This window comes from Narcine bancroftii, unplaced genomic scaffold (assembly GCF_036971445.1).
Source record: "Narcine bancroftii isolate sNarBan1 unplaced genomic scaffold, sNarBan1.hap1 Scaffold_165, whole genome shotgun sequence".
Lineage (NCBI taxonomy): Eukaryota > Metazoa > Chordata > Chondrichthyes > Torpediniformes > Narcinidae > Narcine > Narcine bancroftii.
This window is the reverse complement of record NW_027211900.1, coordinates 137-71797: the sequence shown is the minus strand read 5'-3', so window position 1 is coordinate 71797 and position 71661 is coordinate 137. Positions and strand designations below refer to the sequence as shown.

General features: G+C 41.8%; 3 protein-coding genes across 4 annotated transcripts; 1 reads left to right on the top strand and 2 right to left on the bottom strand.

Moving 5' to 3' along the window:
- Positions 1-4551: 4551 nt before the first annotated feature.
- Positions 4552-10952, bottom strand: LOC138750541 (uncharacterized). Its single transcript, XM_069912630.1, has 2 exons — positions 5256-10952; positions 4552-5150 (listed from the first exon to the last, which is right to left on the bottom strand). Exon 1 carries the CDS (start codon positions 5783-5785, stop codon positions 5438-5440), a length of 348 nt encoding a protein of 115 aa, XP_069768731.1. The 5' UTR covers positions 5786-10952; the 3' UTR covers positions 4552-5150; positions 5256-5437.
- Positions 10953-12991: 2039 nt separating this feature from the next.
- Positions 12992-44925, bottom strand: LOC138750548 (microtubule-actin cross-linking factor 1-like). 2 transcript variants are annotated; one of them, XM_069912641.1, is made up of 8 exons: positions 44552-44925; positions 35008-35217; positions 30655-30883; positions 30124-30440; positions 29096-29263; positions 26347-26470; positions 24746-24841; positions 12992-19871 (listed from the first exon to the last, which is right to left on the bottom strand). In XM_069912641.1, the coding sequence occupies exons 1-8, from the start codon at positions 44747-44749 to the stop codon at positions 19864-19866; spliced, it is 1350 nt and encodes a 449-aa protein (XP_069768742.1). In that variant the 5' UTR covers positions 44750-44925; the 3' UTR covers positions 12992-19863. The 2 variants fall into 2 exon arrangements, with proteins under 2 accessions (XP_069768742.1, XP_069768743.1); XM_069912642.1 differs by lacking the exon at positions 24746-24841.
- Positions 44926-54150: 9225 nt separating this feature from the next.
- LOC138750545 (microtubule-actin cross-linking factor 1-like) lies at positions 54151-70969 on the top strand. Its single transcript, XM_069912634.1, has 5 exons — positions 54151-54483; positions 64824-65033; positions 69158-69386; positions 69601-69917; positions 70778-70969. The coding sequence occupies exons 1-5, from the start codon at positions 54286-54288 to the stop codon at positions 70952-70954; spliced, it is 1131 nt and encodes a 376-aa protein (XP_069768735.1). The 5' UTR covers positions 54151-54285; the 3' UTR covers positions 70955-70969.
- Positions 70970-71661: the final 692 nt, after the last annotated feature.

The following is a 71661-nucleotide window of genomic DNA, read 5'->3' as shown; positions in this document are numbered from 1 at the left end:
AACAATCTATTCATAAACTTTAATTGTGCTACTTGATAATAATTTTGAAAATGTGGAATTGATGACCTCCCAAAACATACCTCCATGTCAACTTTTGCATAGAGACTCTAGACAACTTACCTTTCCATAGAAAGAAACAATCTGCTTTATTTAATTCCTGAAAGAACTTTCCCGGTATAACACTCAGAATAGATTGAAACAAATACTGAATGCGTGGATATATACTCATTTTAATACAATTTACCCGTGTTAACAGTGACTCCTTCCATCTATTTAAATCAAACTTAATCTTATTTAATAATGGTACATAATTTAAGCTGTATAAATTTTGATACTCTTTATCCATTATTATGCCCAAATAATTTTATTTGACCATTTAAACTTCATAAGTTGTTTACAATCTGAATAATCTCCATCTGATATTAGTAATATCTCACTTTACTTTATAGCCTGACATTACCCCGTATCTTTTCAACAAATTTTGTAATGGTTCGAAAGAATTCTTAGGTTGAGACAAATATATCAACACATCATCTGCAAACAGATTAATTTTATACTCTTGCCCACCAATTGTAATTCCCTTAATATTCATTTCTTGCCTAATTGCTTGGTTCTATAACTAATGCAAATAAGGCTAGTGACAGCGGACGACCCTGTCTAGTGGATCTAAACAAATTGAATGCCTGCAAAATCTGTCCATTTGTCACCACCCGAGCAGGAGTATTAGTATATAATGCCTTAACCCAACTGGTAAAGAGTGGTCCAAATTTATATTTTTCTAACACCTTAAATAAAAATTCCACTCCACACTGTGGAAAGCCGTTTCCACGTCTAGCGCTAATATCATTGTCTGGTTGAGTTGTCTTGAAGCATTAATTATTGTAATTAATTTAGTAATATTATCAGCTGAATACCTGTCCTTGATAAATCCTGCTTGATCCACATGTACTAATTGCGGTAAAAGGTTAGCCAATCTGTTTGCTAAAACCTTTGCTACAATTTTGTAATCTACATTCAATATTATTATTTATTAATATTAGTCTGTATGACACAACTTTTAATGGATCTCTGTCTTTCTTTGGGATGAGTGTTATTAATGCCCTTGAAAACGATTCTGGAAATAAACCTGTATCAGTGGCGAGCTTCAGTACATCAGAATATTCCGGAAATAACAAATCATAAAAATTTCTCTAAAATTCCAATGTAAATCCATCTTCTCCAGGTGATTTTCCACTTGGCATAGATTGTAACGCCTCCTTAAGTTCCAAATCAGTAAATGAACCATCCAAAGTCTTAATATCCTCTTCCTCTAATAAAGGTAAATTTAAATTTGACAAAAAACAATCAATCTGCTCCATATCCGAATTCCCTTCAGATAAAGTCCCGATAAAATGTACAAAATTCATCATTAATATCCTGTGGTTTATGTTATCTCTGAATTTCTCCTAACTGCATTCTAGGCACTTGTTCAGTTTCCAATTGCTAAGTTAAAACCGTATGTGCTCTGTCCCTCAACTCATAGTAGAGCTGTTTCCATCATTGAATTATTTTTTCACAATTGTATTATAACAAAGCTTCAATTTGGACAACTGTATTTTATTATCCTCAGTTGAATTTTTCTGAAATGTCTTCTCTAATGTTGCAATTTCTTTCTCTAAGTCCTGAATTTCTGCTATATATTGTTTCTTCACTTTTGCTGTGTAAGTAATAGTTTGACCTCGTAAATATCTTTTTTAAAGTATCCCATAACATAAAATTACTTTGAACTGATCCCTTATTCGTTTCTAAAAAAACCTAATCTGATCTCTTACAAGCGTAATAATTTCAGGTTTTTTTTAACAACATTTCATTAAATCACCAACAATAACAGGTTTCCACCATCTCTGCGATACTACGTGAAATTAACAATAATGAGTGATCTGACAGAATCCTACTCTTATACTCAGCCTGTCTGATTCGACCCTGCAAATGGGCTGATACCAAAAAAAACTATTCTTGAAACCGAATCATGACGTGCAGAATAAAAGGAAAAATCCTTTTCGGTCGGATTCCTCTGTTCCCATATTTCCACTAAATTTAAATCCCCCATCAACTCAGTTATTCTTTTCGCCATTTTGTTTTTTTTTCACAATTTTTCGAGATTTAATCAACAACGGATCCAAACAACAATTAAAATCTCCTCCAACCATAATATTCTCATTGATTGATTCAAATATAAAAATGCATCAGGAACAAAGTGAACATCATCTTCATTCAGTCCGTACAAATTCATCCAAGTCCAAGCCTCTGAAAATAGTTTCCAATTAACCTTCAAAACCCTCTCTACATGAGCAGAAAAAGATTCTAAAAAGGCACCTTTTTATGTATCTCCCGATAGTTTTTACCTGGCCCACCAGGAGTCACTGTTTTCACTTTTGTACATGGTTTTTCATTGTTTGAGAAGATTTTATAATTTGCAATGTTTTCCCGGGAATTTTAACAGCTCTTGGCTAATATTGTGAACTCCGAGTTGCGCACATATTGAAATATGAAAATAAAGTATCTATTTTGAGGAACAGAAGGAAAGGACACTGCTGGTGACACATCTCAGAGAGCAAAGGTGCAGGAAGGGGGAACATTGCAGAGTGCGTCGAAAGAACCAAACACTTGTTGATCCAAACCAAGACTTTTATTAACTAAAAGACTGGAGCATATCATAAGTGGGTCGACCAGTCCAGAATGACCTGGTCTGGCTAGGAGAAATCCTTTAAGACCTGCCAGTAGGTGTGGCTACACTCTCAGCCAATCACAGTCATCCTACAGTACACTCTGGACAGATACACATTGGTGTTAGAATCTGTACTATCAGGGGGAACGACCAGAAGGCAATTGCTGTGTTATGTGGCTTTCTGCAGGTGTGCAGAAATGCTGGGAAACAATTCTGGGGGCCATCTCTTTTTCTTCACCCGTTACAGAGCAGCAGGTAGCTGGGAGAAAACAGCAAGGCTGCAGAGAGACAGATAGATTAGGAGAATGGAAAAAGAAGAGGCCAGTGAATTCCAAAGTAGGAAAATGTCTGGTCATGAACTTTGGGAGAAGGAATAAAAGGGCAGATTATTATTGCATAGGGTGAACATTCAAAATTCTGGGGGAGATGGACCTTGGCATCGCCGTGCAGGATGCCCCATAGGTTAACTTCCATGTTGGTGGTCAATCAGCTGATTGGAATGTTGGTATTCATATCGCAAAGAATAGGATATAAGAGCAGGGATGTGATGTTGAGGCTTAAGAAGGCACTGGCAAGGCAGCACCTGCAGTAGCGGAGAGAGTTTTGGGCTCCTTATTGAAGAAAGGATGTGCTGGCATTGCAGAAGATTCACAAGAATGATTCCTGGAATGAAAGGATTAATATATGAGGAAGGTTTGATGGATCTTGGACTATACTCCTTGGTGTTCAGAAGAATGATGAGTGGTAGGGGTCCTAAGAAGCACTTCGAATGTTGAGAAGCCTGGATACAGTAGATGTGGTAAAATTATCTCCCATGTTAGAGGAGTCAAGGACGAGAGAGCACAACTTCAGGGTTGAAGGATTCCCACTAAAAACAGAGGTACAGAGGGATTCTTGACACACAGACTGCAGAACCTCTTGAATTTTTTAACTGGTGGCTGCAGTGACCAAATCATTGGGTGCATTTAATGCACTTCAACTCTGTCTGCTGCAACAGGGTGGATCTCCCAGTGGCCACCCATTTCAATGCTTACATGGCTGACCGTGGACTCAAGCACATTTAGATTCTGATGAAAACAATTCATTAAATCAGTAAAAGTTCAACCACAGCAACTGCTGGAATATAAGTTATACAAAACTGCTGGAAAAAGCAGGTCAGGAAGCAGAGAAACCAAGAACTGGAGAAGTAAGAAAACAAGTGTATTTGAATTGACAGGCTGGAGAAAACACAGAATAGGTGTTGGGAAATTTGCAAAGAAAGTCCTGGCCAAATAATGTAAGAAGCAGCCAAGTGGAACCACAAGATGCCCCTGTTATGCAATTTTCCCAGGTGGCACATTTTTGTGGCCTTGTCTTGAGATGTGCATCTATATGTGGTGCTTAAAAACCCACCGTTAAGCTGGAGGAGCTCAGCCCGGATTTTCAGTGTCCATAGGAGATCAAGATATATTCCCAACATTTCAGTCCTGAGCCCTTCTTCAAGGAATGAGCCAGATACAGGAACTCTTAGAAAAGGCACTTTCAGGTGGCCAAATGCCCCACTTGTAAAGCCGCATATAATGGCAATATGGGCTGCCGGAAGGCCACCTGAATGCGCAGGATGCGCCTGCCAAATGAACTTGGTAACCCTCCTCCGAGAGGTATAATCGGCACAACACAGAAATGCTGTGGTGCCGGGTGGAGGTGTTTGTTGTGTTTACCATTTTTGTTTTTGTTCTGCGGTGTTCAAGTGTGGAGTGTATTTGCAATGTGATTTGTCCGTTCCATGGTTTACATCTAGTTTAAACATAATGTGAAATGTTTACATTGCTATATCGAACTCAGATATTTATGAAGCAATAAGATTTCTCAAAAAATGTTTTTTATTACATTTTTGACAAGCACACAAGTCTCATTTATATGCAACCATTACTTCACGAGAACACATAACATGCCAGGCAGTAGGCTCATGTTGTCGCATTGGGTGGGGAGGGTGGAGGGGGGAACAAGTTGTGGAAATTAGGAGCTAGGTGGCAGGGTCATACCCTTACAGGATGGACAAAATGGCAGAATGGATGGCCTGGTGCCCATGGGCCTGCTGATTGTGACAATCTGTGCTAATGGGTGCAGGACCATCTGCTTCAACCAACGTCCACTCTGACAGAAAGTCTTCCTTGTTAATCTCACATATATTGTGCAGGACACAGCGAGCAAACACAACACCTGGGACTAAGGTGGTAGAGATATCCAGACGGTTGGACAGGCACCACCGGCAGCCATTTAGACGGCAATATGCATGTTCCACCACTATCCTTGCAGAATTAAGGGCCTTGTTAAATCTTTGCTGATCCAGATCCAGTCCTTGGTGCTGTGTGAATCCCTTCATCAGCCAATTTCATAGTGGATATGCCAGATCACCCACAAGATGCGCTGGAACCTCCACTCCATTAACATCCTTGGACACCTGCAGGCACAACAATGGAGAATGTTGTTAATTCATACACATGACCGTTGACACAATAAGCATACATAAGATTGACACATGGAGCTTTGTAGGGTGAACACTCACGTCAGGTGGGAAGTGGTATCCGCCCTGGTCCTCTTCCTTTCTATACAGAGGAGAGTTGGTAAGCACTCGGGCATCATGGGTACTGCCCGGCCAACAAACACATCTGAGAAGCTGTAACGTGAATGGAAAGCACAGTGAAGTGATAGACATTGAGATGTGATGTGATAAAGACCAATAAAGGCTTAGCTCACCAGAATCTGTGGTCGACCACCGCTTGCAGAACCTTTGCGATTGTAGTAGGCTGCAGCATGCAAGCTGGGGGCAATAATGGGAATATGTGATCCATCAATGGCACCGGCACACATTGGGTATCCCCTTTGCACCAAGCTGTCATTGGTCTCCTGGAGACGTGTTCCAATGGGCAGGGACATGAGACGTTTACCGAGGAACTTCGTCAAGGCGGCCGTCACCACCTGCACCACCATGCACACGGTGCTGATGCCTATTCCAAAGATGGGACTGATGGATCGATACTCACAAGGGGTGGCATACCAGCGCAGAGCCACAGCTAATCGAAATCCCGGCTCCATGGTTGCTGCGCCTGGTCTATGCGGCTTCAGGTGAGGTTCTTAGAGTTCCAGCACGAAGTGAAAGGTGCCATGCGACATACGAAAGTGTTTCCTCCATTCAGCAACATCAAATTTGGTGTGGTCATTTCTCCAGAACTCAGTGCCCTGGGATCAGTTCAACCTCCAGAGAGACCCATGTGTCACTGACAAGCATCATTCACCTTCGTCTGTGAACAATGGTGGGCAAAACCTCTGAGCAGAAACAATTTCAAGCTGGCACTGGAAGGTGTTGTTAAGGTTACTGAACGCTTACTGTAGCTTTTGACAATTCACATCTGATAGGTAATAGACTCAATCAGCTGTGTTTGGGCGGGAAACCAATATATGAATGGGCTGCCTTTTGGAGGTTGGGACCCTGTTGGGAAGAATTGATCATTGAACCCTGTCTGGAAGATTTGCTGGCCTAAAGACTTGTATTTTCTCACCCACTCTGGAAGCCTGTGAGTGAGTAAAACCTATACTGGTTGTATTTTCATCGGAATTTATAGCTATCCTATAAATACAAACTTCTCCATGTCCGCCACAAGAGTGGGGATCTCCCAGTGGCCACCTGCTTCAATTCCCCATCCCATTCTCTTGCTGACAGCCTGTTCATGGTCTTGTCGTGACTGCAAAAGGTGGTGCTACTGAAATGAAGCACCTCCACACAGCATGAAGTGAACCAGTAACTGCCTTTATATGAACCTCTCGTGCTGCTTTTAGGGGACGACCTCATTCCTCTCTGGGGTGCGCTGGTCTAGGGGAGTGATGTCAGTGCGTTGCGGAGTTGCTGCAACCAGGATGTGGCGACATCTCCCAGGCAACATGTGTCACCAAATGCATGCTTCTCATGAGAAGGGAAGGGGGGCCTATGCCATCTTGTACCAACTGACTGGGACAGCGATTCGGCCCGCCTGACCACATGGTCGCTCGGCCTGCTATGAAAAACCTCATCCCTATCACATCCAATTAACACCTTTTGTTGGGCTGGATTTGTCCCCTAACCAGAATTCTGAGCCTTTCTGAGATTTCCTGCTTCTGGGTTATTCTGTTTATTCCTTGAAGAAGGGCTCAGGCCTGAATGCTGGAAAGAATAGCTGAGTTCCTTCAGCATGTCAGTGTGTTTGTAATTATAATCACAGCGTCTGCAGACTTCTGTGTTTCACTCATCTTTATTTGTAATACAAAGAACTGATGTTGGCAGTGGTGGTGGGGAGAGAGTGGGGGGTGGGGAACCATCTGATGGCATCCTCATTAGTACCTGGACCTACCACTTTGTGTCAGCCTATCCCAACAACTGGGAGCTACAACCCTGCGACAGTTCCCATAGAATTAGAGGACTAACAGTAGATCTGTGTGGAAAGAACAACCTTAGCTGCTTCTTGCCCTTTCGTGTAAGACTTTATTCGTAATAAATGATCGACCACAAAAAACCCTGTTCCAAGTCTCTTTCAGCCCTTAGTATCATGTCCATACATTCCCATCATTGAACATTTTACATGCGCTCTCTGTTTGCACTCGGATGGTGAGTGGGAGCAGTTCCTTTGGTGCTTCAACCTTCTCCCGACCCCTGCACAGAAGCTGTTCTTCATCCTGCTGATGCTGGTTCTGATCCTCCTTTCTCTTCCTTGATGGGAGCAGCTGAGAGATGCTGTGGGCAGGGTCAAAGGGCTTCTCCAGGATTTGGCATGGCCTCTTCAGACAAGGATCCTGCTAGATCACACTGATGGGGAAGAGGGAGACTCCAGTGATCCTCTCTGTTGCTCTGAGGGTCCTGTGGATTGACTCCAATCCATTTCTCTGCAAGGACCCTCTCATCCAGTTTAGTTTGTACTTGTGTGGTGTTTCAAGGTCCCTCGGCCTGACGGAGATTGCCGATTCTATCGCATCTGCTGATTCCAAACGACCTTAGTTCCTCCGTCCTGTCGGGTCGGTCCGATTTAATGTTTCTCATCTTTTGTTTGATTTTTTAAGATTGTGTAGTGGATGTGTGTGGGGTATAAGTGCATGGGTGCTTGTGGGTGGGTATATGTGTGAGCATGTGGCGTGTGTAAGAAGGGGTGTGAGGGACAGTGTGTGTGTGTGTGTGTGTGTGTGAGGGAGTGGGAGTGTCTGTTGGCATTTGGGTGAGTGTGGTAGTGTGTGTGTGCGTGCATGTATGTGGGGGTTTTATTTACAGTGAAAAAGTATATACAGAATATTTACAATATATACAGAATATATACAGAAGAGTGAACAAATATATACAAATATATCAACGATCAAATATATACAGAACATATGTACAAAGCACAACATCGACGTCAAATGAAAAGAACTCGACAAAATTATCTCACTTATCGAACACGTCCCTGATATAAAAGCACATCTACCAATTTGCCCCGAAAGAGTTGGGGTTGTGTGTGGGATTTGGGATGTGTGTGTGGAGTTGTGTGGAATTGTGTGTGTGTTTGTGGACTGCATGTTCGGGTATTGGGGTGTTGGATGGAACGTGTGAGTGGATGTGTGTGGTGTGTGTGGGTGAGATTGTGCGGTGGATGTGTGTGGGTTATATGTGCATGGTTGCTTGTGGGTGGGAATGTGTGTGGGCGTGTGTAAGAAGGGGTGTGGGGGAGGGTGTGTGTGTGAGGGTGTGTGTGCAGATATGTGGGGCTTTTGTTTACAGTGAAAAAGTATATACAGAATATATACAATATATACAGAATATATACAGAACAGTGAACAAATATATCAACGATCAAATATATACAGAACATTTGCACAAAGCACAACATCGACGTCAAATGGAAGGAACTCGACAAAATTAACTCACTTATGGAACACGTCCCTGATAGAAAAGCACATCTTCCAATTTGCCCCAAAATCATTGGGATGTGTGTCTGGAGTTTTGTGGGATTGGGGTGTGTGTTTGGGGTCTGCATGTGGGGTTATGGAGGGAATGGGTGAGGGGTTGTGTGTGGGGTGTGTGGGTAGGATTGTGTGGTGGATATGTGTGGAGTGTATGTGCTTGGGTCCTTTTGGGTAGGTATGTGTGTGGGCGTGTGTAAGAAGGGGTGTGAGGGAGGTTGTGTGTATGTATGTGTGCGTGTGGGAGGGTGTGGGAGTGGGTATGTGTGCGTGTGTGCATTTCCTTCTTTCCATTTTCCATAAGTGAACAAATATATGCAGACATTTGTACAAAGCACAACATCGACGTCAAATGGAAGGAACTCGACAAAATTATCTCACTGATAGAACATGTCGCTGATATAAAAGAACATCTTCCAATTTGCCCCGAAATAATTGGGGGGACCTATCCTGAACGATTTTCAGAACCTTTCATTCTAAATCCCGACTTCCAGACCCATATTATATTCGTCTAGGAACAAAGTCTACTTTAAATACAAGAATCTGGTTCGGAGACGGGATTAAGGGGAGAGGGAGAAAAGAGATCTATTGGAGTGTGGATGTGTGTGTGTGTGTGGGGTCACTGTGGGAGTTGTCTGAGTGTGTGGATTGAGTGTGTGGGAAGTGGATGTGAGAGGTTTGTGTGGGGTGAGTGTTTGGTAAGTGTGGGGATGTGGGGTGTGTGTGTAAGTGGGAGTGTGTGTGGGAAGTGTGTGTAAGTATGTGGGTGTGTGGGGTGTGTGTGGGAATTGTGTGTGGTCTGTGTGTTGTGTGGAGTCAGTGTGGAAGGTGTCTGAGTGTGTGGGAAGTGTGTTTGTGGGTGTGTGTGAGAGGTGTGTGTGGGGTGTGTGTAAGTGGGAGTGCGTGGGTTGTATGTGAGGATTAGTGTAGGGGGCTGTGTGGGGGTGTCTGAGTGTGTGGATGGGGGGTGAGAGTGTGTGGGATGGGTGGATGGGGGTGTGGAGGGGAGTGTGTTGTGGGGTATGTGTGTGGGAGTGTGTATGAGGGGTATGTGTGTGTGGGTTATGTGTGGTGTGTGTTTGTGAGGGATGTGTGTTTGTGGGGGGTGGATGTGTAGGGAGTGCGGTGTGTGGGGGTGGGTGTGTGTAAGGTGTGTTAATGTGGTGTGTGTGTGTGAGGGATGGGTGTGTGTGGGAAGTGTGTGTACATGTGTGTTTGTGAGAATATGTGTAGGGGGCAGTGTGGGGGTGTCTGAGTGTGTGGATGTGTGGGTGTGGGGTGAGAGTGTGTGGGATGGGTGGAGAGATGGTGTGGAGGGGTGTGTGTTGTGGGGCATGTGTGAGGGTGTGTGTATGAGGGGTGTGGGTGTGGGTTATGTGTGGTGTGTGTTTGTGAGGGATGTGTGTTTGTGGAGGGTGGATGTGTAGGGAGTGGGGTATGTGGAGGGTGGGTGTGTGTATAGTGTGTTAGTGTGGGGTGTGTGTGTGTGAGTGATGGGTGCGAGAGGGGTGTGTGTGGGAAATGTGTGTAGATGAGTGTTTGTGAAGATAAGTGTAGGGGCTGTGTGGGGGTGTCTGAGTGTGTGGGTGGGGGGTGAGAGTGTGTGTGAGATGGGTGGGTGGGTGTTGTGGAGGGGTGTGTGTTGTGGGGTATGTGTGTGGCAGTGTGTGTGGGTTATGTGTGGTGTGTGTTTGTGAGGGATGTGTGTTTGTGGGGAGTGGGTGTGTGGGGAGTGGGGTGTGTGGGGGTGGGTGTGTGTATGGTGTGTTAATGTGGTGTGTGTGTGAGGGATGGGTGTGTGTGGGAAGTGTGTGTAGATGTGTGTTTGTGAGAATATGTGTAGGGGGCAGTGTGGGGGTGTCTGAGTGTGTGGATGTGTGGGTGGGGGGTGACAGCGTGTGGGATGGGTGGAGAGATGGTGTGGAGGGGTGTGTGTTGTGGGGCATGTGTGAGGGTGTGTGTATGAGGGGTGTGGGTGTGGGTTATGTGTGGTGTGTGTGAGGGGTGTGTGTGTGGTTGTGAGGGGTGTGAGTTTGTGGGGCATGGGTGTATGGGGAGTGTGTGAGGGGTGTGGGTTTGGGGTGTGTGTGGGGGTGTGTATGTGTGAGTGGGTGTGTGTGGCAGGGTGAGTGTGTGTGTCAGTGTCTGTGTGGGGCACCAACGTATATAGGACATGGCAAGCATTGCATGCGCCCCCACCCCGCTTGTCAGCGCTACTTCCATCCCCATACTTGTCAATGATGACGTCATCTTGCACCCCTTGACACATCAGCGATGGCACCAACCTCCCTCCCTCCATCAGCGATGGCACCGACCTCCCTCCCTCCATCAGCGATGGCACCACCCCCCTCCTTCCATCAGCGATGGCACCAACCTCCCTCCCTCCATCAGCGATGGCACCAACCTCCCTCCCTCCATCAGCGATGGCACCACCCCCCCTCCTTCCATCAGCGATGGCACCACCCCCCTCCCTCCATCAGCGATGGCACCAACCTCCCTCCCTACATCAGCGATGGCACCAACCCCCCTCCCTCCATCAGCGATGGCACCAATCCACCTCCCTCCATCAGCGACAGCACCAACCCCCCTCCCTCCATCAGCGAAGGCACCAGCCCCCTCCCTCCATCAGCGACAGCACCAACCCCCCTCCCTCCATCAGCGAAGGCACCACACCCCCTCCCTCCATCAGCGACGGCACCAACCCCCCTCCCTCCATCAGCGACGGCACCATCCCCACCCTCCATCAGCGATGGCACCAATGCCCTCACCCACACCTCCCCATGGGTCAGCGACTGCACCAATGCCCTCACTTCCACCATGGGCGCTATTTTGGGGTTTGTGTGTGTGGGGAATTTGGGTAAGTCTCTGATGTTTAGGGATGTGAGTATGGTGTGTATGTGTGGTGGGTTAGTGTGTGTGGTGGGTTAGTGTGTGGGGTGGATTTGAGTGTGGGGGTTGTTTGTGTTTGTGTGGTGTTTTTGTGTGTGAGTTTGTGTGTGTTAGGGGTTTTGTGCTTGTGTGGTGTTTATGAGTGGGGTTTGTGTGTGTGTGGGATTTGAATATAGAGAGTGTGTGTGTGGGTATGGGATGTGTGGCTTGTGTGGGGTTTGCATATGGAGGGTTGGTGTGTGTGTGTGTGTGTGTGTGATATACGTGGAGGGAATGTGTGTGTGTCTGTGTGTGAGCGCATGAGTGTGGGGGAAATATGTGTGGGGTGGTGTGGGTGGGTGGATTTGCGGGTTTGTGTGTGAGGGGGTTGTATGAGGGAGTGTGTGTGGGCGTATTTATGGCTTGTGTGTGTGTGTAGGGGTATGTGGTTCGGGATGTGTGTGTAGGGCCATGTGAGTGGGAGTGCATGTGTGAGGGACTTGTGTGGGAAGGTGTTTGTGCAGGGTCGCATTAGTGCGTGTGCATGGTGGGATTTGTCTGGCAATGTTTGTGTCAAGGGTGTGAAGGGTGTGTGTGCGGAGAAATAAGTGTGGCAGTGCATGCGAGGGAGAGAGTGTGTAGGGGGCATGATTGGGAATGGGTTTGTGCGTGGGTTGTGTGTGCAGGGGTGTGAATGCGGTGGTGAATATGGAGGGGCGTCCATGTGCTGGGTGTGTATGTGGGGTATGTGTTTGGGGGATGGGTGGAGGTCTATGAATGGGTGTGTGTGTGGTTTGTGTTGGGTGTGTGTGGGATGGGTATGTTATTGTTTTTGTGGGGAAGTCTGTAGGATTATGATTGTGTGGGGTGTGTATGTGGGGAGTGAGTGGGGGATATCCATTGGGGCCATGTTTTTTGGGGCAGATGTGTAGGGTTGTATTGTGTGAGTGTGCGTGTATGTGTGTGTGTAGGTGGGTGTTGATTTTGTTTTGGTTGTGTGTGGGAGGTGGTCAAGTGTGAAGGTGTGTGTGTTTGGGTGTGTGTGTGAGAGGTATATGGGGTGTGGGTGGGTGTGTGTGGGGGGGACTGTGTGTGTGAAAGGATGTGTGTACGGGTATGTGTGTGGGAGGTTTATCTGTGTAGGGGTTGTATTGTGTGAGTGTGCGTGTATGTGTGTGTGTAGCTGGGTGTTGATTTTGTGTTGGTTGTGTGTGGGAGGTGGTCAAGTGTGAAGGTGTGTGTGTGTTTGGGGGTGTGTGTGAGAGGTATATGGGGTGTGGGTGGGTGTGTGTGGGGGGGACTGAGTGTGAGAGGATGTGTGTACGGGTATGTGTGTGGGAGGTTTATCTGTCCAGGGGTTGTATCGGGTGAGTGTGAGTTTGCGTTTACGTGTGGGATGTGTGGCTGGGAGTTGATTTTGTGAGTTGTGTGTGGGAGGTGGTCATGTGTAAAAGTGTGTGTGAGGGGTGTATGTGGGCGGTGTTTCTGGGTTGTGCGTCGGGGTATATGTGTAGGTGTGGTGTGTGGGAAGGGGACTGTGGGTGCATTGGGTGTTTGTGGAGTGAGGGTGTGGAAGGTGTGTATGAGTGTCGAAGGGTGTTTGTGTATATCTGTCAGAGGTTGTGTGTGGGGGGGAGTATGTGTATGGGGGATATGTGTGTGTGTGCGCAGAGTGTATGTGTGGGAGTTTGTGAGCGTGAGGGTGTGTTCCTGGGATGTGTATGTGTGTGTGGGGTGTGCATGTGGGAGGTGTGTGATTGTGGGGGGTGTGAGTCGGGGCTTGTATGTGTGGAATGTGTGTCTGGGGATGTGTGTTGGGGGTTGTGTGTAGGGTGTGTGTGTGGGAGGTGTGTGATTGTTGGGGTATGTGTCTGGGGTATGTGTCTCGAGTGTGTTGCAGTTTTTTCAGGGGGGGGTCTAGTGTTTTTTATTGTTGGTTGAGGGTTTTTGTTTAAGTTAATTGTGAAAGATTGGGTGCCATTGTGTAAGTTGTAATAAGTAATTTAAGTTTTACAATTGTTAATGTTAAGGGTTTAAATCACCCAATAAAAAGGCAATGTGTGATAGATTATATTAAGAAGCTAAAAGTAGGGATCGTGGCAAGATAGCGTAGAGTCTAGACATGTAATCTCGACCTCTCTGGCCAGATTTTTAAATACCTGTTTTTTAACCCTTTGTTTTCAAGTTTAAACTTTTTAAATTTTAGTTTAAAGTATCAAGCAATTATTATGGCCACTAATGGTAAAAAGATTAAACCTCAAGTTCATAAGAATATACATTTTCGAAGTGCTGAGGATCTGGGGACTAGACGACCTGAAACAGCCCCTGGCTCAATTTCTTCATTGCCTAGACCCCAAAGATTTCCTGTGCGGGCTGAAAAAAAATCTATTGCTACCAAATGAAGGATGGCGCTGGAATTACCCATTCCCCGGAAGAAGGTGCGTGTTCCCAAGAAGTAGAAAGCCTTTTGATTTCAATGGAGGGAGCACACAGGAAAATGTCTCCATTGTTGGAAATGCATCAGGTCGACGTCGATTCAATCCAGTTAAAGAAGTTTTGTGACATAAAGGTTATAAGTCTACTTTTCGTTACCCTGCAGTGTTGAAGGTGTTTTACGGAGTCTATCAATTTTGGTTTTTTGAAACTGATTGTGAAGCAATGATTTTTGCTGACTCATGGCCAGATATAAGAGGACAAAGACATAGTCCAGCATTATCTCCTAAAGAAAACTTTGGTAGCTCTGGAAAAGGAAGAAATGGCAAAAATGGGAAAAAAACAGGAATGGAAAGAGTCCAACTTCTGAAATGGGATTTTCAAGATTGGAGTCTTTTGGGTTAAAAGAATTTTCTTATTCTATTTTTTCTTTTGTTCTTATAATATTTTGATGTTACTGACTGTTTGGCTGGGCAAGGAGAGATTTGGACTTTCTTTACTAGTCATCAGCCACTGGTGGGTGACCCACACCCAATTTTTGTTTAGGGGATTACTACTTTTTGGTAGTTTTTTTTGGGGGTGGTGGGTTTTCTTTTTTTTTCCTTTTTCTTTATTTTTAAATTTTTTTTATTTTTAATTTTTTTTTAGTTTTTAATTTGTAATTTTTTTATTGGAGGGCCTATATACATTAATTTGAGTTTTTAGATAAAGATATTATTGGTACTTAGTAATAATAGTAGATATGTCAAAGTTGAGGTTTGCTACTTTTAATGTTCGAGGATTAAATAGTTAGGTTAAACGTAAGCGGGTCTTGGCATATATTAAGAAAATGAAAATTGATATTGCTTTTTTACAAGAAACACATTTGAATGTGAAGGAAAGCGTGAAATTAAAAAGGAACTGGGTTGGGCATGTATATTCTTCATTTAATTCTAAGGCTAAAGATGTAGCTATTTTGATACGTAAAAATGTATCTTTTGAATTACAATCAAAGGAGAAAAAGGCAGAAAAAATAAAAATTTAAAGAAGCTAAAAGTAGATATTGTATTTTTGCAAAGGACTCATTTGACAGAAAAAGAACATTTGAAGTTGAAGAGAGATTGGTCAGGATATATAATTTTTTCTTCATTAAACTCTAAAACTAGAGGCGTGGTGATATTAGTTAATAAAAATAAACTTTTTGCTGTGGATTTTTTTTTGATAATGTTGGAAGAGTACTGATTGTTAATTGGAAGATTTTTTTTCTGAAAGTTGGACTTTAATGTATGTTTATGCACCAAATGAAGATGATCAGACATTTTTTTCAGGGACATTTTTAAATTCGAATCAGGCATATGGGAATGTGTTAGTCGGAGTAGATTTTAACTGTTGTTTGGATCCCTTGTTGGACAAATCTCCAAAAATTGTTGAAAGAACTAAAATGGCAAAAAGACTGTTTAAGATGATGGAGGATTTAAATTTAGTGGAAATTTGGAGGAAATTAAATCCAACTGAGAAAGATTATTCACTTTATTCAGCTCGGCATAATTCTTTCTCTAGAATAAATGTATTTTTGATTTCTGTGCATTTACAAGTAGATTTAATTTTGCAGAATATAAAAGTAGGTTATTCTCATATCCTTCATTAAATGTTTAGGGACTGAATTAACTGAGACAGCTTATCGATGGAGGTTTAATGAAAAGTTATTGAAGAGACCAGATTTCATTTAGTAGATGAGAGATCAAATTATTTTTTATTTACAAATGAAAGAAAATTCAGTTCAAAGTAAATTTATTTTGTGGGATGCTTTAAAAGCATATTTGAGGGGACAAATTATTAGCGATACAACTAAGAGAGAAAAAAACTATTTATTCGTAAGTTTAAATTTGGAAAAGGAAATCGAAGGCTTGGAGAAAAAAATTTAAAAAAATTATACAGAGGATGAAAGGATAAATTTATCTAAAGTGAAATTACGTTATAATTTACAAACGTATAAATATGAGAAAATGATGTTGGAGTCTAAACAATGTTATTATCAATTGGGAGAAAGAGTGCATATGGTTTGGCATGGCAACATAAAACTGAGCAAGTATCAAGGACAATTAATGCTATTAGGAAGAATGGAGAAATTACATAAATGAATACTGATGAATTTTTAAAATTTAATGAAAATTTATATATGTCAGAGGGTTATCAAAAAATGGATCAAATTGATTTATTTTTATCTAGTTTAAATTTGCCAGTGTTGAATGAATTTGAGGTAAAGAATTTAGATATTTTATTTACTGAATTAGAATTGAGAGAAGCTTTGCAATCGATGCCTGATGGGAAATCTCCTGGAGAGGATGGATTTAAGGTGGTGTTTTATAAAAAAATTAATGATTTATTATTTCCATTATATAAAGATGTTTTGAAACAAGCAACTAAAATGGATGTATTTCCAGAATCTTTCTCAAAAGCATTGATTACAGTTATACCTAAAAAAAGAAAGGAACTCTTTAAAAGTGTCACCTTACAGACCGATATCATTATTAAATGTTGATTATAGATTGGTGTCAAAAGTTTCAGATAATAGGTTAGTGAATTATTTGCCAAATTTTTTTACGTAACAATCAGGTAGGGTTTGTCAAAGACAATGTAGTTAAATTGTCATCAGATAATATAGTTAAATTGATTTCATTAATTAATGCTAAAAACAACAAGATAATCAACCAACGGATATATCTTTGGATGCTGAGAAGGCATTTGATCGAGTTGAGTGGAAGTTTTTGTTTAAAGTATTGGAAAAATTTAATTTTGTTCCATTTTTTAGGGGTTGTGTTAGGGCTTTATATGCAGAACTTACGACAAGGGTAATAACGAATGGTGAGATTTCAAAATCTTTTAATTTATCTTGTTCTACAAGACAGGGTTTTCCTCTTTCACCTGCTTTACTTGCTTTGGTGACAGAACCTTTACCTCAGGCTGTTTGACATGATTTTGGTGTTAGAGGACTTAAAGTGAGAGAAAATGAAAATAAAATTAGCTTATTTACACATGATGTTTTTGTATATTTAACTAATCCAAAAACTTCACTAAAATTATCACAGGACTTGTTGAATAAGTATGGTAAATTATCGGGATATGAGATTAATTGGGAAAAGAGTGAGGTTTTACCAATAGCAGAAGAAGATTTTATGGATTGTAGACAAATTACTAAATTTAGATGGTCAAATAAAATTAAATATTTAGGAATAGTTGTAAATAAAAATGATCATGAATTATTTATTTTGCATTATGTACCTTTATTAAATAAGGTTAAAATTGATTTAGATAAGTGGAAAGATTTACCACTGACCTTAATAGGAAGAGTGAATTGCATAAAGATGAACATTTATGCTCGAGCACAATACTTTTTTCAATCTATTCCTTGCATAGTTGGGTTATTCTTATGGAAAGGTAAATTATCGAGGGTTTCTTTCCAAAAATGGACTTGGCATTATAAATTGGGTGGTTTGCAATTACATTGTTTTTATAATTATTATGAGGTGGCACCGATGAAGTTTATTAATTGGTTATTTGATAATCAACAATCTCCTAGGTGGGCAAAGATAAAGATGGCTCAGATTTTGGAAAATAATATTAATCATTTCATTTATAAATGGAATCCTTTATTGTTACAAGAATTTAAATTATCCGTTTTTCGACATATAATGAATATTTGGTAAAATCGCAATTTAATTCTTGATTCTATCGGAATAGTTTCGATAAGATCACCATTATATCAGAATAAATTAATTCCCTTTTCATGATAGAATCCTTACTTAAAAGATTGGGAAATTAAAGGATTAGTGAATGTAATAGATTGTTTTGAAGCAGTGAGGTTTTGTTCATTTAAAAGGTTGCAGGAAAGATATGGTATTGCATCAAATTCTTTGTTTATTACCAACTTTGAGATTATTTAAAGAAGAATTATGGGAAGGAAATAAATTTACCAGGTCAAAAGAAATTTGAATTATTAATTGCAGATAAAGGTGAAAAATGCTTTATTTCTGATATGTATAGGTTGTTGCAGGAGAAAATGGAAAAAGACAAATGGGAAAGAATTAAATATTATTTTGACATGGGAGGAATGGTCAAAACTGTGTGTTGACGGTGTTACCAAGTTAATTAATGTGAGGTATACTATGGTCAATTAGAATTTTTTGCATCAATTATATTCAACCCCTGAGAAATTGAAGAGATATGGATTCAGTTTAACAGATTTCTGTTTTAGATGTAGAGAGCAGAAAGTTACTTTTGTACATTCAGTTTGGTCGTGAAAGAAAATTAAGCATTTTTGGGAGGAAATTATAAAATTTTTGAGGGATTTGTTTCAAAGGGATATTTAATGGATCCAAAAATATGTTTGTTGGGTTATGTTAATGTTCCATTTGTTGATTCAAAATGCCTAAACCATATTTGGCTTTGTTAAGATTTGGGTTAGCAGTAGCGAGAAAATATATAGCTGTCACATGGAAGAATATAAACTTGCAAAGATGGCATAACGGATTGCACTCTTGTCTATATTTAGAAAAATTAACATATAATGTAAGTAATTACTCTTTTTTATTTATATGTGGTGTTTATATTTGAAACACATGGCTATAGAAATTAAATCAATGTTGTAATGTTGGCAGACCAATCAGGGAATATTTGATACATTTCTCTAAGGTTTTGGGGGAGGAGAGGTTGTTTTTTTTTTCTTTATTTTGGTTATTTTTTTCTTTTTTTGGTTTTTATTGTATTAGTAAGGGGGAGGGGATGTAGTTTACAGTTATTTTATGTGTATTTGATTTTCTTTATGTAATTTGAGAATATTAAATAAAATCTTTCAAAGAATCGAGTGTGTATGTGTGTGTGTGTGGGGCGTGTGCGTCAGGGTTTGTGTGTGTGGGGGTGTGGTAGGAACTGCCGCTGATCCCCGAGTCCTCCCCACTGCCGCCGCTGATCCCCGACCCCTCCCCACTGCTGCCTGACACATCGATTCCTCCAGACGCTCGAGATTCCAGCCGGCTTCTCTGAGCAGGGTGTCACGGTTGATGTAGTGGTTAGGGCAATGCCTTTACATGGCCAGTGGTCAGGACTGGACCTCAGTTTGAATTCTGCGCTGTCTGTCAGAAAGTTCTCCTCCTCGTTGCTATCAAGTGGCTTCTGTGTTCAATCTTGCCTTTGAAAGTTCTTCTGCATTCAGGACAGGTTGTTCCAGATGGCAGATCAGGCTTGGGTTGGTACGGCCTCTCCTCTCATCTTCTTCTATTTCTGCACATCTGCTGGCTTCAAAGGTTGCTGTTCCCTCTCAGATGATGGTTTGCCAGACCTTTCTGTCCATGGTTCATCCACCCTTTGACAGGTCTTGTTTTTCATCCTGCAGGGTGTCTAGCCACCCTCCTCACCAGGCAAGCCTGATGGGGGAGCCGGTTTAGTCGCCGACCACTCGACCATGCGACAGGTAGTACTGGGTTACATGGTACCAGTAGCACTCAGGCGAGTGACCTGACACAGATCCTTGTTTACTCTTCACTTCATGCAAAAAGGCTCCCAAGTACTCATGTTGACCATGACTGTGGCCAATATGCCTTTGTTGAAGAGCCTCAGGATCCGTACTTCCATTTCAGTTCATCTAATACTAGAAGGGGTGTCCTATAGTTGTTTCCTTGATGCAGAGTTAAAGGCTTTGGTGTGGGTGATGAATGATGTGTACAAAGGTTGGATCTGTTCACTACATTTTTTTGGAGTTGTCGAATTTTTAGGTGTTGGCAGAAATCTCCTTGAACTTTGTTGAGATCCTCCAGGACTGGATGTAGAAATACCTGAACATGTTGATTGTGTTTCCAAGTGTGGCTGCCTTATTGACAGTTGGTCCTGCTACCAGCTCGACTTCCAGCACAAGTTGTTGTCCTCCCTTCTGCGCTTCACGAATCTACAAGCAATGGAAACAAAAGTCATTCAAGGGAAGAGATGAACAGAGCTGAGGAAGATCACGCGAAGACGACCAATGGTCTTCAGCTCAAAATCATCTTCACTTTTTCGTAAAGATTCAGAGACAATAGAAACCCATTAATCCCCTATCCCTCTATCCCTCCCCCTTCGTCGACAACTCTTCCTCCCTCTCCTTCCCCTCTAACTCTCACTCTCTACGAATATCCCTCCCCATCCTCAAAAACTCTCCTTTCCTCTCCCTCTCCTTTTCCCCTCACCCTCTCCCTCTATCACTCCCCTTTCCTCAACAACTCTCCCTCCCTCTACTTTCCTCTCCCTCTCCCCCTCACCCTCTCCCAAAATCCCTCCCCTCAAAAAATTTCCCTCCCTTTCCTCCTCTTTCCCCTCTCCCTCTCCTTCCCCTCTCCCTCTCCTCCTGCCCTCACTCTCTCCCTATATCCCTCCCATTCCTCAAAAACTCTCCTCTCCTTTCCTCTCCCTCTCCTCCTCTTCCCCTCACCCTCTCCCAAAATCCCTATCCCTTCCTCAACAACTCTCCCTCCCTCTCCCTTTCCCCCTCCTTCCCCACCATCTCCTTCCCCTCCTCACCCTCACCCCATTACTCCCCCTTCCTCGAAAACTCTCCCTCACTCTCCTTTCCTCTCCCTCTCCTTTTCCTCTCCTCCTCTTCCCCTCACCCTCAGCCTATATCGCTCCCCCTTCCTCACCAACTCTCCCTCTCTCCTTTCCTCTCCCTCTCCATCTCTTATCGCTCTCCTTCTCCTCTTACCCTCACACTCTTCCCTATATCCTTCCCCATTCCTCGACAACTCTCCCTCCCTCTCCCATTCCTTCCACTTTCCATCTTCTTCTCCTCCCCCACTCTCTCCCTATATCCCTCCCCCTTCCTCGATAACTCTCCCTCCCTCCCTCTCCTTCCCTTCCCCTCACAATCTCCCTATAACCCTCTGCCTTCCTTGACAACTATCCCTCATCCTCTTTCCCTTCTCCTTCTCCTTCCCCTCACCCTCTCCCTATATTCCTTACCCTTCCTCGACAACTCTCCCTCCCTCTTCTTTCCTCTTCCTCTCTTTCCCCTATCCATCGACTTCTCCTCTTCCACTTCCCCTATCCCTTCCCTTCTTTGACAACTCTCCCTCCCTCTTCTTTCCTCTTCCTCTCTTTCCCCTATCCATCGACTTCTCCTCTTCCACTTCCCCTATCCCTTCCCTTCTTTGACAACTCTCCCTGCCTCTCCCTCTCCTCTTCCCCTCTAACCCACCCCCTTCTTCGACAAGTCTACCTCCCACTCCATTCTTCTCTCTCTCCTTCCCCTCTCTTATGCCCCTCACCCTCTCCCTATATTCCTCCCCCTTCCTTTACAACTCTTCCTCCCTATCCTTTTCTCTCCCTCTCCTTCTCCACTTCCTCTCCTTCTCCTCAAACTCTCCCTGTATCCTTCCCCCCTTCCTCGACATTTCTTCCTCTCTCCTTCCCCTTTCCCTCTCCTCCTCTTCCACTCACCCTCTCTCCCTCTATCCCACCGCCTTCCTTGACAACTCTCCCTCCCTCACCTTCCACACTCTCTCTCTTTTTCCTCTTCCCTTCACCCTCTCACTATATCCCTCCCCCTTCCTCGACAACACTCCCTCCCTCTCTTTTCCTCTCCCTCTCCTTCCCCTCTCCCTCCTCTTCCCCTCTCCCTCCCCTGAGTGAGGTGCTGGATTTGGGAGGGGGGGAGGTCAAATGCAAGGGAAAGTCTACAATATATCCTTTCTAGCATTGATGGAGAGAAGGATTTTGAGCTGAACGCTCTCTGCACCCTGAAAGAGACAACATGGTGGAGAGGATTGTAAAAAAACATCCAGCCTGCTGGACTTCATGATTTGGGGAACTGAGTGTAAAAGTTGGTGAGTCAAGTTACAGCTGTATAAAATTTTGGTTCGCCGCATTTGGAATATTACGTAGTGTTCTGGTCCCTGAATTCACGGGAGGATGTCGAAGATCTTGTAGACCTCTATCACGTCTCCTCTAATCCTTCTACACTCCAGCTCTGCGAACCTTGCCTCATGAGAATTGTTTCCCAATCCAGGCAGCATCCTGGTAAATCTCCTCTGTCCCCTCTCCTTCCTGTAATGAGGTGACCAGAACTGAACATAATATTCTAAGTGAGTCATACCAAAGATTTATAGATTTGCAACATGACAACTCTACTCCTGAATTCAAACCACCTATGAAGGAATCTCAGCACACCATAATCCTTCTTCACTCTCCTATCAAACTGTGCGGCAACCTTGAGAAATGTGTAGATTTGCAACCAAAGGTTCCTCTGTTCATCCACACTCTTAAGTAATTGACCATTAACTCTGGACTCAGCCTTCTGGTTTGTCCTTCCAAAATGCATCAACTCTTAGTTATCTGGATTGAAATCCATCCACCACTTTTCTGCCTAACTCTGCATCCCACCTTCATCATTTTGTAACCTTTAACAGCCTTCATCTCCATCCACAACTCCTCCAAACCAACCTCCGTGACATCCGCAAACTTACTGACCTATCCATCCGCCTCTTCATCCAGGTGACATGAAAATCACAAAGAGCAGGGGTCGCAGAACAGATCCCTGCGGCACCAACCTCCAGGCAGAATACTTTCATTCCACTACGACACTCTGCTTTCTTCCGACATGACAGCTTTTATTTCATGCAGGTAATTTTTCGCTCATCCCATGACTCAGGACTTTCCGAAGGAGTCTCCTGTGACCGACCTTCTCAGACGCCTTGCTAAAATCCTCGTAGACCTCATCTATCACCGTACCCTCATTAATTTCTTTTGTAACCTCCTCCAAAGACTGAGTTAGATTTGTGAGGCCCAAGCTTGCCTTCACAAAGACATGCTGACTATCCTTGAGTAGAGTGTATTTCTCCAGATCTTCATAGATCCCATCCTTAAGAATCCCTTACATTAGTTTACTCACCAATAATGTAAGACTAACCCTAATTCCCAAGATTCTCCCTATTACCTTTTTTAAACAAGGGGACTCTATTTACCATTCTCCAATCCACCCGAGTCGCGCTGCCGTCTATCTCCCTCCTTGCCCACGTGAGTGGTGCTGCTGTCTCACCCCCCCCCCACTCATCTGGGTCACGCTGCTGCCTCTCCAACCCACCCCCCCACCCCTTCACCAAGGGTCGATATCGACCACTTTGGAGACCCCTAATATGTTATTTAAAGTAACTTAATGTCACTTTATTCGATTCAGCAAAGAGTGGGGCAGGGAGGCAAGGTTAGGGGGGCTTTACTAAAGCTCAGCCTGGAGTGGTAGTTAATCCGCCACAGTTGACATGGCGTTGCAGTCGTGCTCCAATCTTCAAATATGCCTGGATGCAGCAGGCATGGATAATTGCCGATGATTTGCCACAACCCATTTTTTATACACTTGTGGATGCATGAAACTATGCACCAGCTTTGATCTTTTTCAAACTTCGAACATGCGAGGCAGAAGCTTTAATAGTAAGAACCCATTTACTTGTTTCAGATGGTGAAGAGAAGCAACATCCACGTCATTCTGTGCATTTCTAAATGGCACATTGGGGAAGTAGTGAAATCAAATTGCATGAGTGGATGCAATTGCTTTGGATGAGACCTTAAACCACATCCTATGTGGTTTTTAAAGAACATACAAGATTCTATCGTACAATAAATTCTGTTCTTTACCCGGCCTCGGGCCTAGTCGGTTCGAGCAGTGAGTCGGAGGAGGCGGAGACCAGAGTTTGGGCAGTGTTCGGAGGTGGAGCGAGTTGAGAGTGACAGGTTTAATTGGTCAAGGCCGATAAAAGGAGGGAAACGCAAAGGAGAGGCCAGCGAGGAGTGGCCCAGTGAGTAGTGGCCTGGTGAAAGAGTGGGGTTTCGAGGCTTTGGCTCGAGAGGGTTCAGCGAGTAGAGGCTGAGGTCGAGTGTATCTAGATTAAGGTAAGACTATATTTTTTTTGTTATTTTCTCTTTCTAAGGTGAGGGGGAAGAGAGAAGGGTTGAGTGTGAGAGCAGTTTGCTCTTTTCAGTGTCAGATGTGAAAGGTCCTGGAGTCTTCGACCTCCTGGACATCCACGATTGCACTAGGTGTACTGAGCTGCAGCATCTCAGGGACCGTGTTAGGGAATTGGAGCTGCAGCTCAATGACCTCGACCTGGTCAGTGAGAGTGAGGCCATCATAGATAGGAGCTATAGCCAGGTGGTCTCAACAGGGCCACAGGAGGAGGATCAGTGGGTTCCAGTTAGGAGAGGGGAAAGGGAAGAGACAGATACAGGAGGGGGCACCTGTGACTGAAGCACTCAACAAATGGTACACCTCCTTGAGGAGCATTCAGGCTGGGGAAGGAATCAGTGGCTGTATCTCTGGCACAAGGTCAACCTCTGTTGCCCAAAAGGGTAGGGAAAGGAAGAGGAGGGTAATAGTTATAGGGGATTCGATGGTCAGGATGACAAATTGTGGATTCTGTGGATACGATTAAGGAAACAGATTGGTGCCAGGGTCTGGGATGTAACTTCCTGTGTCATTTCAGAACAAGTTGGATAGCTGCCTGGATGTGAGGGGATTGGAGGTTTATGGACAGGGAGTGGGTAAGTGGGGCTAGAGGAGCCCACTTAAATCGGTGTGGACTCGAGGGGCCGAGATGTCCTGTATCTGGACTGTAATTGTCTCAGCCAAGATTTATCTTGCAATCAACATCATCTGGTCATTCCTGCATTGCTATTAGGGACCAGTTATGTGTGCAAAATAGCAATGTTTCTCAACTAGGTCAACGACCCTGCTTCATCAATCCAGAAATAAAACATTTCCAAAATCGCAGTGGTGAGAAGTGCCAGGTAAAAGTAAACCTTCAAGATCTTCCACTTGGACATTTGTCCGTTCCAACGTCCTCTTCTGCTCTGATGTTTCCTGACGCAAACGCTGGAATCTCTGTTCGATGGTAGCTAAAATGAACACAAGGTTCTGTTACACATACATTTAAAAATGTCTTCAAAGATTTACCATGTTTCCGGTGTTTTCTTCCCAACAAACACATTTTTTTGGTTTGGAGAGAGAACTGTGGGTTTAGTAATATTTAAAGCAATGCAGAACAGAAGATGACGAGAGAAAAGGTGAGCAAGGAATGAAAAAAGTTTGGAGGGAATCAGCGTGAAATAGCAGACAAGTGAAATGAAGAACAGTGAAAAGGAATGGACATTTGCAAAAGAAAATGGAGAGAGAAAGAGAGGGACAGTTGTGCAACTCTGTTGAAAACATGTTGACTTCAAGGCCTTTTACTCATCGAGAGGAGCAGGTGAAGTGGGGGGGAGCTGGGGCCGGGGAGGAGCAGGAACAACAAAGAATACCCTGCTGAATAGAGAAGACTCTGAGAGCAGCTGCAACCGTTCTCACCAGAACTCTATCCCGCCCTTCAGGTGCTCAGATGCATGGATCTTCAGTGCCCTCCCAGCACAGCATGAGAAATCCCCTCTCATTGGGGGGTCTTTGAGACATCACAGCCCTAAACACTTCCTTGGCTGCATGTTTGCCAGATGTTCACACTTGGTAAATGGCCGCTGCTTAACCTTCTACCATTTCTACATACCCTCTATTTCTATTAATAACTGATCAACAAGACAAACGGAAAATATAGAATTTCTGAGGTTTAGGAAAGGAAACAAAAATGTATAAAAATAAATGAGCTGATAGAGCATCTGGAAAAAAGAAAAGCAACATTAACATTTCGATGGAGCTCGTGACTTCACCGCCTTGCTGGCATATTTTAACATATGTTTCCTATTTCCAGTCTTGTTTCTATGATTGGAAGTTGTCTGGTTTCCAATCATTCAATCTTCTCTTTAATTGATGAGCCACGGACAAGTATGCATGACTGGAGCCTGGCTGCTTTATTAAATAATCGCAGAGCATCACTTTCAACGAATTCACTGCAAGAATTCCCATTTGCCGCCATTTTCATTTCCAACGCTCCAAATATGGTTCTCAATTCAGTACCTTTAATGCAACAATTTTATAAGACCCAACACTTCTAAGATGCACCACTCGAGCAGAAATTTCATTCAATAAACACACATTTTGCAATACTATTGCGATTCTGGCCTACGAGTCTGAATCACTGACCACAATTCAGTGGAGAAAGTTCGATTGAACTTTCTTAAATACTGCATTTTATTCAAACATTGAAGTGTGCACAGTTCTTTAGTAAATGGTCATTTTCAGAGCTGTTTATGAAATGATAGCCTATTTATGACGTGCTAGGTAAAGATGATTCAACATTTGAAATCCAATCAATTGCAAGAAATATTTTAGAATGGTTCAAAGAGGTTGGTGGGTCCCCACTGGTAATTTGCACAATTTGAAAATGTCTAATTTACCAGCTGGAAGCATCACTTGTATTTGTTGGAATTAGAGAACCACCTTTTGATCTAAACATCAAATGTTGAAATGGTACCTGTGGTCTTTCGAAGCTGGACTATATTTGGAACAACGTCATTGCTCAAATTCAGCAGGCACTTTGCTGCCTCCTGTAACTTTTCGACACCATCTTCATGTTCAGAAATTTCTCCCTGAAGAACCTGTGATTTCAAAATGACACAATGACTCATTCACAATAAAATTAATATTTATTTCTGTATATCTTAGATTTGCCGATGCCTTGGTTAATTTCGATATTGTCTTTGGGTCAAGGAGATAAACAGCCTGTGAAGGCGATTCTATAAATTATCATAAATACCAACAACTCTCTGGCCTGCTTTGGGGTGAGGAGGCGAACATTTTCAAGGACCCAATAACCACAGGATATTGGAATTTTCTCAAACAACCAGATCAAACTTTCTATTGATCATTACTCATTACTCATTAATGCTTCGAGGTATTTAATACGCCTGATGTTTGAGCATTTTCTGATGCTGTTGAGCTCATCATCTTTATCTTGTCTACATCTCTTGACCGGCCCTGAAGTCCCCTTGCAAACCATCAAGGTCACAAGAAAATATTTAAAAATGTTCTGATGCTTAGATTTACATCAGCATTGATAAAATAATGCTGAAGAACTCATTTGGCTTTTCACCACTAATGGACATAGATTTGGCTGCAGAGGGTTATTCTGCATTATCGTTTTTCTGCCTGTCTACTTTTACTCCAGATGACCCCTCTCCCCAATCCATCATCCTTCAAAGGTAAATATGTGTTCTCCCTCAGCAATCCGACCCGTTTGCAACTCCTATTCTCTCGAGCACTTAATGGCCCACAGCTTTTCTCCATGACCATCAATCCCAGGCCATTATTGCAATAAATGGTCCGATTTTTCTCTGACTGCAAGACCAGAAATGCCCTCCACCTCAATAAAGCAAAACTTTCTGATTTGTCTTTCTGATGCAAATTCCAATTCCTCAAACATCAACTCCAGTCAACATGATGCCATTAGTTTCGTTAATGATAGAAAAGGATAGGTCTGGGACTCGGGTTGAGATTTTAAATTGGAGAAAGGCCAATTTGAGGAAATTAGAAAGGAATGAGAAGGTGTTGACCTGGAAAAGTATGTGCGGGGTGAGTGGAAGACCTACAAAGGTGAAATTTGGAGAGTACAGACTTTGCATGTTCCTGTCAAGATTAGCAGGCTTAGGAATCTGGTTTGGAAGAAGAGAGGTGTGCAGCAGGTATAGACATCACAGAGCAAATGAGGTGCTTGAAGAGTATAGAAAATGCAAGAAAAAACCTCAAGAAAGAAACCAGGAAGGCTATGTGGATGATAATGGGGTAAATTGGATGAGTAAGCTTGCAGGTGTTGTGGACACTAAAGAAGGTTTTCAAAGCTTGAAGAGGGATCAGGACCAGCTGGAAACATGGGCTGACAAATGGAATTTAATGCAGATGAGTGTGAGGTGTTGCATTTTGGAAGGACAAGCCAAGAAAGGACATACATGGTAACCAGTCGGGCAGTGAGGAGTATGATAGAACAGACGGATCTGGGAATACAGACACCTCATTCTCTGAAAATGGTGTCACATGTGGATAGGGTTGCAAAGAGAACTTTTGGCACATTGACCTTGATCAATCAAAGGATAAAGTATAATTTTCATTGGTGAGACCCAATTTGGATTATTGTGTGCAGTTTGGATCACCTAACTGCAGGAAGGATGGCAATTGTGCAGAGATTGACTTGGATGTGGCCTGGACGTCAGGAGCAGAGTTGTAGGAAAAGGTTAAACAGGTTATGATTTTATTCCCTGGAGTGTAGAATGAGGGAAGAATTGAGAGAGAGATTTAAAATGATGTGGAGGACAGAGTAAATATAGGTAGGCTTGTTCCACTGAGAGCAAGTGAAATACAAACCAGAGGACATGGGATAAGGGTGAAGGGGATAAATTTAGGGGGAACATGAGGGAGAACGTCTTCACACAGAGTGAAGAGGTGGGAGAGTGGAACAAGCTGTCCGTTGAAGTGGTGACTGTGGGCTCAATTTTTAATTTGAAAAGAATTTGGACTGGTACATGGATGGGAGAGGTATGGAGGGCTATGGACTAGGTGCGTCAGAGGGCCTCGGCAGAAAAAGGGTTCGGAACAGACAAGAAGGGCCAAAGGGGCCTGTTTCTGTTCTGTAATATTGTAAGGTTCTATGGTTCGAATACTTCTTTGGAATAAATCAATCTCTGCCACTTTGCAAACAAATCTTACCTCCAAATGTGCTCCAAATCACCACTTTCCTCCCACCCCCCTTCACCTGTTCCTGAAACCCCCATCTATGGAGTTATCGTCTCTGCACCTGATGATCCCATTAATGATTTGCTGAGATTTTTTGCTCTGCTGTTATAATCTTGGAGGTCGTCCAAAATTCTGCCACCATTTTCTTAGGCCCCCATTAAACATGGATAAGGTCTGAGGAAACCCATACTGAAAATAGACACACAATGAGAGCAGAACTGTTTGGCTTCTTTGTTACAGTTTCCAATCTCGCCCCCACCATCTGGAAGCAAATTGGCTGTTGGATCTTCATCAGGCTCCCATTAAAACCTGATCAAGTTGGAATGAATGGAGCTCAACTTCCTATTTCAGGTGCCAAACTTACAACCTCCCATGTGGCCTTAACCACTGTTATTGGATGTGCACATTATCATTATTTCAAAGCATTCATCATTCTACTCGTAAATTAGAATAAGCAACATTACACAGTCATTTATGAAATAACAACTTTAATTTACCATGATATTTTCAAGTTCTTGCTGCAAGATTTCTGGATTAGGGATGGCCTCCAGCTGAACCATTCGTCTTTCTCTTTCTACTCTCTCTAGCCACAAACGCAGCTCATCTGCCTTCTCTTGCCATTGTTCAAATACCTTGGTGCTAAGACGGATTCCAAGTCCAATGCACTATAGAGTGAAAGAAATGAATGAGTATGTGGATTTTTAAAATGTACGATTTTGTGATGCGATCAAATATCGAGTGTCCAATCGATCCAAAATGGGTCAAGCGATACATTACTGGTCCATTACTTATGCCAACTATCATTTTTTTGTTCCCTGCATCAAGTTTTTTGAGGGTCACAGACAAAAAGGCAATGTTCACTCCTCACCAAAGGTGAAATGCCTGTTACCCTGCCGTACTGTTCCATTTTCTTGTTATGTCAATAAATCTTTTAATTAATATTTTGAGTTTGCTTTCAAAATAAACTGATGGTCAGGAATATATCAGAAGCATTGAAAACCTTCACAAATTTAGTGTGTCAGTGAAGATTAGACAGAAATTCTTTTGGGGCTGGGCTTGTTCCAGACGAACACTCTGCATTTCTGTTATGCCATTCAAGCCTAACCCTTGGGTTTAGGACATACTGAGCCAGCGAGGTGACCTTTGTGGATTGGACACATTACACCGTGTTCAGTGACAAATACACGTGGGAGGCCAGTCTGGAAAATCTTCACCAATTATGATCTGTTCGACATTTGATTTTATTAAAAGGAAATGAGTTCATGACTTATTTTCTGCAGTGGTCTCTGTCCAACTCGAGTGAATTTGGCCACCAAGAGAGCTCCACAATACTGGAAAGATTTGATCATTGTTCCTGTTCTTCATGGGTATTAAAAATCACAGCCGCAAACCTTTTCCAGAGCCACTCTTATAAGACTAAAACTTACACAAGTTGCTCAGTCTATCAAAATGCTCTCATGTTACTGATCTAAAGTAAAATTGGAGTTTAAATGCTATTAGTCAAAAAAAAGGAGATATGTCATACTTCTGATCGAAGTGCGTTGAAGCGAGCATCGGCGCTTTCAACCGTCTCCTCCACACGTTGGCTTATGGCATCAGGATCAATTGGGATCTTGTAGCTTTCAATTGCATTCCTGATTTCAAAGAGAAAGGCAGCATCGAAGAGACTTTTCCAAGATCGTCTGAGGTATCTTAGATCCCCTTTGAGAAACTGAAGATCATTGAAGAGGAATTTCTGCTTCTTAAGTTTGAATGTCAATGACGTGGAGTCAAATTCCTCAGCTTTTATTTTTCGTAGTTCCTTTTCTGAATGAATCATTAATGTTTCAAATTCATCATGATCTGTTTAAAGGAATATAATGGTGAAATAATCAAAATGATCAAATAATACCAGATTATATAGACTTTGACACATTGACAGGATCCTGTAATAATTACAAGTTGGGGTTATTCCAAACCACATGTAGCTTTCAGTTGTCTTACTTAGAATTCTTTTTAACTCTCAGTAAATAGTATTTTATAGTAATCTGGAAAATAAATGAATACTTTCCCTCACCTTTTCGGAACTTCTGCAGTTCTAGATGCAGATCCTCAATCACGTTTAATTGAGAATCCGCACTTGATAAAGCGGATTCGTACTCCTCCATCAAGACATTCAAGTTCTCCTGCAGTGCAACTTCCTCGTCTCGCAAAGGGTCCTGGACATTTTGTTCCAGGAAAGTCTGAGCTGCCTCTATGGCCAAAACCAACTCTTGCTCTTTCTGGGACAACTTTTGGCGATGTTCCTAGAAAAGAAACAATCCTAGGTTCATTTTTATTGCTCCAAGTTGTCTTGGGGGAGGTAAGGTTTCTATTTATTGCATTTGCAATTGAAATAAAATATTCAGGTTTCCCAATTTATTAAAAATCAGGGTACCAAAACACCCTTAAATACACACAGGAAACGTACTTCAAGTCCAGAAATCTAAATGGTTTTATGCTTTCGGAGGTTTAATCAACTACCTTGATCTACAATTCTTTGCTTGTGTCAAAGGATGAATCCTGCTGAGATGGAGTAGAATATATTCCATATTTAATTTGACTGACAAGAAAATAAATCCTCTCCTTCAGTATTTGTACACAGTCCCTTCCCTGTCAAACAGACTTACTTTTATTTAAACTTAAGCACATTAAACTTTTGTCATTTGAATGATCTCATCCTTAACTTTCAATTCAGGGATTTAATATTCTTTCATGATGTGTAAAAGAGAACACGTGAAATCTAACGAGAGGTGACTGTGATCTAGTCAGGAGAATGTGAACTAGTTTGTAACTGTGTAAGAATGCACCCTTCTCACTGAAGTAACTGTGGGGTGGATGTCTATGTATATGAGTGTGTCAACATTTTTAAGAGATGGTGGATCTTCTTGTCTTTTTTCTTCACTGGTATCACTGTTTCCTTCACGCCAGACTTGCACATCTTCGCCCAGTGGTTTGCTATGCCGTAGGCTCCACATTCAGAACCGTATGCGGGGCAATCATTTTGGTCACGGAGGGGTGTTGTCCGCTGCCCTTCCTACAGGTCCTGGGGGTGGCACTTTTCTGATTGTATTTTTTATAGCATCAACCCTTCCTTCTCTTTGCTGTGGGTGGGTCTGCATTGATAGGGATTTCATTTGCGTCCTCGTGGCTTTGAAGACTCTGGCTGTGTCAGAGTCTTTGGCCAATTTCAAGCTATCCTTCCCTAGAAGAGACTTTTGCACTTCAGGATGGGCATATTAATGGATCAGCTAATCTTTCCTCTATATCCTTCCATCTGCATTTTGCAGCATTAATTTTTGGTGTAGTAAGGAAGTTAGTAACAGTCTCATCAGTCTCTTACACAAAACCTTGAAATTCATTGCATTCAAGTCTAGGATTAGAGCTGAGTTCAAGGTGAGAAACAACCTTTGCAAATATCTGCTCTGGATCATTTTTCTCCACCCCGTAAGCTCTCAGCTATTAAATAAGTCACGGCCTGGCTCCCCTGTCCAGACATGTATAGAACTAACCTTCTCCTCGCTGTTGCATTTTTAAAATAGCTTTTCACTGCTAAATTGTACATCTGCTGAAACGTTTTAAACGATTCAACCATGTCTTCAGCCTCCCGTCCATCACTGGGTGAACTGCTATTGCACCAGCCATTCATTTCCAGGTGTACTTTTTCTCTTCTTCCCCTTCAGATTTCAGTCACTTCCAATCAATTTTATAGTTTTATTCTTGTTCTCTTAGACCGACCACTGCCAACATGTTCTGTCTCCGTGTTACCTGGGAGGATTCTTAAATAACTTAAAGATGCAAGATTCAAATAACAGAAGGGAGTTTACTTACTGATGCCTTCCACCATCTCAGGAAACTGTTCGCACTCATACTCATGTATAGGTGCCCCCCAGTAGTGCACGACGGTTACCACAGTGAGAAGGGTGTATTCCTAGGAAGTTACAAAAGAGTTCACATGATCCTGACGAGATAACACACCCGTCTCACTGTCGTAAATGTCGTGCACCAATGTGGGGTGCATGTCTATGTGAGTATGAACATTTCCTGGCATGGTGGAAGGCATCAATAAGTAAAATCTCTTCTGCTATTTAAAAAGCCTCCCACACAGAGACATAACGGTGACTTTATTGTATTTATCTTTACCATTTGGTTCAACATCCTTTGGACTTGACAAGACTTTATTCAAGTCGCCTTATTCCAAAACAAACCAGGCTGTCAAGCACACACAGGGCAATAATTTGCATACATGTTAAGCAATGCTTTACGAAAAGAAGATAACATCAATTGGTAAATGTTTAAAGATCTTTGCTCTTTTTTAACGATGAAAATCTGACTTGAGCACTGCATATTAAGGAATGACAAACGTGAAAATCTATCCCCATTTTAGTGAAAACATTCTGGGTAATTATCATTTTCACATTAGTGCTTCAAGATGCAGGTGTCCCTGCCAGGGCCCAAACTGAACGAACGGCAATATCTTTCCCAGTTAGAAGGGAGAGGAGTGTGGAGGGGAATCAGCAGGTAGTAATGTTCCTACGGACCTAATGCACGTCCCTCTCCATGTCAGAAGGCTCCTCTTTGGACATATTCTTGGAGTCGAGTAGATGTCGTTCACTCCATTGATAGAATACAGGACTACCTCAGTGGAGAGAATGAATGGAGGGCTAATCAAGCCAACTGCTTTGCTCTGCTGTTGAGGTCCTTGGGCCCTTTGGGAATTGTGCTCATCCAGTCAAGTGCGGAGCAAAGGTTCGCCACCTACTGCTTGACAGGTAGCCTCTGATCTGTTTTAGTTATCACAGTACTCAAAGTGGCTGGTCCATGTTAGGACCACAGTGAGAAGGAGACCTGGAGTCATGTGACAAAACCCAATTGAAGTACCATTATGCAGGTTATTGGTGAACAATGCCACTTTATGTCACAGTGTGTGCGACACACTTTCCATCGGGCAGCTGATTAAATAAAGTATGGCTTTGTCCTGCTTTTGGTAGATGGACCAGATACCTGAAGAATTTGCCACTTTGTCAGAAGGATGTCAGTGGATCAACTGTGACAAGAGGTGCAAAAAAATCTAGACTGAACTTCTCCAGTACTTCGAATGTGATGGAGTCTGGTCCTATTTGTCTGCTGCACTTGGTGTTCCTAAGTAAATCAAATAGGGTGAAAGTGATTTCTGTGATGGTGTCGGAAGAACCTGATGGAACATGCTAGAAAGTGTCTTAACCCCAACATTGTTATTCAGAAGCTGAGGCCTACCACCACTGAGAATGAGGAGACCCTTGGTCCCTCTTTTCCTGTTTACTGTTCATGACCCAGCCGGAAGGACGACAGAGCTCAAATTTCATCAGCGGTTAATTCTGTCTTTGGAATGTTATTTTTTTTTCTGCATTGCCTGCCCACTGTCCAGTGTTGTAAGATTATCAGTCTGGCACCTCATGTGCATCTGCATTCCCTATTAAACCATGGTGATGACTTGTCTTGGTTGTAATGGGAGAACTAACGATGGTAAGTAACACTTTCCTGCTGCAAATGTTAAAGGCCCATCGTACCTTTTGGCCACTGTGATTCCAGCTGTCAATTTATTCTGAATCTATCCCATTTAGCACAATGGTGCTACCACACATCAGAATTGAGGGAGCCCCTGGAGAAACATGGGATGAATCTTTCTGCTCCTGCTGTCACCAACAGTTGCCTCAACAACAGGAAAATTGTGGTAGTGAGGGGGTGTAGCCTTACTCACTCTCTTTTCCAAACCAATCCCTAGATCTGCACAAGGATCTGGCCTGGTTGAGTGGACGAACAGTGACGTTGCTACGCCAGAATTCATTCCGGTGGTGTATGCTTCCTCAACCCTTTTTGGTTGTGAATAGCTTGCATGGCCCATTCAATGGGTTATAAAGAGTTAATCACATGAGTGGGTGCTGGAGTTATCAAAATAGGGGAGGAGGTTCTTCCCTTTACAACATCAAGATCCACATTATCTGAGAATACAGCATTACTGAGGTGAAGAGTTTTTGTTAAGAAGCTGCCATGGTGAGATTGTTAGTGAAGGGCCTCTGTGACCATCGTCAATCACTGCCCCTTCACTAGTGAGTTAATCATATTCCCGTCATCTCTCATCACTTGCGTGACTGGGCCAGAGCAAAGAACAGAAAGTAGGACTGAGTTAGAAAGAGGATCTGCTAGATCTTTGAATAGGATTGGGAGAAGATCGTCAAAATTCAATTCAACATTATTTAGAAATTGTGTTAGTCATTATTTAAGTGAAATTTATTTAGTCGCCTTTCATCAAATCTGTACTGATCAGAGGTTCTGATGAAAAGTCCAATCCAAAATAGTTTTACAATTGTTCGAATATACACTTATCCAAAACACCTGGAAGTGTTCATACCTTCAGGCCTTGCTGGTGGTCATTCAGTCTTTCGCCCATCTCAGCAAATGACCCCATCGCATCGTCCTCTTCCTCCATCTGGAAACCATCACCTAATGCGTAGAATTCGTCTTCGGTGATATGAACTCCATAGTGACCCTCGACTGCCAACCATTTCAGAAGATCACCTACTGTCTTCTTATGTTTTTGTAGGTGACCTTCTGTTGTTTCCTACAAATTGCAAAATCCTGTTAGTTTGAAGACGTGTTGTACTTTCCTGGCAGCAATTCCATATTCCCTCATCTATTTGCAAACCCTTGGGATTGAGGAGGATGTGAAACCACTTGAGTGGAAGATGCCTGTTTATAAACAGGGGCCATTCCACACCATTTCATCGGAATATGCACATGGGCAACACGTGGTCTTGCCCAGTCTTCGATCAATACGAAAAGGATGGAAAATACTAAAGACCAGCCTCCTATACACACACACGGGCATCGACGGAATTCCGCTTCATCATTTCCCTGCTCATGTCTCCCTAACACTGCCTTCATTTCTCGGGCCCCTTCGTCTAATCCCTCCCCTTTCATTTCAAAGGCCTTCTCTGCGTCTAAAGCAACTGCTACTGTTGGCGCTTTACTCCCTTCTACTGCATGAATTAAGTTAATAAATTTACAAATATTGTCTGTTGTGCATCTTTTTTTAATAAATCCAGTTTGGTCTAGATTTACCATTTTAGGTACATAATCTGCTAATCTGTTTGCTAATAGTTTAGCTGTTATCCTATAATCTGTGTTAAGTAATGATATTGGTCTATATGACGCTGGTGCGAGTGGATCTTTCCCTGCCTTTGGTATTACTGTAATTATTGCTGTTTTACATGAATCTGGTCAGCTTTGTGTTTTGTCAATCTGGTTGATTACTTCCAGGAGGGGAGGAATTAATAAATCTTTAAATGTTTTATAGAATTCTATTGGGAATTCATCCTCTCCTGGTGTTTTATTATTTGGTAGTTTTTTTTTTTATTATCTCTTGTATTTCTACTATTTCAAATGGTTCTGTTAATTTATTTTATTCCTCTATTTGTGATTTTGGTAGTTCAATTTTAGTTAAAAATTCATCTATTTTGCCTTCTTTCCCTTCGTTTTTAGTTTGGTATAATTGTTCATAAAATTCTCTAAAGTTTTCCTTAATTTCTTTTGGATTATATGTGATTTGTTTGTCTTTTTTCCTTGATGCCAATACAATTTTCTTAGCTTGTTCTGTCTTAAGCTGCTATGCTAGAATTTTGTGCGTTTTTTCCCTTAGTTCATAATATTTCTGTTTTGTCTTCATTATGTTCTTCTCCACCTTATATGTTTGTAGTGTTTCATATTTTATTTTTTGATCTGCCAATTCTCTTCTTTTAGTTGTATCTTCCTTCATTGCTAATTCTTTTTCTATATTTACTATTTCCCTTTCCAACTGCTCTGTTTCCTGATTATAGTCCTTCTTCATCTTGGTTACATAACTTATTATTTGCCCTCTAATGAATGCTTTCATTGCATCCCATAGTATAAACTTATCTTTCACTGATTCCGTATTTATTTCAAAGTACATTTTAATTTGTCTTTCAATGAATTCTCTAAAATCCTGCCTTTTAAGTAGCATGGAGTTTAATTTCCATCTATACATTCTTGGAGGGATGTACTCTAACTCTGTTGTCAATATCAAAGGTGAATGGTCCGATAATATTCTAGCTTTATATTCTGTTTTTCTTACGCTATCTTGCATACGAGCTGATAACAGAAATAGGTCTATTCTTGAGTATGTTTTATGTCTACCCGAATAATATGAATATTCCTTTTCCTTTGGGTGTTGTTTCCTCCATATATCCAAAAGTTGCATTTCTTGCATCGATTTAATTATAAATTTGGTTACTTTGTTCTTTCTGTTAATTTTTTTCCCAGTTTTATCCATATTTGAATCCAAATTAAGGTTGAAATCCCCTCCTATTAATATATTCCCTTGCGTATCTGCTATCTTCAAAAAAATATCTTGCATAAACTTTTGATCTTCTTCGTTAGGTGAATATACATTGAGTAGATACCAAAACTCCAAATATATCTGACATTTTATCATTACATATCTCCCTGCTGGATCTATTATTTCCTCTTCTATTTTAATTGGTACATTTTTACTGATTAATATAGCTACTCCTCTTGCTTTTGAATTATACGACGCTGCTGTTACATGTCCTACCCAATCTCTCTTTAATTTCGTGTGCTCCAATTCAGTTAAATGTGTTTCTTGCACAAATGTTATATCAATTTTTTCTTTTTTCAGTAAATTTAGCAGTTTCTTCCTTTTGATTTGGTTATGTATTCCGTTAATATTTAAAGTCATATAGTTCAACGTAGCCATTTCAAACTTTGTTTATCTTCCCTTTCCGTTTCTCCATCATCACCTTTCCTTCTTATCCATTTCTGTTTTCTTGTTTTGAACACTTTATAAGACAACATTTCTAAAACATCAAACATTTTCCTTATTCTCCTATTTAAAACTTCTTTAACCCCATTCTCCCCTCCCCCTCCTGAGTTGCCCTTTATCTCTTGTTGGGCAAACACATCTCCCCTCTCCATTTGGATTTGCGAATTCACTCGCAAATGTCAACTGATTTTGCAGTGACCGTAACTCATCCCCACCCAGCCCCCCACGGAAAAGATTTCAATTTTCATATGTAACAAAGGTCACTCTTTTAATTCCCTCCTTATTCCCTCTATTCCCTTTCATTCCCTTATTAATTCTTATCTATACTCTATATATTTTCCTCTAAATACGTATACATTCATGTATACACACACATACATACACATCTACATATATATATATATATATATATATATATATATATATATTTTTTATATATATAATATATACATACATATACCCATATACACACATACATATAGTTCGTGGTCATTTTTACTCTCATTACATGTCTTCATCTCTCTGCTTGTTTTGTAGTTGTTCTGCAAATTTTCGTGCTTCCTCTGGATCCGAGAATAGTCTGTTTTGTTGCCCTGGAATAACTATTTTAAGTACTGCTGGGTACTTTAACATAAATTTATATCCTTTTTTCCATAAGATCGTTTTTGCTGTATTGAACTCCTTCCTCTTCTTCAGGAGATCAAAACTTATGTCTGGATACAAAAAAAAATTTTGACCTTTGTATTCCAGTGGCTTTTTGTCTTCTCTTATTTTCTTCATTGCTTTCTCCAAAATATTTTCTCTTGTATATCTTAAAAATTTTACTAAAATGGATCTTGGTTTTTGCTGCGGTTGTGGTTTCGGGGCTAATGTTCTATGTGCCCTCTCTATTTCAATTTCTTCCTGTAATTCTGGTCTTCCTAGGACCCTGGGGATCCAATCTTTTATAAATTCTCTCATATTCTTGCCTTCTTCATCTTCCTTAAGGCCCACAATCTTTATATTATTTCTTCTAATGTAGTGTTCCATTATATCTGTCTTCTGAGCTTACAGCTCATGTGCCTCTTTAACTTTTTTATTAGATTCTTCTAATTTCTCTTTTGTCCTCTACTTCCATTTCTACGATTATTTCTCGTTCTTCCACATTCTCCACTCTTTTTCCTATCTCTGATATGACCATTTCTATTTTATTCATTTTTTCTTCTGCATTCGTAATTCTTCTTTTTATCTCATTAAATTCTTGTAATTGCCATTCTTTCACTGATTCCATATATTCTTTGAAAAAAGATACATCCATTGTCTTGCCTTTCTCTTCTTCCACTTCTTTCTGTTCTTCTTCTTCTTCTTCCTCTGGATTGACCATCTGTTGTTTCCTTCTTTTCTTTTTACCTTCTTCTTTCTTGTTGTCGTTATTGTCTCTGTTCTGCACCAGCTGCTGTGCTGCAGGTGTCTCTCTCAGCTGTGGAGATCGACTCCGCAGCTGTTTCCCCCTCCCGTCAGTGTGTTTTTTTTCTTGCGCGGTTGCGCACTTTTACTCGGCTCTGCGAGCCATTTTTGTAGTCCCGAGCCCGGGACTTCCACTGACCTGAGGGAGCGGGCTTCTCTCTCCGCGGCGGGCCTCCTCGGACAGGTAAGGCCTTCACCTTCTTCTTCCGACGTTTTTTCTTCTTCTCTTCTTCCCGTTGTTTTCGACTTTTCTCTCTTCGCTGCCATTTTCTTCTCACCTTTATTTTTACTTTGTTTTAAATTTTAATCTTGTACCTTTGTGTTTTGTGCGTTTTTTAACTTTTCCGGAGAGGGCTGGAATTCCCTGAGCGGCCACTACTCCATCACGTGACTCCCCCCATCTGGATCATCTTCAGCTGTCATCATTTTCTTAGTCACAGATCTAGTTACCGCACATGCAGGATATATCTCACCATCCTCTCTAACCACATCCTTACTAGGCCAATTTGTCAATCTTAAAACTGACCCAACTTTATTCTCTGACAAATCATTCCCCAGCAAAAACGAGACACCTTGCATGGGTAACTCCTACTACAACAGTTCCTTTGACTAATTCTGAATTTAGCACAACCTTGTGAAGCAATATTGACCCTACCTCATCTCCAACACCTTTAATCAAAGTTGTCTCATCTGTGTCTGTCCTTTGATCCACAGTTAAAACGGTTTCTAACAACAATGACTGAGCAGCCTCAGTATCTCTAAGAATGTTAACTGGAACCTGTGGTTCTCCCTCCTTTATTAAGACAAAGCCCTCTGACACAAAAGGCTTGAAAACATCCATGACCTACTGATCAGGTTATGCACCTCTGCTCTCCTTAAATTCCACTGTTTCTGTATACATGGTTCTGGTTAAACCTGTTTTTACCTTTTCTGCTTCAAGACTAGACAATTCACAGTCACATGACCTGCTTTCTTACACAAATTGCATATAAATACAGAAGTTCTGTCCTTTCCTACCTTTCCTTCATCTTTTTACTGAACATTTTCTCCAGACTTTATTTCAGCCCTACTATCCTGCTCCATCCTAACCTTATGAACAGGTTTATTAATCTGGTCCACATGAGCTCTCTGAAAATGCCTATTATTCTGGAATGTCCTTTTGTGAGTCTTCCTCAACAAATTTTCCTTCACATGTAATATTTCACTATTATAATCCTCTACGTTTGTACTTTTCTCATCCAATGTTTAATTTCAACAATTTTCAATGCCTCAGAAATAGCCATCAGTTCCTACTTTCTCACCTTCTGCAGTTCTGCAGGTGATGGTTGTAACAAAAATGTATCAACATCCATTGCTGCAGTTTTTCCAGACACAAGCTTTCTGTTAGCTTGTAAAAATAGCCTGCAAAAACAACCCAATCAACTAATAAATCATGAAACTACAATGTTCAAATCCTAAAGGATGAGCCCCCATAAAATGTTACGGAGTCCAGATGACCCCAAAAACCAGTAGCAATAGATATGCACGACAACACAGGGTTATTTAAACAAAAGTTGTTTAGAATTTTATTTGAACATGAAAACAGAATTGAACTTTAACTTATTACTTAACCTACCTAACCCACTTAATCCGCCCTCAAATACTAAGTGCAGGTGAGTGTAATGTGTATTGAAGATTAGAAAAGTTCTTTGGATCACAGTCCAATCTCGCTGGTTGCAGGCAATTCTTGCAACAGTGCTCATACATTAGCATTAACAAAGTTCACCAAGCTTTGGTGTTTAACAGACAAATGGTTACCACTCAGAAGGGCTCTTGCTGGTTTTCAGAGAGAGAGATTCCATTTCCAGAGCATCTGCAACTGATTTCTTCTTAGTTAGTCTTTCTGACAAAACTTGTCCCCTTCAGGGTTCTCCGGATGATCCTTTTTCTTTCAGGTCATCTTTCAGACCATCAGTCTTCTCCTTTGACCAGGCAGCCTTCCAAAGTTTGGCAGCTTGTCCCTCTGGAACAGATTTATCTGACTCCTTCTCTCTCACTCCCTCCCTCTCTGAGAGCAAAGCTGTTCTAACTCTGCCTGCTAACGCCACATGCTCTCCTAGGCAAGCTGTATGTGGATACTTTGTTGCTCCTTTGCAAAAAGCAGGATGCAATAAGCCTGCTAAAATTCTGGGTTTTCAAATGTGTGTGTGTGGAAGCTGCTCGAGTAATTCATTCCAAGCTACCTCTAAAACTCTTGTCACACTGCACATTCAGAGATCTGAGAAGAACCCTTGGCCGAGCCAACTTTGCTTGAAAGAAAACAACAATCACTAGCGATCTGTGGTCGTCTCAGCCTTCCTTAAGATAGGTTGCAGACACCACCTTATCAATTAGTGCATTGGATCAGGTAGTGCCGGAAATACACAGAGAAGCCGCTGTGTGGAGATTTCACAGAAATACAGTTTAGAAGCAGGAAAGGATCAGATGTTATTGAACAACAATGAAAGGAACTATTAGCATGTGGTCTACAAAGTAACCTTCTTTTTGTATACTTTATTTAAAATCAAATTCAAAATCCACAATAAAATACATCATATTAACATACAAAAATTTCCCCCATATATACCTCCCTCCCACCCCCTCTCTTAGCTCCCTCCCATCCTCTACAACCTCAAACTAAAGAAACAAACCATCATAGTCGGGTTTGATGTCACCAATCAACCATGACATATTTAGACCCATACACTTCACAGAGGGACCCGCACATTAACAAAAATGGTAGACGGATGGCGTAAATTGTAAGTTATCTTTTCCAATGTAATACATGATTGCAAGTCCATGTGCCATCTCTGAATACTTAATTCAATTTCATCTTTCCAGGTTATAGCTTTACATTTTCTCGCTACTGCCTATTCCAACTGAATAAATGCAATTTGAAATGTATCCAATTTCATTTCCAAACTCCATTTTACTTCATATGTCCCAATAAAAATACTAACGGCTCTAATGAAAGCTTAAATTTAAACAACCCCTGCAAAAGTTCCATAATTCCATTCAGAAAGGGTTTCACCTGATCACATAACCATACTGAATGTAAAAAAGACCCTATCTATTCTCCACATTGAAAACACATATCCAAAGAGATAAATCTATACCTCTTCAACTTCTCAGGTGTTAAGTAAAGTTGATGAATAAAATTATAATGAACGAATCTTTATCTTACGTTTACTGGCTTAGTCACACTGTCCTCACATAATGTCATCCAATCATCCTGAGAAATTAAAACCGACAGAACCTCCTTCCTTTTACTTCTCACTTTATAAATATCCGACTTAGGCATCTTATTTTGTAATAAAGCATACATTTGTGTAATCAATCCCATTTCCCCTCCTTCAATAATTAAACATTCAAATCTCATCCTTCTAGGTAATCTCAAACTGTGTCCAAAATTATCTAGTAACAAAGTTACTAAGCATGGACCTGATCCATTTTTTCATTCTATCACTGATATGAAACAAAATTTCCAGCTTCATAACAATCTTCGACCAAGATAATACCTCTCTTTTCCCAAATATTCAGGAATACATGATTTATTTTAATACAAAGCTTATTTTAATACAAAGGGTTTTAGCCGAAATTTTGCCCTCAGCACCAATAGCAACGTTGGTCCGATACCATATTTCCATGAAATGTTTTAACACCGGTAAAGGATAATTTTGGAAAAGTTGAGCATTCCATTTATAAATAAACTGTTGCATTCTTTGTTCATGAAGCTGAGCCATTTGGATTTTAGCCCAACGTAAAGATTGTTGTGATCCAACCATTCTATTAATAAACTTGAATTGTGCCGCTTCATAATAATCCTGAAAATGTGGTAATTATAAAACTCCAAGTCAATTTTTGTATAGATACTCTTGCCTATTTACCTTTTCATAATAAAGATCTTCCCAGCACATGGAAATCCTTAAAACCTTTTAGGAATCCCACATGTAATTGATTGACAAAAATACTGAATACGGGGGAAAAAATTCATTTTAAAACACTGTCGTGCTGGACACAACCAAGAAAGACTCAGCCACCACATTGAAAGCCATTAATGATGTTTTTATTCAAATTCAGCCCGCGCCCTCTTAAGGGCAGCCTAAGCTCAATCACCTCGTGCATTGTGATATCAGAATCGCTGCCACAGGCGTGCGCTGGGCAGGTGAATTGAGGCAGGGACATCTTCCCATGGCTGCTCCGCCATGTGGCGTTATACACCATGAGAGACTGTGCCAACACAGCGCCCTATTAAAGTTATCGGTAAATCTTTCCACCTATTTAAATCTTATTTAATTTAATGTAATAATGGTCTATAATTCAACTCATATAAATGATTATAATTATCATCTACATTTATCCCGAAATACTTAATTTTATCCAACCACTTAAATGTAACAATATCTCTGCAGTTTGCATAATCCATTCTTGTCAAAAGCATCATTTCACTCTTATCCCAATTAACCTTATATCCTGATAATGCACCACACTGTTCCAACCTTCCAACTCAATAAAAACATTTTACCAAGAACAAGCATGTGGTCTTGAAGGTAAAAATCACAGTTAAAACTTAATGACTATTTTCAAATTCACTGCGTCATGTGAACCATGGCAGTGAACAGAACAAAAGTATCTGGAAAAAGCAAGGCAAAACACCTTTCAGGATTGGCCCAAGGCATTGCAACTGAACACATGGCACAGGGTCAATCCCCAGAGACATTCAGATTTCACACCTATACACTCAAGGCTGAGGTTTCTGACTTGAATTTGATGAAAGGCAAACCACAGATTCTTGGTGCATCTTTACGAAGAACACTCTTGTTTTGATTTCAGCCACAAAACCAGGACTCCAGTCTCTCACCTCATCTCATTCCAGGGCAGAAACCAAAGGAAAGGGCACATTCTTCTGGGGGTCCTTGGTTAATATTTACTCTTAAATCACCATGGCAGAAACACAGAACATAGAACACTGCAGCATAGTACAGGCCCTTCAGCCCTTGATGTTGTGCCAACCCATATATTCCTTCCTAAAAAAAGCACTAAACTCTCCCTACCCCAAAACAATAAAGAGTATTTAATTCCTGCCTTTGACAGCCAATTGTTCCCAGAAGAAATATTAAAAATAATTATACTTCAAATGTAACAACAGAAAATGTTGGAAATAGTCAGCAGGTTGGTCACCTCCTGACTTGCTGGGAGTTTCCAGCCTTTTCTGTTCTTATTGAAATATCCAGTAATTCCAGTTTTATCATTTACACTTTAAAGCTTGGGGATCCTTTGTGCTGTGAAAGGAAAGAGAATGTTTTTCATTTTAATTTACAAAAATAAGACTATCTGGACCCATTTATTAAGTAGGCATGTATAAATTCCAAGTAGGATTCACTTGTTGAAGACCTTGTTTAAGTTTCAGAATAAATGAAGCACCCAATCTGTAGATGCTTTGGAAAAAGATAAGACAAAGCATAACTGATTTACCAACACTGAATTGGAGGTAATTAGCTGCGAAACACCAAACTCTCCTTATAGGATGAGTGTCTGATGTTTACGTGAGTAATGAACCTTGTGCACACAGTACAACTTATGTTCATTTCGACATTGCCTCATAGAAGGGTTCACACGTGACCGAGAGTACCTGCTGCGTGTTTTCTTCCCTGCGGTCGACATTGAAGTCTGACGATTCCTCTGCAGCAACTCGGGAATGAAACCACCTGCCTCTGATCTTCTTGCAGCAGTTGCACGTCATTCTTTTCCGAGGAGTGAGGGATCTCCTACTCTGCTCCTCTTCCCCAGCCACTCGTGCCACTCGTAGACAGCACAAGGCATTGCCCATTCTCCTGCAAGTCACACGCGAGGTGTTTCCAGTGACGTGTGATGTAGTAATTCAAATACGTCACCACCGTGAGCCTCACTTGGCCAAAAAGCCCTGGTATTCGGCAAAGACTGTGCCACGCGCTCGCACCACGTTCAACCCTCACAATGAACACGACTGCAGTCTCAGCAACTGGGTTTGCTGGCTGTGTGATGTCATCAATGGGTTCATTGTTACACAATAATACAGAAAGACAAGTGAAACCATGGCAATCTCCCAATATTTACTCTCTCCCTATGATGTCACAATGAGACCCCAACCCCCCACATTCTTGGAATGAATGTACTCAAGGGGCAGTTTATATTTGAGGGTCTCCCGCCAACCATTGTTGTCGGGGCAGCCAGGTGGACTCCTCTTGTCATTGCCCCTCCCTCCCAGGTAGTCTGCACCCACCTGGATCGGGTGCCGGGGGCTATGAGGAGATCGGGGAAGTGATTGATACCCTCCTCTATGAGGGACTGTGATAAGACCCGCCGTGCCCCCCAAAAACACCCCATTCTGGCCTGTCTGTAAGAAAAATGACACGTGGTGAATGTTATTGCAAATTGGACAAATTCACTCCCCTCCCCAACTCACTCTTGCTGTGGTCGTTTCCGATGTGGTTGAACCACTTCATTGGATTCCAGATGATGGAATGTTTATTTGACACCATTACATCTCCCAAAATCATTAAACTGCTCTGGGAGGGGAAAAAAAGTTTGGTATCAGAGATGATTTACTCTGGGAGAACATGGCACCATAAGAGTGACCCAACTTATCAAAGGCTTGTTTCATGGAGCTAGGATCGCAGATGTTTAATTCACATTAGTTAGATCAACAGGGGTTAGGAAATGGCCTTGTCTTTGTCACATTATGAAAGCTCCAAATCCCAGAATATTCCCTAACTAAAGTCACTTTTGGCAACAGTGCATTGAAAAGGTTTCTTTTGCCATGTCCAGACGTGTAAAACATCTGACATTTCCAATTTCGGATTTCAGATTTTTTGTCAGAGTTCATACATGACGTCACATCCATCCCTGAAATTGTTTTTGCTGTGGGCCATGCAGAATTAACCCTTCTTGGCAATGCCATATAAAGCTGACTCAACACTGAGATGTAAACAAATAAAGAAATTTAAACAAACCGACTGTACGATACAGAGAGAAAAACATCAATAAAGTGTAAAAGTACCCTCCTTACATAAGTCCCTGAACTGAGTTTGTTGTTGAGGAGTCTGATGGTAGCAGCTGTTCCTGAACCTTATGGTGCGGGTCTTGTGGCACCGATATCTCTTTCCTGAGTGTGTGCTGCGTGGTGTGGATTCTTGAAGATTGATGCTGCCTTCCGATGGCAGAGTTCCAGATGTTTTCGTTGGTGAGGAGGGTTTTGCCTGTGATGTCTTGGGCTGTGTCCACTTCCTTTCAGAGGGCTTTTCAGTCAAGGGTATTGATGTGCCTATACCCAACTGGGATGGAGCCGATCAGCACACTTTCTACCACACCTCCGTAGAAACTTGCCAGGGTTTCCGATGTCGTACCAAAGCTCCGCAAATCCCTGAGGAAGTACAGGTGTCGACGTCTTTTTTTCACAATGCCATTTGTGTGTTGGGTCCAAGATAATGACTTTCAAGATCTGAAATTTGCTCACCCTCTTCACCACTAATCCCCTGATGATCACTGAACCATACAACTCTGGATTTCCCTTCCTGACGTCCACAATCAGCTCCTTGGTTTTGGTGGCATTGAGTGGGAGTTGGTTGTTCATGCACCATTCAGCCAAGTTTTCATTCTCCCTTCTGTATGCTGTCTCATCGCCCCATTATATACAATCCACTACCATGGTAGCATCAGTTGCATTGGCTTTGTTGTACTGAGTCACGCAGTCATAAGTTTATAGAGAGAAAGCAGGGACTAAGAACACAGCCCTCTGGTACTGGTGGAGATTGTAGAGGAGATGTTCTTACTGATCCTCACTGATTGTGGACAGGAGGAGAGGGAAATTCAGCATTCAATTACACAGTGGGGTGTTGAGTCCCAAGGTCTTGGAGTTTGATGATCAATTTTGAGGGAATGATGGTGTTAAATGGCAAACTGTTGTCGATAAAAAGCATCCTGAAGTATGCATCTTTGCTGTCCAGGAGTTCCAGGGCTTTGTGTAGTGCCAGTGAGATGGCATCCACCATAGACCTACTGCTACGATTGCAAATTGGAACCGATCCATTTCACCGCTCAGAGAGGAGCTGATAGGCTTCAGCACCCAGCCTTTCCAAACAGCTCCTCACTTCTGACTGAGGTTCAAGGTTCAAGACTCCTTTTATTTTAGGCAGACGGAGAGTCACCACTTTGTCCAGCTCCCCTTGCAGAAATGAGGCCCCAGCAAGGAATGGTTGACAAGGCCAGTGCTCTAAGCACTGAGCTATTGGAGTAGAAAGGAAATCAAAACAACCTCTGTTCAGAGCCACGGTCTGTGAATTCTCCTCCTATGCTCCCTCAGCCTCTGCGGCTGCACAGTCTCCTGTTTAATTCATTGACAACATCGTGGCCCATCCCTTCGCAAGTGAACATGAACACGGTGTCTTGTCGCTCTTCTGCCCTCACGGAACTTTTTGTAGTCGTTGGCACATTGTGATGTTCCACTGCGAATCGCAGAACGCCATGCAGTGCGATTTTTTCGGTGAGGTCCCCCCAGTCAATATGGTTGACATGGAATGACTGGAGATTGCACTTGATTACGTCTTTGTAGTGAAAACGTGGGCGGCCAACATTGCGGGGAGCATCTGGTAGCCCACCGTAGAGGACATCTTTGGGCAATCGGCCATCCTGCATACAGACAATGTGGCTAGCCCACCGCAGGCAGTGAGCGCGAATGATTGAGTAGAGGTCCGTACCTCCAGTCTTCTCCAGGACTTGGACGTTTGTGACTCTGTCGTGCCATGAGTAGCCTAGGATGGATCTGAGGCAGCAGAAATGGAATGCGTTAGGCAGTGTTCATGCTTTATGTATGTGACCCAGGTTTCAAGGCTGTAGAGAAGCATACTCAGCACGCAGGCCTCGTAGACTCGGATTTTCAACTTGGTGGAGAGGTGGCAGTTTTCCCACACATGGGCACGGAGACAGTGGATGCTTTTCCCAGGCTTGTGTCCAGTTCTGCATCAAGTGAGTTCGTTGTTGTCACAGTGAAGCCTCAGTAGCAGAATTTGTCTATGTTGGCGAGCACTGACCCATTGATCGTAACTGATGGAGTGTCGTGGGTTTGTTGGCTAAAGATGCCCGTCTTGCCCAGGCTCATTTTCCGACCAAATTCAGTGCAGGCAGATGCAAATGCATCACACAATACTTGCAGCTCTGGCTGGGAGTGAACCATGAAGGCAGCATCATCTGCATAGAGCAGTTCTCAAATCATAACTCTTCTGATTTATGTCCTGGCCCGGAGCCGTGACAGATTAAAAAGTTTTCTGGAGCTCCTTGTGTGCAGCGCTGTGCCTGAAGCTTCTGGAAAGGCATGGCGCAGAAGAGCAGAGATGAAAATGCCAAACAGAACTGGAGCGAGTACGCAACCCTGTTTTATGCTGCATTGGATTGGGAACTCTTCTGATCTCAAGCCATCGAATTGGGCAGTGGCCTCTATGATGTTGTGAAACTGGACGATGATGGACAGTAGTGTGTCAGGGCAGCCAAGATGTTTTAAGACATGGAATAGATGTGAGTCAAAGGCCTTGGTCAGGTCGATGAAGCACATATAGAGAGGTTTGCGTTGTTTAATGCATCTCTCTTGCAGTTGTTGGAAGTCGAAGGCCAAATCGATAGTTGATGGAGATGGCCGAAAGCCACATTGGCTTTCAGGCAGTATTCTGTTGGCGATGGTTGGCAGACGTGGGGGTGGGGGGGGGGGGGTTGAATGGGATTGCACAACAGAGTATGTTGTCTACAAGGCTGAGCAGTGAGATGCCATGGTAGTTACTGCAGTCTTGGTGGTCACCTTTGTTCTTGGAAAGGGTCACAATATTTGCGTCCCGCAGATCTTTGGGGATGTAACGGTGGAGCCAACATGTTTTGAATAGTATTGTGAGCTCGGAGGTAAGTGCTTCGCCACCAATCTTCAAGATCTCAGAAGAGATACCATTGATTCCAGGTGATTTGTTATTTTTCATGCAATGGACTGCTTTTATGACATCGGTGATGGTAAATTCAGCATCTAGCTCCGCTAGGACAGGTAGTTGCGGCAGTGTGTTGTTGATGATGTCAGGGTCCACAACGATTGGTGTTGTGTAACACAAGCTCCAGATCCAAACCTCCGACATGATCAGGAAGCCTTCAGCATCCGAGACCATTCAGAAGCCCTTTTTGCCCTCAGCACCCTCTCGTATCCCATTTCCTACGGGGATTCCCATGAGCCAGTCTCCAGCAGCCCGCAGCCTGAGCGGTTCCCATGAACATAACTCATGTGCAGCCTGTGTGGCTCCTTTAGCCGCTGAACCCATTTCTGATCCACTGTTATGGTCACTGGCCGGTGGAATCATATCCCAAGCTTCACCTTCTTAACAGGGATGTTCTCTCCATTTCTGGTGCCCTGCTCCCCAGAGTATGCTGAGGGGGTGTAGGGCTTCCCATCGGTTGCAGGGTGGGAATATGATGATTGGGTTTAGGGCTTCCCGTCAGTTGCAGGGTGGGAGTATGCTCAGAGGGTGTAGGGCTTCCCATTGGTTGCAGGGTGGGAGTATGCTGAGGGGGTGTAGGGCTTCCCGTCAGTTGCAGGGTGGGAGTATGCTGAGGGGGTGTAGGGCTTCCCATCGGTTGCAGGGTGGGAGTATGCTGAAGGAGTGTAGGGCTTCCCGTCAGTTGCTGGGTGGGAGTATGCTGAGGGGGTGTTCCCATCGGTTGCAGGGTGGGAGCATGATGAGGGGGTGTGTAATGGAAGATTTAAACCATGTTTCTTACTTTTGCAGCCTTTGCTCCTGCAAGGCTGAGAACCTGCTTGTTGCATATGAATTAGTAGACATTATCTAAATTTACACTATGGGGCCCAGGGATGCATATGAATCAGTAGACATTATCCCACTTCCCTCATGAGGCCCAGAGATGCAGTTGTCTTTTGTTGGTCGCAGACTGTCAGGAGACCTTGAAGATAATTAAATCATTTATTCAAAGAGATAAGATCTGAAGTAAACAACTTTTGGGGTAATATAAGCCATGGTCCCACTGCTGAAGTTTGAGACTCTCCAAGAGGTGGCAACATCTCTCAGCAAGAAGAAGAACTTCAAGAATCCAGCTAACGTCCCGGTCAAGGGAGGTGGAGAAGCTGCTACCAGCGCCCCGACAACCTTCTACAAATGTGCAGTCGTTGCCTTGCTTCAGCAGTTGGGACCAGTCCAGGTGTTGATGTATAATTGGGAAGGGCTTGCATATTGTAGTGTGAATTCAGATTTAAATTTAGTAATAAAGCCTTGTATAAACTGAACTGCTCTCGGTGTGTGTGTGTCTATTTTCTTTCGGTAGCTCAAACACTGTGACCAATCTAAAACGAACAAAATGAGAGGTATAAGTTTACCCAAGACAGGGTGTAGGGCTTTCCGTCGGTTGCAGGGCGGGAGTATGCTGAGGGGGTGTAGGGCTTCCCGTCGGTTGCAGGGTGGGAGTATGCTGAGGGGGTGTAGGGCTTCATGTCAGTTGCAGGGTGGGAGTATGCCGAGGGGGTGTAGGGCTTCCCGTCAGTTGCTGGGTGGATGTATGCTGAGGGGGTGTAGGGCTTCCCATCGGTTGCAGGGTGGGAGTATGCTGAGGGGATGTAGGGCTTCCTGTCGGTTGCAAGGTGGGAGTATGCTGAGGGGGTGTAGGGATTCCTGTCGGTTGCAGGGTGGGAGGGGGTGTATGGTTTTCTGTACGAGTACTGGTTGTTGGGAGTGTATTGTTTGGCGGGGCCCTTTGGGGTGATGTGATGGTTGGCTGTCCTAGTGTCTGTTGCCTTCATGCTGATCCATAGGGGACTGTGAGTCTCCCACATTGTCCACGATTGCAACCGGTGCGAAGTCCCTGGTGGCCACCGAGTCTTCCCGTCCGTCCCTGAATGTGACAAATGCATAGTGGGGATTCGACCTGGCTCAACTCCACTGGGTCCACCCGTGGGTCCATTTTGTGGGGCTGGGCAGTGCTTCCAGAGGAGTGCTGGTCCCAGTGTCATCAACCATCTAGGCAGCACTGTGCCTGTCGCGGCTTTCCTCGTAAAGGAAAACATATGGTCATGTGGTGTTGTGTTAGTGGTGGTACACAATAACGAGCGTATAGAATGTAAAGCCTCTGGTAACACATCTTGCCATCTTGTCACGAGTAGGTCTTTTGCCTTTCAGATCAACAGGATGGTTTTCCAGAGAGAGGCATTTTCCCTTTCTACTTGCCCATTTCCCCTGGAACTGTAGCTTGCGGTGCAGTTGGTGGCAAAACCTCTGTCCTGTAGGTACTGGGTCGACTTCGGCATTCATAAAGCGGAACCCCTCTTTGTGTACATAGCTGGAGTACTCACACATGCTGAAAATGGATTGCAGGCACTTTACTACTGTGGCTGCCGATACGTGGGGACATGGGATTCCAAAAGATCAGTGGGAGTATTCGTCTATGGCATTAAGGAAATAGACATTCCTGTCGTAGGAAGGGTGCGGGCCTTTAAAGACAAGGCTGAGGTGCTCAAAAGATCTAGTAGCTTTCATAAGTGTAGCTTTATCCGGCCAGTACAATTGTAGTTTGCATTCCGCACAGATGGGACAGCCCTTGTTTACTGTCCTTACTTCCTCTCCCGAGAATGGGAGATTTTGGGTCCTTATGAAGTGAAACAGTCTAGTGACTCCCGGGTGGCCCAGCTCATTGTGCAAGCTCTGCAGTTGGGACATGTGGTTGAGGGCCTCACAGTTGTCCCTGGACAGTGTATCTGAGGGCTCATTGAGCCTCCCTGGATGGTAAAGAATGTCGTAATTATATGTAGTCAATTCTATCCTCCAGCACAAGATTTTATTGTTTTTTTATCTTCTCCTGTTCTGGTTGGCGAACGTAAAAGCCATAGATCATTGGTCCTGACAAGGTTTCCATGCCAGATAATCTCTCCAGTGCCTTACTGCTTCCACAATGGCTTGAGCCTCCTTTTCCACTGCTGAGTCTCTCACCTCTGACCACTGTAGGGTCCATGAGAAAAAGGCTACCGGTCGCCCCTCCTGGTTCAGTGTAGGAGCTAGCGCTACATCTGATACATCGGTCTCCTCTTGGAATGGGATCGTCTCATCTATGGATGGCAGGATTGCTTTTGCAGTCAGGTCCTTAATATCTGTGAAGGCTTTGACAGCTGCTGGGCAGGTTGGGAACCGGAGGCTTTTATCAGTGGGCAAGCCCTGACCTCATAGTTGGGGACCCACTGTGCATAATATGCAAAATGTCCCAAACATCTCTTTAAGGTTTTCTGTTAGTGTGGGACTGGGAGGTCTGGGAGCAGGTGCATGCGGACAGGGTCTGGGCTGATTTTCCCCGTTCTGTACCACATATCCCAGGATGGCCAGTTACCTAGTGCTAAAGACACACTTGTCCGTATTATACATTAGATTGTGTTCCTCTGCTGCCTGAAAACAAATGGAAGGTTAATGTCATGGTCAGATTGTGAGTGGACACCTACCAACTGATCCCTTCGCCATGCGGACACTCGGTCCTGGGCAAGCGTGTGCACCCTGTGGGAAATTGGGGTTGGCTAGGGGTGTCTCAGAGTTAGCAACCCATCCAGGAGATCCTGGTAGTAGATCATGATCAGGAGGGCGACTTGTCGTACGCCTTCTGCCCGTGCTTGTCGCGATCCTTAATTGTAAGTCAGAAACCCAGGTGGTTGCACGGCCAATCCCGGTTCCGTGGAATTAACTAACAGGCGGAGCTGTATATATATATATATATATATATATATATATATGTGTATATATATATATATATATATATATATATATAAATATATATATATATTAGTCTATTAAATTGTGACTAACGTCAACCACATTAGACAGAGTCCAAGTTAAATGCTAGTTTTAATAGACAAGTATATAAAGCAAGTTCTTGCCTCTGTGCAAGCCCAGGTCAGAATGGAGGAGCCTAGGATTGGTCGGCTTTATATATGAGGTTGTCAGGTGGTGGTCCTGGTGACCTAGAGGAGTAATAGCATATCACCACAGTATATTCTCCACTTATATAAATGCAGAACATTTATAAAGAAGGGCAAGACAGGTCAGGTGCCTATTCTTTGAAGGTGAAAAGAATGATGTCATTAGAACATAGAACACTACAGCACAGTAGAGGCCCTTATGCCCTTAATGTTGTGCAGACCCATATATTCCTTCCAAACTAAAATACTAAAGTCTTCCTGCCTTGTGACCCTCTATTATTCGCTAATCTAGGTGCCAGTCTAAGGGTCTCTTAAATGCCCATAGAGGGGAGGCAGCACCCACTTTGGGAATCACTATGCGATGTTAACTTTTGGTTTATGGTATCTTGACCTTTTCTCCAGCACGGTGAAGGATGTGAATGTGTCGTAACGGCGCTTTGTCACAGAATTTACTATCTTCCATTCATCTTCACGTCCAACCCAAAACTGTACTCTCCGAATGTGATCTTCCCAGCAAGAAGCCAGTGCAATCCTCTGGTGTTCCATAAATGGAAGAGAGGTATTTCAGCCCCTGAATGCTGCTGTCCTGGTCAGCCTGCCTGAAGGGCAGTGCCCACAGAACACCTGTGTAGGGATCCACTATTGTCCTGGGAGTTGGGGCTTAATGGGTTAGAGAAGAACACATTGTCGATGTTGACCACGGCATACCAGGGTTTGTCGCCCCTGCCCGTGATATCCTCCACCAATTTAACCACATCGAAAACGACTGCAGCAAGAGTGAGTGGGGGGGGGGGGGGTGGGGGTGGGGGGGTGGGGAGTAAATTTGTCCAATTTACAGTATCATACACCACGTGCCATTTTTCTTAAAGACAGGCCAGATTGGGCTGTCTTATCACACCCCCTCATAGAGGAGGGTATCAATCACTTCCCCGATCTCCTTATAGCCCCCTGGCACCCGATCCAGGTGGGTGCAGACTACCTGGGAGGGAGGGGCAATGACAAGAGGAGTCCACCTGGCTGCCCCGACAACAATGGTTGGCGGGAGACCCTCAAATATAAACTGCCCCTTGAGTACATTCATTCCGAGAATGTGGGGGGGTTGGGGTCTCATTGTGACATCATAGCGAGAGAGTAAATATTGGGAGATTGCCATGGTTTCACTTGTCTTTCTGTATTATTGTGTAACAATAAACCCATTGATGACATCACACAGCCAGCAAACCCAGTTGCTGAGACTGCAGTCGTGTCCATTGTGAGGGTTGAACGTGGTGCGAGCGCGTGGCACAGTCTTTGACGAATACCAGGGCTTTTTGGCCAAGTGAGGCTCACGGTGGTGACGTATTTGAATTACTACATCACACGTCACTGGAAACACCTCGCGTGTGACTTGCAGGAGAATGGGCAATGCCTTGGGCTGTCTACGAGTGGCACGAGTGGCTGGGGAAGAGGAGCAGAGTAGGAGATCCCTCACTCCTCGGAAAAGAATGACGTGCAACTGCTGCAAGAAGATCAGAGGCAGGTGGTTTCATTCCCGAGTTGCTGCGGAGGAATCGTCAGACTTCAATGTCGACCGCAGGGAAGAAAACACGCAGCAGGTACTCTCGGTCACGTGTGAAACCTTCTTGAGGCAATGTCGAAATGAACATAAGTTGTACTGTGTGCACAAGGTTCATTACTCACGTAAACATCAGACACTCATCCTATAAGGAGAGCTTGGTGTTTCACAGCTAATTATCTCCAATTCAGTGTTGGTAAATCAGTTATGCTTTGTCTTATCTTTTTCCAAAGCATCTACAGATTGGGTGCTTCATTTATTCTGAAACTTAAACAAGGTCATCAACAAGTGAATCCTACTTGGAATTTATACATTCCTACTTAATAAATGGGTCCAGATAGTCTTATTTTTGTAAATTAAAATGAAAAACATTCTCTTTCCTTTCACAGCACAAAGGATCCCCAAGCTTTAAAGTGTAAATGATAAAACTGGAATTACTGGATATTTCAATAAGAACAGAAAAGGCTGGAAACTCCCAGCAAGTCAGGAGGTGACCAACCTGCTATTTCCAACATTTTCTGTTGTTACATTTGAAGTATAATTATTTTTAATATTTCTTCTGGGAACAATTGGCTGTCAAAGGCAGGAATTAAATTCTCTTTATTGTTTTGGAGTAGGGAGAGTTTAGTGCTTTTTTTAGGAAGGAATATATGGGTTGGCACAACATCAAGGGCTGAAGGGCCTGTACTATGCTGCAGTGTTCTATGTTCTGTGTTTCTGCCATGGTGATTTAAGAGTAAATATTAACCAAGGACCCCCAGAAGAATGTGCCCTTTCCTTTGGTTTCTGCCCTGGAAGAAAGACTGATGAAAGACTGGAGTCCTGGTTTTGTGGCTGAAATCAAAACAAGAGTGTTCTTCGTAAAGATGCACCAAGAATCTGTGGTTTGCCTTTCATCAAATTCAAGTCAGAAACCTCAGCCTTGAGTGTAGAGGTGTGAAATCTGAATGTCTCTGGGGATTGACCCTGTGCCATGTGTTCAGTTGCAATGCCTTCAGCAACCCTTGAACCAATGTTCATTGGGCCAATCCTGAAAGGTGTTTTGCCTTGCTTTTTCCAGATACTTTTGTTCTGTTCACTGCCATGGTTCACATGATGAAGATAATGCTTTGCAGTGGATTTGAAAATAGTCATTAAGTTTTAACTGTGACTTTTACCAGCAAGACCACATGCTTGTTCTTGGTAAAATGTTTTTATTGAGTTTAACATATAAGCATACATACAGAAATCTGAAAACCACGTGACAATTCATTCCATTACGAGTAAGGACACGCGAAGAAAACAAAGTTAATGAAACTACATTCAGGATGACTTGTTAACCTCCAAAACAATTACACTCCAACTCCAATCATCCAAAATCAGATTCGCTGAAATCCTCATTTATCCAAAAGTTTACAAAAATTCAAATAAATGAAGATATCCAAAACAAATCAAGAATCTGCATTTATCTGAAATATTTTTCAGAGACAAACTAACCTCTCAGGTTGAAAAAAAAATTATTGCACGTGAAATTAGAACATCGAATGTTCTCGTTTCAGGTAACTCCCTCCCGTCTCTTTTTCTATTCCTTCTTTACCTTCCCCTATTGACTTTTCTCTCCAACTCTCCCATCAAACTGCACACCACTCACTCCCAGCAAGTGGTTGGAAGAATCCCTTGTCCTGCCGTCGTCCAGGAGAGCGGCCTCTCGGCAGCAGCCGGTTGGTCACAGCCCTTTCAGATAATCGGAGTTGTAATGTAATAAGAAATAATCTATATGGTGAACCCATTTATTGAAATAAATTGTACAAAACAAAAGAATAAAAAGAAAAAGAAAACAACTCGAAAAATTAAATCTAAAAAATACATCTAATCTAATGCCTCTCTCTAATCAAGGTTACCTTGCAGACAGAGTAAAATGGGGATTTTTGTTTAAGGTATTGGAAAAATTTAAATTTGGGCCACTCTTTATTGGTTGGATGAAGGCCTTATATAAAAATCCATTGGCTAGAGTGGTGACAAATGGACAAGTATCTTCTTCCTTTATATTATCTAGATCAACTTGACAGGGTGTCCTTTTTCACCGGCTTTATTTGCTTTGGTTATTGAACCGTTAGCGCGAATGATTAGACAAGATGGTGATATTAAAGATATTAAGGCAAATGAGGAAGAGTATAAAATGAATTTATTTGCCGATGATGCTTTGATATATTTAACAAATCCTACGCAGTCGTTAGGAAGGTTACATGCAAGGTTGGAACAGTGTGGTGCATTATCAGGATATAAGGTTAATTGGGATAAGAGTGAAATGATACCTTTGACAAGAATGGATTTTGCAAACTGCAGATATTGTTACATTTAAGCGGTTGGATAAAATTAAGTATTTTGGGATAAATGTAGATGATAATTATAATCATTTATATGAGTTGAATTATAGACTATTATAGCATAAAATTAAATTAGATTTAAATCGGTGGAAAGATTTACTGATAACTTTAATAGGGCGATGTGGCGGCGCAGTCTCCCATGGTGTATAACGCCACATGGCGGAGCAGCCATGGGAAGATGACGCTGTCAAGGTTTTCTCCCTGCCTCAAGTCACCTGCCCAGCGCACGCCTGGGGCAGCGATTCTGATATCACAATGCACGAGGTGAATGAGCTTAGGCTGCCCTTAAGCGGGCGCGGGCTGAATTTGAATAAAAACGTCATTAATGGCTTTCAATGTGGTGGCTGAGTCTTTCTTGGTTGTGTCCATCACGACAGTGTTTTAAAATGAATGTTTTCCCCCGTATTCAGTATTTTTGTCGATCAATTACATGTGGGATTCCTAAAAGGTTTTAAGCATTTCCATGTGCTGGGAAGATCTTTATTATGAAAAGGTAAATTGGCAAGAGTATCTATACAAAAATTGACTTGGAGTTTTATAATTACCACATTTTCAGGATTATTATGAAGCGGCACAATTCAAGTTTATTAATAGAATGGTTGGATCACAACAATCTTTACGTTGGGCTAAAATCCAAATGGCTCAGCTTCATGAACAAAGAATGATACAGTTTATTTATAAATGGAATGCTCAACTTTTCCAAAATTATCCTTTACCGGTGTTAAAACATTTCATGGAAATATGGTATCGGACCAACGTTGCTATTGGTGCTGAGGGCAAAATTTCGGCTAAAACCCTTTGTATTAAAATAAGCTTTGTATAAAAATAAATCACGTATTCCTGAATATTTGGGAAAAGAAAGGTATTATCTTGGCCGAAGATTGTTATGAAGCTGGAAATTTTGTTTCATATCAATGATAGAATGAAAAATATGGATCAGGTCCATGCTTAGTTACCAACTTTGTTACTAGATAATTTTGGACACAGTTTGAGATTACCTCGAAGGAAGAGATTTGAATGTTCAATTATTGAAGGAGGGGAAAGGGGATTGATTACACAAATGTATGCTTTATTACAAAATAAGATGCCTAAGTCGGATATTTATAAAGTGAGAAGTAAAAGGAAGAAGGATCTGTCGGTTTTAATTTCTCAGGATGATTGGATGACATTATGTGAGGACAGTGTGACTAACCCAGTAAACGTAAGATAAAGATTCGTTCATTATAATTTTATTCATCAACTTTACTTAACACCTGAGAAGTTGAAGAGGTATAGATTTATCTCTTTGGATATGTGTTTTCAATGTGGGGAATAGATAGGGTCTTTTTTACATTCAGTATGGTTAGGTGATCAGGTGAAACCCTTTCTGAATGGAATTATGGAATTTTTATTGGGACATATGAAGTAAAATGGAGTTTGGAAATGAAATTGGATACATTTCAAATTGCATTTATTCAGTTGGAATAGGCAGTAGCGAGAAAATGTAAAGCTATAACCTGGAAAGATGAAATTGAATAAAGTATTCAGAGATGGGACATGGAATTGCAATCATGTATTCCATTGGAAAAGATAACTTACAATTTACGCCATCCGTCTACCATTTTTGTTAATGTGCGGGTCCCTCTGTGAAATGTATGGGTCTAAATATGTCATGGTTGATTGGTGACATCAAACCCGACTATGATGGTTTGTTTCTTTAGTTTGAGGTTGTAGAGGATGGGAGGGAGCTAAGAGAGGGGGTGGGAGGGGGGTATATATGGGGGAAATTTTTGTATGTTAATATGATGTATTTTATTGTGGATTTTGAATTTGATTTTAAATAAAGTATACAAAAAGAAGGTTACTTTGTAGACCACATGCTAATAGTTCCTTTCATTGTTGTTCAATAACATCTGATCCTTTCCTGCTTCTAAACTGTATTTCTGTGAAATCTCCACACAGCGGCTTCTCTGTGTATTTCCGGCACTACCTGATCCAATGCACTAATTGATAAGGTGGTGTCTGCAACCTATCTTAAGGAAGGCTGAGACGACCACAGATCGCTAGTGATTGTTGTTTACTTTCAAGCAAAGTTGGATCGGCCAAGGGTTCTTCTCAGATCTCTGAATGTGCAGTGTGACAAGAGTTTTAGAGGTAGCTTGGAATGAATTACTCGAGCAGCTTCCACACACACACATTTGAAAACCCAGAATTTTAGCAGGATTATTGCATCCTGCTTTTTGCCAAGGAGCAACAAAGTATCCACATACAGCTTGCCTAGGAGAGCATGTGGCGTTAGCAGGCAGAGTTAGAACAGCTTTGCTCTCAGAGAGGGAGGGAGTGAGAGAGAAGGAGTCAGAGAAATCTGTTCAAGAGGGACAAGCTGCCAAACTTTGGAAGGCTGCCTGATCAAAGGAGAAGACTGATGGTCTGAAAGATGACCTGAAAGAAAAAGGATCATCCGGAGAACCCTGAAGGGGGCAAGTTCTGTCAGAAAGACTAATTAAGAAGAAATCAGTTGCAGATGCTCTGGAAATGGAATCTCTCTCTCTGAAAACCAGCAAGAGCCCTTCTGAGTGGTAACCATTTGTCTGTTAAACACCAAAGCTTGGTGAACTTTGTTAATGCTAATGTATGAGCACTGTTGCAAGAATTGCCTGTGATCCAAAGAACTTTTCTAATCTTCAATACACATTACACTCACCTGCACTTAGTATTTGAGGGTGGATTAAGTGGGTTAGGTAGGTTAAGTAATAAGTTAAAGTTCAATTCTGTTTTCATGTTCAAATAAAATTCTAAACTACTTTTGTTTAAATAACCCTGTGTTGTCGTGCATATCTATTGCTACTGGTTTTTGGGGTCATCTGGACTCCGTAACATTTTATGGGGGCTCATCCTTTAGGATTTGAACATTGCAGTTTCATGATTTATTAGTTGATTGGGATGTTTTTGCAGGCTATTTTTACAAGCTTACAGAAAGCTTGTGTCTGGAAAAACTGCAGCAATGGATGTTGATACATTTTTGTTACAACCATCACCTGCAGAACTGCAGAAGGTGAGAAAATAGGAACTGATGGCTATTTCTGAGGCATTGAAAATTGTTGAAGTTAAACATTGGATGAGAAAAGTACAAACGTAGAGGATTATAATAGTGAAATATTACATGTGAAGGAAAATTTGTTGAGGAAGACTCACAAAAGGACATTCCAGAATAATAGGCATTTTCAGAGAGCTCATGTGGACCAGATTAATAAACCTGTTCATAAGGTTAGGATGGAGCAGGATAGTAGGGCTGAAATAAAGTCTGGAGAAAATGTTCAGTAAAAAGATGAAGGAAAGGTAGGAAAGGACAGAACTTCTGTATTTATATGCCATTTGTGTAAGAAAGCTGGTCGTGTGACTGTCTAGTCTTGAAACAGAAAAGGTAAAAACAGGTTTAACCAGAACCATGTATACAGAAACAGTGGAATTTAAGGAGAGCAGAGGTGCATAACCTGATCAGTAGGTCATGGATGTTTTCAAGCCTTTTGTGTCAGAGGGCTTTGTCTCAATAAAGGAGGGAGAACCACAGGTTCCAGTTAACATTCTTAGAGATACTGAGGCTGCTCAGTCATTGTTGTTAGAAACCGTTTTAACTGTGGATCAAAGGACAGACACAGAGGAGACAACTTTGATTAAAGGTGTTGGAGATGAGGTAGGGTCAATATTGCTTCACAAGGTTGTGCTAAATTCAGAATTAGTCAAAGGAACTGTTGTAGTAGGAGTTACCCATGCAAGGTGTCTCGTTTTTGCTGGGGAATGATTTGTCAGAGAATAAAGTTGGGTCAGTTTTAAGATTGACAAATTGGCCTAGTAAGGATGTGGTTAGAGAGGATGGTGAGATATATCCTGCATGGGCGGTAACTAGGTCTGTGACTAAGAAAATGATGACAGCTGAAGATGATCCAGTTGGGGGAGTCACGTGATGGAGTAGTGGCCGGTCAGGGAATTCCAGCCCTCTCCGGAAAAGTTTAAAAAAAACACACAAAACACAAAGGTACAAGATTAAAATTTAAAACAAAGTAAAAATAAAGGTGAGAAGAAAATGGCAGCGAAGAGAGAAAAGTCGAAAACAACGGGAAGAAGAGAAGAAGAAAGAACGTCGGAAGAAGAAGGTGAAGGCCTTACCTGTCCGAGGAGGCCCGCCGCGGAGAGAGAAGCCCGCTCCCTCAGGTCAGTGGAAGTCCCGGGCTCGGGACTACAAAAATGGCTCGCAGAGCCGAGTAAAAGTGCGCAACCGCGCAAGAAAAAAAACACACTGACGGGAGGGGGAAACAGCTGCGGAGTCGATCTCCACAGCTGAGAGAGACACCTGCAGCACAGCAGCTGGTGCTGAACAGAGACAATAATGACAACAAGAAAGAAGAAGGTAAAAAGAAAAGAAGGAAACAACAGATGGTCAATCCAGAGGAAGAAGAAGAAGAAGAACAGAAAGAAGTGGAAGAAGAAGAGAAAGGCAAGACAATGGATGTATCTTTTTTCAAAGAATATATGGAATCAGTGAAAGAATGGCAATTACAAGAATTTAATGAGATAAAAAGAAGAATTAAGAATGCAGAAGAAAAAATGAATATAATAGAAATGGTCATATCAGAGATAGGAAAAAGAGTGGAGAATGTGGAAGAACGAGAAATAATCGTAGAAATGGAAGTAGAGGACAAAAGAGAAATTAGAAGAATCTAATAAAAAAGTTAAAGAGGCACACGAGCTGTAAGCTCAGAAGACAGATATAATGGAAAAGTACATTAGAAGAAATAATATAAAGATAGTGGGCCTTAAGGAAGATGAAGAAGGCAAGAATATGAGAGAATTTATAAAAGATTGGATCCCCAGGTTCCTAGGAAGACCAGAATTACAGGAAGAAATTGAAATAGAGAGGGCACATAGAACATTAGCCCCGAAACCACAACCGCAGCAAAAACCAAGATCCATTTTAGTAAAATTTTTAAGATATACAAGAGAAAATATATTGGAGAAAGCAATGAAGAAAATAAGAGAAGACAAAAAGCCACTGGAATACAAAGGTCAAAAATTTTTTTTCTATCCAGACATAAGTTTTGATCTCCTGAAGAAGAGGAAGGAGTTCAATACAGCAAAAACGATCTTATGGAAAAAAGGATATAAATTTATGTTAAAGTACCCAGCGGTACTTAAAATAGTTATTCCAGGGCAACAAAACAGACTATTCTCGGATCCAGAGGAAGCACGAAAATTTGCAGAACAACTACAAAACAAGCAGAGAGATGAAGACATGTAATGAGAGTAAAAATGACCACGAACTATATGTATGTGTGTATATGGGTATATGTATGTATATATTTTATATATATATATATATATATATAGATATATATATATCTATATATATATGTAGATGTGTATGTACGTGTGTGTATACATGAATGTATACGTATTTAGAGGAAAATATATAGAGTATAGATAAGAATTAATAAGGGAATGAAAGGGAATAGAGGGAATAAGGAGGGAATTAAAAGAGTGACCTTTGTTACATATGAAAATTGAAATCTTTTCCGGGGGGGGCTGGGTGGGGATGAGTTACGGTCACTGCAAAATCAGTTGACATTTGCGAGTGAATTCGCAAATCCAAATGGAGAGGAGAGATGTGTTTGCCCAACAAGAGATAAAGGGCAACTCAGGAGGGGGAGGGGAGAATGGGGTTAAAGAAGTTTTAAGTAGGAGAATAAGGAAAATGTTTGATGTTTTAGAAATGTTGTCTTATAAAGTGTTCAAAACAAGAAAACAGAAATGGATAAGAAGGAAAGGTGATGATGGAGAAACGGAAAGGGAAGATAAACAAAGTTTGAAATGGCTACGTTGAACTATATGACTTTAAATATTAACGGAATACATAACCAAATCAAAAGGAAGAAACTGCTAAATTTACTGAAAAAAGAAAAAATTGATATAACATTTGTGCAAGAAACACATTTAACTGAATTGGAGCACAAGAAATTAAAGAGAGATTGGGTAGGACATGTAACAGCAGCGTCGTATAATTCAAAAGCAAGAGGAGTAGCTATATTAATCAGTAAAAATGTACCAATTAAAATAGAAGAGGAAATAATAGATCCAGCAGGGAGATATGTAATGATAAAATGTCAGATATATTTGAAGTTTTGGTATCTACTCAATGTATATTCACCTAACGAAGAAGATCAAAAGTTTATGCAAGATATTTTTTTGAAGATAGCAGATACGCAAGGGAACATATTAATAGGAGGGGATTTCAACCTTAATTTGGATTCAAATATGGATAAAACTGGGAAAAAAATTAACAGAAAGAACAAAGTAACCAAATTTATAATTAAATCGATGCAAGAAATGCAACTTTTGGATATATGGAGGAAACAACACCCAAAGGAAAAGGAATATTCATATTATTCGGGTAGACATAAAACATACTCAAGAATAGACCTATTTCTGTTATCAGCTCGTAAGCAAGATAGAGTAAGAAAAACAGAATATAAAGCTAGAATATTATCGGACCATTCACCCTTGATATTGACAACAGAGTTAGAGGACATCCCTCCAAGAATGTATAGATGGAAATTAAACTCCATGCTACTTAAAAGGCAGGATTTTAGAGAATTCATTGAAAGACAAATTAAAATGTACTTTGAAATAAATACGGAATCAGTGAAAGATAAGTTTATACTATGGGATGCAATGAAAGCGTTCATTAGAGGGCAAATAATAAGTTATGTAGCCAAGATGAAGAAGGACTATAATCAGGAAACAGAGCAGTTGGAAAGGGAAATAGTAAATATAGAAAAAGAATTAGCAATGAAGGAAGATACAACTAAAAGAAGAGAATTGGCAGATCAAAAAATAAAATATGAAACACTACAAACATATAAGGTGGAGAAGAACATAATGAAGACAAAACAGAAATATTATGAACTAAGGGAAAAAACGCACAAAATCCTAGCATAGCAGCTTAAGACAGAACAAGCTAAGAAAATTGTATTGGCATCAAGGAAAAAAGACAAACAAATCACATATAATCCAACGGAGATCAATGAAAACTTTAGAGAATTCTATGAACAATTATACCAAGCTAAAAACGAAGGGAAAGAAGGCAAAATAGATGAATTTTTAACTAAAATTGAACTACCAAAATCACAAATAGAGGAATAATATAAATTAACAGAACCATTTGAAATAGTAGAAATACAAGAGATAATAAAAAAAAACTACCAAATAATAAAACACCAGGAGAGGATGAATTCCCAATAGAATTCTATAAAACATTTAAAGATTTATTAATTCCTCCCCTCCTGGAAGTAATCAACCAGATTGACAAAACACAAAGCTTACCAGATTCATGTAAAACAGCAATAATTACAGTAATACCAAAGCAAGGGAAAGATCCACTCGCACCAGCATCATATAGACCAATATCATTACTTAACACAGATTATAAGATAATAGCTAAACTATTAGCAAACAGATTAGCAGATTATGTACCTAAAATGGTAAATCTAGACCAAACTGGATTTATTAAAAAAAGACGCACAACAGACAATATTTGTAAATTTATTAACTTAATTCATGCAGTAGAAGGGAGTAAAGCGCCAACAGTAGCAGTTGCTTTAGACGCAGAGAAGGCCTTTGAAATGAAAGGGGAGGGATTAGACGAAGGGGCCCGAGAAATGAAGGCAGTGTTAGGGAGACATGAGCAGGGAAATGATGAAGCGGAATTCCGTCGATGCCCGTGTGTGTGTATAGGAGGCTGGTCTTTAGTATTTTCCATCCTTTTCGTATTGATCGAAGACTGGGCAAGACCACGTGTTGCCCATGTGCATATTCCGATGAAATGGTGTGGAATGGCCCCTGTTTATAAACAGGCATCTTCCACTCAAGTGGTTTCACATCCTCCTCAATCCCAAGGGTTTGCAAATAGATGAGGGAATATGGAATTGCTGCCAGGAAAGTACAACACGTCTTCAAACTAACAGGATTTTGCAATTTGTAGGAAACAACAGAAGATCACCTACAAAAACATAAGAAGACAGTAGGTGATCTTCTGAAATGGTTGGCAGTCGAGGGTCACTATGGAGTTCATATCACCGAAGACGAATTCTACGCATTAGGTGATGGTTTCCAGATGGAGGAAGAGGACGATGCGATGGGGTCATTTGCTGAGATGGGCGAAAGACTGAATGACCACCAGCAAGGCCTGAAGGTATGAACACTTCCAGGTGTTTTGGATAAGTGTATATTCGAACAATTGTAAAACTATTTTGGATTGGACTTTTCATCAGAACCTCTGATCAGTACAGATTTGATGAAAGGCGACTAAATAAATTTCACTTAAATAATGACTAACACAATTTCTAAATAATGTTGAATTGAATTTTGACGATCTTCTCCCAATCCTATTCAAAGATCTAGCAGATCCTCTTTCTAACTCAGTCCTACTTTCTGTTCTTTGCTCTGGCCCAGTCACGCAAGTGATGAGAGATGACGGGAATATGATTAACTCACTAGTGAAGGGGCAGTGATTGACGATGGTCACAGAGGCCCTTCACTAACAATCTCACCATGGCAGCTTCTTAACAAAAACTCTTCACCTCAGTAATGCTGTATTCTCAGATAATGTGGATCTTGATGTTGTAAAGGGAAGAACCTCCTCCCCTATTTTGATAACTCCAGCACCCACTCATGTGATTAACTCTTTATAACCCATTGAATGGGCCATGCAAGCTATTCACAACCAAAAAGGGTTGAGGAAGCATACACCACCGGAATGAATTCTGGCGTAGCAACGTCACTGTTCGTCCACTCAACCAGGCCAGATCCTTGTGCAGATCTAGGGATTGGTTTGGAAAAGAGAGTGAGTAAGGCTACACCCCCTCACTACCACAATTTTCCTGTTGTTGAGGCAACTGTTGGTGACAGCAGGAGCAGAAAGATTCATCCCATGTTTCTCCAGGGGCTCCCTCAATTCTGATGTGTGGTAGCACCATTGTGCTAAATGGGATAGATTCAGAATAAATTGACAGCTGGAATCACAGTGGCCAAAAGGTACGATGGGCCTTTAACATTTGCAGCAGGAAAGTGTTACTTACCATCGTTAGTTCTCCCATTACAACCAAGACAAGTCATCACCATGGTTTAATAGGGAATGCAGATGCACATGAGGTGCCAGACTGATAATCTTACAACACTGGACAGTGGGCAGGCAATGCAGAAAAAAAAATAACATTCCAAAGACAGAATTAACCGCTGATGAAATTTGAGCTCTGTCGTCCTTCCGGCTGGGTCATGAACAGTAAACAGGAAAAGAGGGACCAAGGGTCTCCTCATTCTCAGTGGTGGTAGGCCTCAGCTTCTGAATAACAATGTTGGGGTTAAGACACTTTCTAGCATGTTCCATCAGGTTCTTCCGACACCATCACAGAAATCACTTTCACCCTATTTGATTTACTTAGGAACACCAAGTGCAGCAGACAAATAGGACCAGACTCCATCACATTCGAAGTACTGGAGAAGTTCAGTCTAGATTTTTTTGCACCTCTTGTCACAGTTGATCCACTGACATCCTTCTGACAAAGTGGCAAATTCTTCAGGTATCTGGTCCATCTACCAAAAGCAGGACAAAGCCATACTTTATTTAATCAGCTGCCCGATGGAAAGTGTGTCGCACACACTGTGACATAAAGTGGCATTGTTCACCAATAACCTGCATAATGGTACTTCAATTGGGTTTTGTCACATGACTCCAGGTCTCCTTCTCACTGTGGTCCTAACATGGACCAGCCACTTTGAGTACTGTGATAACTAAAACAGATCAGAGGCTACCTGTCAAGCAGTAGGTGGCGAACCTTTGCTCCGCACTTGACTGGATGAGCACAATTCCCAAAGGGCCCAAGGACCTCAACAGCAGAGCAAAGCAGTTGGCTTGATTAGCCCTCCATTCATTCTCTCCACTGAGGTAGTCCTGTATTCTATCAACGGAGTGAACGACATCTACTCGACTCCAAGAATATGTCCAAAGAGGAGCCTTCTGACATGGAGAGGGACGTGCATTAGGTCCGTAGGAACATTACTACCTGCTGATTCCCCTCCACACTCCTCTCCCTTCTAACTGGGAAAGATATTGCCGTTCGTTCAGTTTGGGCCCTGGCAGGGACACCTGCATCTTGAAGCACTAATGTGAAAATGATAATTACCCAGAATGTTTTCACTAAAATGGGGATAGATTTTCACGTTTGTCATTCCTTAATATGCAGTGCTCAAGTCAGATTTTCATCGTTAAAAAAGAGCAAAGATCTTTAAACATTTACCAATTGATGTTATCTTCTTTTCGTAAAGCATTGCTTAACATGTATGCAAATTATTGCCCTGTGTGTGCTTGACAGCCTGGTTTGTTTTGGAATAAGGCGACTTGAATAAAGTCTTGTCAAGTCCAAAGGATGTTGAACCAAATGGTAAAGATAAATACAATAAAGTCACCGTTATGTCTCTGTGTGGGAGGCTTTTTAAATAGCAGAAGAGATTTTACTTATTGATGCCTTCCACCATGCCAGGAAATGTTCATACTCACATAGACATGCACCCCACATTGGTGCACGACATTTACGACAGTGAGACGGGTGTGTTATCTCGTCAGGATCATGTGAACTCTTTTGTAACTTCCTAGGAATACACCCTTCTCACTGTGGTAACCGTCGTGCACTACTGGGGGGCACCTATACATGAGTATGAGTGCGAACAGTTTCCTGAGATGGTGGAAGGCATCAGTAAGTAAACTCCCTTCTGTTATTTGAATCTTGCATCTTTAAGTTATTTAAGAATCCTCCCAGGTAACACGGAGACAGAACATGTTGGCAGTGGTCGGTCTAAGAGAACAAGAATAAAACTATAAAATTGATTGGAAGTGACTGAAATCTGAAGGGGAAGAAGAGAAAAAGTACACCTGGAAATGAATGGCTGGTGCAATAGCAGTTCACCCAGTGATGGACGGGAGGCTGAAGACATGGTTGAATCGTTTAAAACGTTTCAGCAGATGTACAATTTAGCAGTGAAAAGCTATTTTAAAAATGCAACAGCGAGGAGAAGGTTAGTTCTATACATGTCTGGACAGGGGAGCCAGGCCGTGACTTATTTAATAGCTGAGAGCTTACGGGGTGGAGAAAAATGATCCAGAGCAGATATTTGCAAAGGTTGTTTCTCACCTTGAACTCAGCTCTAATCCTAGACTTGAATGCAATGAATTTCAAGGTTTTGTGTAAGAGACTGATGAGACTGTTACTAACTTCCTTACTACACCAAAAATTAATGCTGCAAAATGCAGATGGAAGGATATAGAGGAAAGATTAGCTGATCCATTAATATGCCCATCCTGAAGTGCAAAAGTCTCTTCTAGGGAAGGATAGCTTGAAATTGGCCAAAGACTCTGACACAGCCAGAGTCTTCAAAGCCACGAGGACGCAAATGAAATCCCTATCAATGCAGACCCACCCACAGCAAAGAGAAGGAAGGGTTGATGCTATAAAAAATACAATCAGAAAAGTGCCACCCCCAGGACCTGTAGGAAGGGCAGCGGACAACACCCCTCCGTGACCAAAATGATTGCCCCGCATACGGTTCTGAATGTGGAGCCTACGGCATAGCAAACCACTGGGCGAAGATGTGCAAGTCTGGCGTGAAGGAAACAGTGATACCAGTGAAGAAAAAAGACAAGAAGATCCACCATCTCTTAAAAATGTTGACACACTCATATACATAGACATCCACCCCACAGTTACTTCAGTGAGAAGGGTGCATTCTTACACAGTTACAAACTAGTTCACATTCTCCTGACTAGATCACAGTCACCTCTCGTTAGATTTCACGTGTTCTCTTTTACACATCATGAAAGAATATTAAATCCCTGAATTGAAAGTTAAGGATGAGATCATTCAAATGACAAAAGTTTAATGTGCTTAAGTTTAAATAAAAGTAAGTCTGTTTGACAGGGAAGGGACTGTGTACAAATACTGAAGGAGAGGATTTATTTTCTTGTCAGTCAAATTAAATATGGAATATATTCTACTCCATCTCAGCAGGATTCATCCTTTGACACAAGCAAAGAATTGTAGATCAAGGTAGTTGATTAAACCTCCGAAAGCATAAAACCATTTAGATTTCTGGACTTGAAGTACGTTTCCTGTGTGTATTTAAGGGTGTTTTGGTACCCTGATTTTTAATAAATTGGGAAACCTGAATATTTTATTTCAATTGCAAATGCAATAAATAGAAACCTTACCTCCCCCAAGACAACTTGGAGCAATAAAAATGAACCTAGGATTGTTTCTTTTCTAGGAACATCGCCAAAAGTTGTCCCAGAAAGAGCAAGAGTTGGTTTTGGCCATAGAGGCAGCTCAGACTTTCCTGGAACAAAATGTCCAGGACCCTTTGCGAGACGAGGAAGTTGCACTGCAGGAGAACTTGAATGTCTTGATGGAGGAGTACGAATCCGCTTTATCAAGTGCGGATTCTCAATTAAACGTGATTGAGGATCTGCATCTAGAACTGCAGAAGTTCCGAAAAGGTGAGGGAAAGTATTCATTTATTTTCCAGATTACTATAAAATACTATTTACTGAGAGTTAAAAAGAATTCTAAGTAAGACAACTGAAAGCTACATGTGGTTTGGAATAACCCCAACTTGTAATTATTACAGGATCCTGTCAATGTGTCAAAGTCTATATAATCTGGTATTATTTGATCATTTTGATTATTTCACCATTATATTCCTTTAAACAGATCATGATGAATTTGAAACATTAATGATTCATTCAGAAAAGGAACTACGAAAAATAAAAGCTGAGGAATTTGACTCCACGTCATTGACATTCAAACTTAAGAAGCAGAAATTCCTCTTCAATGATCTTCAGTTTCTCAAAGGGGATCTAAGATACCTCAGACGATCTTGGAAAAGTCTCTTCGATGCTGCCTTTCTCTTTGAAATCAGGAATGCAATTGAAAGCTACAAGATCCCAATTGATCCTGATGCCATAAGCCAACGTGTGGAGGAGACGGTTGAAAGCGCCGATGCTCGCTTCAACGCACTTCGATCAGAAGTATGACATATCTCCTTTTTTTTGACTAATAGCATTTAAACTCCAATTTTACTTTAGATCAGTAACATGAGAGCATTTTGATAGACTGAGCAACTTGTGTAAGTTTTAGTCTTATAAGAGTGGCTCTGGAAAAGGTTTGCGGCTGTGATTTTTAATACCCATGAAGAACAGGAACAATGATCAAATCTTTCCAGTATTGTGGAGCTCTCTTGGTGGCCAAATTCACTCGAGTTGGACAGAGACCACTGCAGAAAATAAGTCATGAACTCATTTCCTTTTAATAAAATCAAATGTCGAACAGATCATAATTGGTGAAGATTTTCCAGACTGGCCTCCCACGTGTATTTGTCACTGAACACGGTGTAATGTGTCCAATCCACAAAGGTCACCTCGCTGGCTCAGTATGTCCTAAACCCAAGGGTTAGGCTTGAATGGCATAACAGAAATGCAGAGTGTTCGTCTGGAACAAGCCCAGCCCCAAAAGAATTTCTGTCTAATCTTCACTGACACACTAAATTTGTGAAGGTTTTCAATGCTTCTGATATATTCCTGACCATCAGTTTATTTTGAAAGCAAACTCAAAATATTAATTAAAAGATTTATTGACATAACAAGAAAATGGAACAGTACGGCAGGGTAACAGGCATTTCACCTTTGGTGAGGAGTGAACATTGCCTTTTTGTCTGTGACCCTCAAAAAACTTGATGCAGGGAACAAAAAAATGATAGTTGGCATAAGTAATGGACCAGTAATGTATCGCTTGACCCATTTTGGATCGATTGGACACTCGATATTTGATCGCATCACAAAATCGTACATTTTAAAAATCCACATACTCATTCATTTCTTTCACTCTATAGTGCATTGGACTTGGAATCCGTCTTAGCACCAAGGTATTTGAACAATGGCAAGAGAAGGCAGATGAGCTGCGTTTGTGGCTAGAGAGAGTAGAAAGAGAAAGACGAATGGTTCAGCTGGAGGCCATCCCTAATCCAGAAATCTTGCAGCAAGAACTTGAAAATATCATGGTAAATTAAAGTTGTTATTTCATAAATGACTGTGTAATGTTGCTTATTCTAATTTACGAGTAGAATGATGAATGCTTTGAAATAATGATAATGTGCACATCCAATAACAGTGGTTAAGGCCACATGGGAGGTTGTAAGTTTGGCACCTGAAATAGGAAGTTGAGCTCCATTCATTCCAACTTGATCAGGTTTTAATGGGAGCCTGATGAAGATCCAACAGCCAATTTGCTTCCAGATGGTGGGGGCGAGATTGGAAACTGTAACAAAGAAGCCAAACAGTTCTGCTCTCATTGTGTGTCTATTTTCAGTATGGGTTTCCTCAGACCTTATCCATGTTTAATGGGGGCCTAAGAAAATGGTGGCAGAATTTTGGACGACCTCCAAGATTATAACAGCAGAGCAAAAAATCTCAGCAAATCATTAATGGGATCATCAGGTGCAGAGACGATAACTCCATAGATGGGGGTTTCAGGAACAGGTGAAGGGGGGTGGGAGGAAAGTGGTGATTTGGAGCACATTTGGAGGTAAGATTTGTTTGCAAAGTGGCAGAGATTGATTTATTCCAAAGAAGTATTCGAACCATAGAACCTTACAATATTACAGAACAGAAACAGGCCCCTTTGGCCCTTCTTGTCTGTTCCGAACCCTTTTTCTGCCGAGGCCCTCTGACGCACCTAGTCCATAGCCCTCCATACCTCTCCCATCCATGTACCAGT

What these genes read in the sequence shown, in the direction of transcription:
- LOC138750541 (XM_069912630.1), bottom strand. Translation starts at nt 5,785, where the DNA reads ATGGAGCCGGGATTTCGATTAGCTGTGGCTCTGCGCTGGTATGCCACC.
- LOC138750548 (XM_069912641.1), bottom strand. Translation starts at nt 44,749, where the DNA reads ATGGGCAATGCCTTGTGCTGTCTACGAGTGGCACGAGTGGCTGGGGAA. An exon ending in TCAACGCACTTCGATCAGAA is followed by an intron (nt 29,264 to 30,123) that starts GTATGACATATC and finishes TTCACTCTATAG; the next exon opens with TGCATTGGACTTGGAATCCG. An exon ending in AAGAACTTGAAAATATCATG is followed by an intron (nt 26,471 to 29,095) that starts GTAAATTAAAGT and finishes TTGAAATCACAG; the next exon opens with GTTCTTCAGGGAGAAATTTC.
- LOC138750545 (XM_069912634.1), top strand. Translation starts at nt 54,286, where the DNA reads ATGGGCAATGCCTTGGGCTGTCTACGAGTGGCACGAGTGGCTGGGGAA. An exon ending in ACCACCAGCAAGGCCTGAAG is followed by an intron (nt 65,034 to 69,157) that starts GTATGAACACTT and finishes TTTCTTTTCTAG; the next exon opens with GAACATCGCCAAAAGTTGTC. An exon ending in TCAACGCACTTCGATCAGAA is followed by an intron (nt 69,918 to 70,777) that starts GTATGACATATC and finishes TTCACTCTATAG; the next exon opens with TGCATTGGACTTGGAATCCG.